The following is a 72,089-nucleotide window of genomic DNA, read 5'->3' on the forward strand; positions in this document are numbered from 1 at the left end:
TAACTTAGATCTATTGTTTGGTTAATCATAGGAGTCCCAGAAACTTGCCTTAGCGGAGTCGACGGGGTTGGACCAAAAGCAGATAAACAATTGGTTCATCAACCAGAGGAAAAGGCATTGGAAACCCTCTGAAGACATGCAGTTTGTGGTAATGGATGCTGCTGCACATTCTCATGCTCATTCTCACTATGGTTACATGGACAACGTCCTTGGTAATCCTTTCCCCATGGATGTCTCCCCGACGCTTATGTAATGGCCATGCATGATCATTAGGAATAATATAATCACTTCTTTTGCTTTATTAATGATTAATTATGGTATTGATAATATATAATTATTGTACTAAAAACTCAACAATGGATCTAATATGAACTCGATATTGTGATAACGCTAGCTTATTACTAATTAGCATTATTATAAATTGCGTGATTATGCAAATTGATATATGCTCGAAGCTAAATATTTAATTATGTGATTATGCACAAATGTTTATATAACAATTGTTTCCCATCTTCTCTTACGTTGGTCAATGTGAGGCTTATGTAGGTCACTGTGAGCTTATCTTGTCAGGTAAAGTTGTGCAAGAATACATGGGTACGGTGAAGTGAGGAAATGTGGTTAGTACTTCTGAACCACAATTTTCAAACACTTGTTGAACGCCATTTATTCCAAATTAATAATTATGGTGAATTTTGTTACTCATGCTATGCATGATTATGTCAACTAACTTTTATTGAACGCATCGAGTTCTTACTGTTTGTAATTGGTTTTTACCTGTTACTCATATTTATAGAAGAAAACTGGTTTTGCGGATTAAATTCTATAATGTGTTTATATGATCTTGATGAACAACAATCATTCTTTCACTATTAAAAATACCGTGCAATGTAGATATCATCTAGTTTAGTTGGTAAAGTTTTGGGAGGTGACATCTAACACATGTGATCAATTTTACTCGAAGGCTCTGTTTGGTTGGGTGTAAAACATTTTTAGTGTAAAATTATTTTCATGGAAAACAATTTACAAAGGAAAACACAATTTCAAAATTAGTTTTCCGTTGTTTGGTTGAATGTAAGAAAAATGATGAAACGAAAGGAAAAATGAAAGGGAAAATAAGGAGGTAGTGGGAGGAGTGTACAAGAGATATAAGGAAAAGGAAGGAAAACAGTGTTAAGGTGTTAACTCACATGTGAGCTTGTCCCACATTGAATAAAAAGAGAGAATAACTAACATATAATTTTAATGGACTATTCCTTCTATTGCCAATTGGTTTTAGGATGTAACCTCATCTAAGCTTGTGTGGGGTTACTCTCTACTCCGGTTCATTTTGAAGGGAAAATGGTTTTCCATTATAATTAGGAGAGCAATTGTACTCATAGAGAAAATAGTTTTACACTCCTATCAAACGGATCATTGTGCTTAGTTGGTCTCTAACACCAAAAAGATCTAATACGAATTAGAACTTATTTTAAATAACTTTTTGTCTAAATTAAAGAGAACAATGCCTTAGTGTTGGAATATGGAGATTTTTCATGATAAGTATCTCTAAGTATCTCAAGCATTATTAGTTTCCTAATACTAGTAGAATTGTATTTAGGATTGATATTACAAAGTATAGTAGGTAGGATTCTAATCATTCTGTGTAGAAATAATAAGTCTTCTAGGGTTATAGTTGGCTTGGTAAGTAATTTGTTGTACATTTCTAATAATATAAGGTCTAGTGATTATAAAAATATCTTGTCATGAGATGAGATCAAAAGAGAATCATGTGGGAGCTCAATGGTTGGAGCTTTCATTTTCCAAGCTCATGGTCGGGAGTTCGACTCTCATTAACTCCATATTTGGACGGTTTGTGTGAATATTTGCTTCTGGGCATAAATTGCCAATTTTGTAGGTGTATGGTGAGAGAATGCCAAAATGTGTTAGTACATGGGTTTCTCTCCCAATCTTGGGGTTTCCACATTATCTCTATTATACTTCCTCCGTTTTTTTTTACTTGCAACGGTATGATTTTTACACTATTCACCAACTCTACTTAGTTTATGTTTGGTGATTTATAGTTAAGGAAAAACATATTCATGTGGGATCTTGTTAGATTCGTCTGAATGTATATTTTCCGAATATATACTTTTTATAATATAAGGGAAGGGGGGAGCAATGGTGTCCTCTTTTGAAATGCCTATTTTACCCCCTTTCCTTTCTAAATTACTAGAATTTTTTGCAAGCGACTCATGCTTGAATTTTTTTCGAACATAAACTCAATTTTCTTCGGCATAAGAGTCAAAATTTGAACATTAGACATACGAAGTATAAATGGTTTTAGTTGCAAAATTTGATTGGTTTAGTTTCTGTCACTTAAGTCTCTCACCATTCTTTTTGTTTTTTTTTTTACTTTTCAAAGTTAAATTCTATGAATAAAAATAAAATTTTTTTTAATTTATTTATGATTTCTAATATTATATTTTAGTTGATTTTTGAATTAAGTACAGTACTTCATAAATTGTAAAAAAGTAGACACTTTGATTTCAAGTCAATTTTTTCAGGTTGTAGTTTGTAAGTGAAATTTTTAGTTTTTGTAAATTTCCTCATTTTAGTGATTTGCATAACGTAAATTATGCAATTTTATGATTTTAGTTGACTTGTGAGTGATTATTATAATTATATTTTTGATATTTTTTTTGAAGCCTCCTTTGATTTGTAAGTGAATTTGTAATTTAGAATGGGAAGGGAGTAAGATAGTCTCTTCATTCGGCGACAACATAGCTCCCCCTTCCCTTATATAATAGAGATATGTTGTACTTTAATTCTTGAATGATATTTTATATAAACCTTTTTACCTTGATAATTTATCGCTATTATATAATAGAAAAAAATACGTCCAAATATATGTAAAAGTTTCATTATATATAGGAAACACTATAAAAAAGTAAATAATTTTTTTTTTCTTGTCTAATTTCTAAATTCTGATTTCACTACAAATACACCTCTATTTTTTATCATGACCCACCATTAATTGTGAATGGTTCTTGAGAATAGTGATTTGTTAGTAAATTTTTGTAAATGTTTTTGTATGTATTGATGTTTTAGGATATTAGTTTTAGTTTGTATATTAATTTTAAGTTTTAATAAAGTTTCCTGATTATTTGAGTGATTTGCGTGATTTTTATAACATGATTTTCTCAATTGTATGGGTGATTCGTAAAGTTTCTTCTTTTAAGTGATTTGTGAGTGAGTGTTGTAAATTTATTTTCGATATTTTGATTTTGACATTCCTTTTGTAATTTAGAAAGGGAAGGGGGGGGGGGGACAAAATAGGCGTTTCAAAAGAGGATACCATTGGTCCCTCCTTCTCTTATATAATAGAGATAAATTACAAAAGGAATGTCAAAATCAAAATTGGCACTCAAAGAAAACAACCGAAAATTAATTTACAACACTCACTCACAAGTCCCAAATCACTTAAAAGAAGAAATTTTACAAATCACTCATACAATTGAGAAATCACGTTATAAAAATCATGCAAATCATTCAAATAATCGGAAAATTTTATTAAAATTTAAAATTAATATACAAACTAAAACTAATAACCTAGAACGTCAATACATACAAAAACATTCACAAAAATTTACTTACAAATCACTATTCTCAATAACCATTCACAATTAATGGTGGGTTGTGATAAAAATAGAGGTGTATTTGTAGTGAAATCAGAATTTAGAAGTTAATTAGACAGGGAAAAAAATTGTTTAATTTTTTATAGTGTTTGGAATTTACTCCCTCCATTTCCTAAAGATCTTCCCTCTTTCCGTTTAAGTGAGTTTCCAAAAGATCTTCTCTCTTTTACTTTATTCCTTAATTGGAATTTTTTTTCTCCTTTTTACCCTCTCATGTCCCTATCATATGGTCCACCATTACATTATTAATTTTACTCTCTTTCTCTCTCCTACTTTAACCCTTTTTTATTTGTTTATTTATCTTGACCCCTTTCTCTCTCCTACTTTACCCACCCCACACAAATGGATCCTCATTAGTATCTGTAGGAACAGTAACAAGGAAGATCTTTAGGAAACGGAGGGAGTAGAAGTTAGTACTGTACTTAATTCAAAAATCAACTAAAAAAGTATAATATTAGAAATCATAAATAAATTCAATAAAAATTTCTATTTTGTTAATATAATTTAACTTTGAAAAGTAAAAAAAAAAAAAAAAACAAAAATAATGGTGAGAGACTTAAGTGACAGAAACTAAACCAATCAAATTTTGCAACTAAAAACAATTATACTTCATATGTCTAATGTTCAAATTTTGACTCTTATGTCGAAAAAAATCGAATTTTTGTTTTGAAAAAAATTCACGTGCAAAAAATTCTAGTTTTCACTTATATGATCAAGAAAGATACGAGTTTTAGGGTGATTAAGTTAGATCTAGAGGTTTTGAAAATCTTGCAAGTTATCGTACTAGAACATTGCTGGAAGTCCTAGATTTTAGGTTTCTCTCCCAATTATGGGGTTTCCACATTATTTTCTTGTGTTTTTATTCTTGTTGTTTAATTTCTTGTGTACATCCTCGTTATTATTACTATTGAAACACAATTAATAGGTCATTGATTCGGACATTTGGTTATCAATTTTTTTTTTGAGGGGTGGTTATCGAAATTCTTTTATGCAATTTTGATCAGAGGAATACCTAGAAGTTGCATATCCAAATAGTTGCGCCATTTCATGTTTTCACGTTTGCCAATTATATTATTTCAAACAGTAATATCTCCAATTATCAATAAGTAAAAATTATAAAAAGATATCAAAATAATATATATTGAGACGAATCTAACAAGATCTCATATGACTATGTTTTTTCTAAAATCACCAAAGATAATTAAAGTACAAGATGTGAATAGTAAATATTATACAAATGGTGCAACTATTTCTAAACGGATGAAGGAATATATATATATATATATATATATATATATATATATATTATATATATATATATATATATATATATATATATATAAAGGAAGGCTCTTGTGAGAACACCTCCTCTATGTGAGAACACTTTTATATGTGAGAACAAATATGGACCTTTGGATTTAATCTAATCTAACCATTCTAAATACATTTATGAGTAATGGCATTTTCTTAATTTAGTTTAATCCTTACCCCCTTCTTCCTCACCCCTTTCACGCTACTTTTTTTAGTTTTTCAAAGTTTTAGTTCTTCAAAGTTTTAGTTCGATTATTTGCGGATTCCACATTATTTTTTCCACAATGTGTGTTGGTTACTATGATACAGCAGAGGGTCACCATGATATAGCATAGGGTTGTGTTGGTTGCTATGATACAGCAGAGGGTCATCGTGATATGGAAATTGTAAATATTATTTTTTCTTGACTAATTTTTTTTAAGCATGTGATAGATGGGTTATTATGATATATCACATGGCCACTATGATATTTTCTCATAGTTTTGCAGCTTAGTTGCTCAATGTCATATTCTTGATTCTCTTGGTAATCTTCTTCAATTTTAGCTTTAATGGACAAAAAAAAAAAAACAGCTCGAACACATATGACATATAGTGACCGTTATACATATATAGTCACCCTTCAAATATAGTTTTTAATGTAATCCTAGAATGTAGTGATTTCCAAAGAACAAGTTCAATGCATGAGAGAGAGAAAGTTGCTTGGGCCGACTGTTTTGGAGGAGAGATAAAATAGTTTTGTTTCTATTGTTTGAAAAAACGTGAGCCACTTGATTAAGCCTAAACCTATGGATGAGATTCATTCTCACATAAAAAAAGTCTTCTCACATAGGGACTTATTCTCACCGGATCCCAACCCGAAATGTACCTAAATCATATTGAACATTGAATAGTGAATAGAGGTTGAGGTTGTAAGTTGTAAGACTTGTAAAATCCAACTCATAAAGAGTTGAGTTTATCGTCACTAATACGCATTTAGGGCAATCAATTTTCCACAATAACCAACACAAGTTTTTACGGTACATTTTAAATTCAAAGTGTATTCCAGAAGGTTATCGAAATGAGCACACTTAACTTTGGAGTATTTTAAGAAATGAGTTATTTAAAAGAAAAATGTGTCATGTTGGAATAAATAGTTTGCTAAATCGCTTTAAAGCAAACATGAGAGTTTACGAAAGTGGCGGAGTAGTGAATCCAGTGGCGGATCCAGGAATTTCAGTTTGGGGGTACGGACATACAACAAACGCAAAAATCGGGAGAAAAAAGTTTGCATAAATGTTTAATACATAAGTGTTATTTTTTTTTGATAATTTGTCACTCTTTCATTAATAAGCTGCACTAGCACAATTACATCAATTGTCCACCCTTATTTAGAGCTACCATACATAGGAACTTGAGGGATTGTCCGCAAGCTTTGGAAAACAGAAACTATGCTACACCCAAGCTAGAAATTCATCATTTCTATCTAGACCTTGCTTGGCTAATGAGTCAGCCACAAAATTATCGGATTTCCTCCCCTTATACATGAGCTGCACATTTCCTTTCAACATGTAGCTTTGAATGAAATTAATTATGAAGTTCAAATTCCAATGCCCACCCGAATGGTTGGAGCACCATTGTATTGCATTACGAGAATCCGACTCAATACATACATTCGACTTTGCAATTTGCTCACAGCTCAGGTGGATTTTAATGGCCCTATGAATGGCAAGAATTTCTGCGCTGTTTATATCCATTGTAGGGATGGGTGATGAGAAGAGACATATGAAGTTCCCATTATGATCGCGAAGGATACCGCCAATTGCGGACTTGAAGCGGAAGGATGAAGGGATGCATCCACATTCCACTTGAGAAGGCCCGGAGGGAGAAGAGACCATACATCGGAACTCGGATTCAAAGAGAGGCCCCGAGGGACAATGAGTGATGGCCTCCATAGGAGACAATTGGGATTTCGCAAAATGTTGATACTGCCATAGGAGAAGGGATCACCCCAACCCTTAATCCACCAACTTAACCTCAAAAGAATAAGGTCTTTAAGTTGTGGAAGTGAATTAGAGATATCATTGAAGGTTTGTGCATTCCTCTCCCTCCAAATTGTCCATAGAATGATAAAAAAAGCTTGTTACCCAAACTTTTTTAAAGAAAACTCCATCGTAAGGAAAATGCCATTGTTCAAAAGTCTCTCGAATAGATAGAGGGAAAGACCCATAAAAGGTTCCATAATTGCAACCACCACTCCCATAATTTTCGTGGGAGGTCACGTAGGAGGAAGAGATGTTCATGACTTTCCTGATGAGTTTTGCAAAAAATGCATACTGAGCTTGAGATGGGAACGATGTCGAGACGGTCCAATTTATCCATGGTGTTTAGCTTCCCCAGGAGCGCGAATCAAGTGAAAATTTAGATAATGTATAACACTAGTCCAGGCCATAGGCCATTGATTGAGCCCATGTGGAGGTTTGAGCTGGCCTTGGCCAGTTCCAGGACGCAAGCCTTAATAGAGAATTTCATGGTCTTTTCGGGGGTCCATACAAGACTGTCCACCCCATTTGGTAGAGGAATCACCCTACCAAGCAAGGAGAATAATACTAGCTACATGTTCCTGTGCATCTTGAATTCGAAACTCTCTTTGCCATGAGAGACTCCATTGCCATCCATTTTCATCCTAAAAACCACAAGAGTTCAAAGTACCATTTGGGAATTGAGCGAGTAAGAATAAGCGAAGGCAAACTGATTTTATAGAGCGCTCCCCCACCCATAAATCATGCCAGAATAAAACAACATTTTCATCACCAATTTTCATCCTAATTAAATCAGGAATGAAATGTTTTGCAGCATCATGATTGAATATGGCATTGCAAATGGCCTTCCAAGGCCCACCTCCTTTAGGAGGAGAGAGATTGAAAATAGATAAAGGGGGTTCATATATACGTATATTTGCACATAATGACTTCGTGCCAAAGGGAGTTCGATTCATGGAAAAAACGCCACACCCATTTGAGAAGAAGAGTCGTATTTTTGTCAAGCAAATTGCCGAAATTTAGACCACCATGATGCTTGGGCAGCTCAAGAGAACTCCAAGCCACAAGAGGAAAAGCCCTCTTCACCGAATTCCCAATTCCAAAAAAAAAGTTGTTGAATCTTTGTAATTTTTTCAACAACACCCTTTGGAATCGGGAATAATGACATATAGTAGTGAGGAAGGCTAGATATAGTGGATTTCAAAAGAATTACCCTTCCTCCAATAGATAGAGTGGCACTCTTCCAAGAAGCAAGCTTTTTTCCATTTTAGAGATGATAGGATCCCACAGCTTGAGACTAGCGCAATTACCCCCAATAGAAAGGCCAAGATAGTTAAACGGTAAAGAGTTGATTTTGCATAAGAGAGAGGAGGCAGCATTTTGAATCCATGAATCCGGGACATTTACGCCAATAAGAGAGCTCTTGTGGAAGTTAATTTGAAGGCCGAAAGCTAGTTGAATAATAACAAGAGCCATCTTTATGTTTGCAAGATACTCTATCTTCGGTGGACAGAACATGATAGTATAGTCAGCATATTGTAGGTGGGAGATTAATACATAAGTGTTACAACCAAAATATATAAATTATGCATAGTTATACAACCCAAAGTATGAAAAAATAATCAATGGTTCAAATTGCATTTGCATCCTACGAGTTCTCATATTTTGAAATCAAACAATGATATTTTCATCGGGGGAAGTCGTTTGATTATTTTTGGTTGCATTTTCAAAAGTTCAAAAAAATTTCCCGTATTATACAATCTAACCAAGCCTATAATGCTAAATTATAAAAACTACTTGATTTCAATCTTCAATGTCAATTAGTCGCTAACGTACAATCAAAGAAATAAAAATGTGGCAATTAGATAAACAGAATCATATATTTAAAACATACGTATTGCAAACATTGAACAATATAATCTGGCCCAAAAAAACTAATCCCTAATAATTATACTTAATTTCAATCTTCCATTTCATTACACAATAACTAATGAATAACATGAACAACTTACATATAAATATTTAAATAATCTACGAATCTAACTAACATACTTCTATACAAAGTATGCAAGTATAAGACAATCAATTAATTTGCAAAGTTATCATTTAAAATGGAAAACAAAATTAAGAACAACCAAACAAGAATTTATTGTGCTGGTGTGCATCTCCTTCTCATGATATGGTACCCAGCGAGTGGGCAGGCCTACTGGTGCCTCTGACAGTGGGCGGAGGATGAGAGGATCGTAGTGAATGAGAGAGAAAGCCTTTTGCTTTCTGTTTCACACTTCCACGATTTCTCCTTCCTTTCCCGCTTTCACTCCTAATATCTTTTTTCGGTTTTTTCACCAGATAACCCTGTGGTTTTTCAAAATTCATGGGGTATTCCTAATTTTTTTAATGCACCAGGTACCCTTACTTTGAGGTAAAATGTACGAAATGCCCTTAATTACTAACGGTGTCAAGTTTCCTTTAATCATTAAGGTTAATTAACCCCTCTAATCCTAATTCGATCCTAATTAACTAAACCCTAACCTCTAACCCTACCCTAACCCCATAACTTCAAACCCTAACCCTCACAACCACCACCCAACCACCACCACCTCACCTCACTTCCCCCTCCATCCCTCACCCCCTGCAGCAACCCTCCTTCCCCCTTGATTTCCCCAACCCACCCCCACCTCCACCCCCAGCAGCAGCCCCGCTCCCTGGCAGCAACCCCCTCAAAACCTCACCTCCACTCAGCCACCACCTTACCTTCTCTCACCAGACCGAACCACTGCGCCGTCGAACCCTTTTCAAAATCATTTTCGAAAATCATTTTCAAAAAAAATTTTCCAAATCAGTATCGACGGGGGTGGGGTGGGGTGGGGTGGGGAGGGGGAATTCGACGGGGGTGGGGGTAGGGTGGGGGTGGCCAGGAGTGAATTCGACGAGAGTGGAGGTGGGGAGGAGGAATTCGATGGGGTGGTGGGGGAGGGGTGGGGGCTGCGTGGGTGGGGGAAGGTGGTGGGTTGGTGTTTAAGGGTGGGGTTAGGTGTTAGGGGGTTAAGATTAGGGTTTAAGGGTTAGGGTAAGAGAGTTAATTAGGGTTAATGACTAACGGAAACTTAACACCGTTAGTCATTAAGGGTATTTTCGTGAATTTTATTGATATAATAAGGGTACCTGGTGCATTAAAAAAAATTAGGGGTACCTCATGAATTTTGATAAAAACCACAGGGATACCTGGTGAAAAAATCCTTCTTTTTTTCTTTTACAGTTTTTTTGAAAAACGGGGGTACAATTGTATCCCATGTCCTATCCTAGATCCGCCAATGGTAGTGACATTCTTCCCACCTCATATCTCTAAGGTCTAAGAATTAAATCTCGAGACTTATTTGAAAAATTCTGCTTATTCCTCTCAAGTGTGCCCCCCTTCATTTTATTTTAAAAAAGGGTAATGCTACATACAGCCCTTAGGGTTGCACATAAGCATTAAATACATTTCCTAAATTGGTATAGGTTTAGAAATTTATGACAAAATTACACAAAGATTAATGTAATTAATGTTTTGTTTTTTTCTAAAACTTTCATTTTTAAACTTCTTATATACAACCCTCAAAGCTGCATGTAGCATTCGCTCTTGTATTGTCCGTCATTGCATCAACCCAAACATCTAGGTTAGATAGTTCGCCGTAAAGAATTTGGATCGTCACAATCACAACTCACAAGTAGTATAACATAAAGGCGAAAAACACGCAAATAGTACATAGGTAAGATAAAGTGAGCAAATACACACTGTAGTATGTAAAATATATTCAAAACTATTTTTTTTTATCCATATGAGCTACGAAGGCGGTACAAAGTACAAAGAAGGGGAGGGGAATCGAACCTGTGACCTATTGTTCACAGCACCTCAATCTTAACCACTAGACCAAGACACATCCTTGGTTATATATTCAAAACTATTGTAACTAAGAAGTCGCACATGCATTCAAGTCCGATATATCTTGTGTACATCCTGCTTTGAGGGAAGTGTACCTATCCATGCTTCCCCAAATACCTCTTAATGAGTTTGATCGGTACCCTTCTTTCCCAAAGTTTAATATGTCATTAAAAATATTAATTTGGAATGTTCAAGGTGCGGGTAATAAAGTCTCTGTGATCAGAGAGTTGGTGCGAATTAACCGACCATCGGTGTTGGTTCTTGTGGAAACTCACTTGAGTGGCGAACAAGCAAAAAAAGTATGTGATAAAGTTGGTTACAGTGGACAGTTGAGAGTTGAGGCCCAAGGGTTTTCTGGGGGCATCTGGATGTTTTGGGATCCTAATGGAGTAAATGTCACGCCGTATGGCTCTCACACGCAACACTTATCTGTTGAAATAAAAAAAATTGGAGACGACCCCTGGTTGTTCTCGGCAATATATGCCAGTCCGGTTAGTACCTTGAGGAAGGAGCTTTGGAGGGAATTGGAAAATATCAAAGCCCATTATAATGGACCTTGGTTACTTGCTGGAGATTTTAATGAAATAATGTGCATGAATGAGCGTAATGGTTCGGGAAGTTCGGAGATGGTGAAAAGATGTGTAGATTTTTCGAATTGGGTGAATAATAACAATCTCATTGACCTTGGGTGTTCGGAACCGGCTCATACTTGGTTTAGAGGAAATTCGGCTGAGACTTTTAAGTCCGCTAGATTGGATCGTGGGCTAGTCAATGATGACTGGAGACTTCGTCTTGCCGAGGGTGCTGTGCGTAACTTACCCAAAATAAGCTCAGATCATTGTCCTATTTTGGTGAGTACATCGGGTTTTGCTCCCATCCCTTCCGTTATTAAGCCTTTTAGATTTCAAGCAGCATGGTTGAACCATGAGAAGTTTTACTCCTTTGTTTATGAGCAATGGCATCGCTCTGCTCCTTTGGTGCCTTTTCTGAAGGATTTCGCCTCGAAGCTCCAGCTTTGGAATAAAAATGAATTTTATAATATATTTAGAAAAAAGTCGGAGCTGTGGGCCAGACTAGAGGGTATACAAAGACTCCTCGCGCAAGGGAGGCAACAACGCCTTATTAAACTAGAGGCGAAGTTAAGACGTGAGATGGACGATGTGTTGAATGCAGAAGAATTGTTGTGGTTTCAAAAGTCCAGATTGGAGGCTCTATATGATGGAGATCGGAATACTCGGTATTTCCACCTAACTACAGTGATCAGAAGAAGACGTAATAGTATTGAGGCTCTAATGGATGATAACGGAGTTTGGGTTACAGATAGAGCCCAAATTCAGAAGTTAGTGATGAATTATTGGAGTTCGTTGTTTCAAGAAGAGCAAGGTCAGTCAAGAAGAGGGCAGTTATTGTCTAATTATTTTCCTCCTCTGACGACTACAGATATTGATCAGCTAGCTCGTGAAGTTGCCCCATGTGAAATTTGGGTCGCGGTGCGGGACATGAAACCGTTTAAAGCTCCTGGGCCGGACGGATTCCAGCCATTATTTTATCAAAAATTCTGGGAGGTGGTTCAGCCTAATGTGGTTCGCATGGTGAAAGACGTGCTTGAAGGTCGAGAATTCCCAGAGGGACTCAATGATGCATTCCTTGTACTCATTCCAAAGACTGAAGTTCCGAGCAAGGCAAATCAATTTCGACCGATAGGGCTATGTAATATAGCTTATAAGATTGTAACTAAGGTTATTGTCAATAGATTGAAACCGCTTCTTCCTACCATCATCTCACCTACTCAATGCTCCTTCGTCCCGAAAAGACAAATCACAGATAATATTATTATAGTGCAGGAGATGTTACATTCGATGAGAGGAAAGCAAGGAAAGATGGGGTCAATGATAATAAAAATCGATTTTGAGAAAGCCTATGATAGGCTGAGATGGGACTTTATTCGCGAGTCTTTGATGGAAATCTCCATACCTCAGACTATGGTCGAGGTTAGGGATGGCAGGTGGGTATAATTTGGCGGGTTTCGCACCGCATCCGCCCCAATTGGGGCGGGTATGGATATGACTTTGGTGGGTAGTGGGTGGGTATGGATACGAAAAGTAAAATCCGCCATGGGTAGTGGGTAGGTGGTGGATATGATGTCACATCCGCCCCAAATCCGCCCGCCCCGCCCCATATCCGCCGCCCCGCTCCGCCCCATATCCATCCGCCTCGTATAATATTTACTAATTTACCCTTTATAAAATAAAAAATTATATTCATAAATCTAAAAAATTGTAAAAAATAAAATTAAAAAATATGAATACTAAACTTACTTAGTCCAATGACCAATAGCCCAATAAGTCACATTAAGTATTTTAATTTTTAGCCTACTGCCTACTAAGAAATACTCATCTCATCAATCATCATCTGATGGGTATGTTGTATTATGCAAGCCAATATAGAAACGAAACCCTAAAGACTAAAGTCTTAAACGCCTCTTCCCTTCTCACTTCTTCTTCTCCCTTCTCTTCTTCTCTCTCTTCAAGATCTTCCATTATCACTTATCAGTTTGATAAACTCGATATCATTAGCAAACACTCGAGTTCTTGATCTTTCCGACTACCGACAACCGACAACCGACAACCGCAAGCTCCGACCAACGCAAGCTCCAGGCTACTCGAAATTAGGTATTTTTCCATCTATTTTTCCCTATTACAAACTTTTGTAATTATTCCATGGGTATCTAAGTTTTGCATAATAAGAGACATTATGCTTACTCTGATATGTACAACAAATTCTTTATATGTGTATTACATCTTGTTTATATATTAATTTTGCCTATTATGCGTAGGAGACATTATGCCTATTACATCTTGTATAACAAATGCTTACTCTGTTAATGTCTGATTTGTTTGCCTATTTTGTTAGTGTTTTGTGAACTTTGTATTATCATTTGGAACAATTTTCAACGTTGAACTATTGTACTTATGTGAAGGACCTGAATTAGTTTATTTGGAAATGGGTGTGCTACCAATTTTTTATGTTTATATTTATACTTATATTATAGGCGGGTAGGTGGATATCCACCTGGATGGTGGGCGGGTATAGGTGGATAATGGATATCCACTTGGGTGGTGGAGCGGAGGTGGATATGGATTTGTACCCGCGTGGGCAGGCGTGGATATAGGAATGTCTACCCGCCATGGGTGGTGGGTAGGTGGTGGGTATGGGTATTTGAGGTGGAGGTGGAGGTGGATATGGGGGTATCCGCACCCGCCCCGCCCATTTGCCATCCCTAGTCGAGGTTGTAATGGAGTGTATCACATCTGCGAAACTTCAGATATTATGGAATGGAGAGCCCTTGGAAGCGTTTAAGCCAACGAGGGGGATTCGACAAGGCGATCCACTGTCTCCCTACCTGTATGTTATTTGTATGGAGCGCTTGACTCATTTGATAGAGAGAGAGGTAGAGTTTGGTGACTGGAAACCTCTCCGCGCGAGTCGCAATGGGCCGAAAGTATCAAATCTAGCCTTTGCGGATGATCTCCTATTATTTGGGGAAGCATCAGTGAAGCAAGCTGAAATTATTTGGTCTTGCCTTGAGAAATTTTGTGAAGCCTCGGGTAGTAAAGTGAGTACAAGTAAAGCAAGAATTTACTTTTCTCCGAATACGAATCTGGATTTACGAGATGAAGTGTGTGCTAAGCTGGGTATGGAGGCAACTGATGATTTGGGGAATTACTTGGGCGTCCCCACAATTAACGGGCGCGCTTCTAAAAGGGATTATCAATATTTGGTTGAAAAAATTAACGGAAAGTTGGCTGGGTGGAAAACGAAGACACTCTCGTTGGCAGGGAGGGCCACTTTAATTCAATCCACGTTGAGTTCCGTTCCGATGTATGCAATGCAATCCACAAAAATCCCACGCTCAACGTGTGATGAACTTGATAGGAAATCGCGTGCATTCCTTTGGGGGTCGAAGGAGGGAGAGAGGAAAATTCACTTGATGTCGTGGGCCGCTGTCACGAAATCCAAAAGAGATGGTGGGCTGGGCATTCGTGCAATGAGACAGTCTAACACGGCCTTCCTAGCAAAGCTTGAATGGCGTCTTCTAACAGAGCCCAAGTCTCTTTGGTCTCGCGTATTACGTGCTAAGTATTGTGAGGACAGATGTGATTTGGACATGTTCAAAGAAAAGAAAAACGCATCTAATGCGTGGCGGGGAATTATGAGCAGCGTAGATGTCATACGGCAGGGAATAAACATGGCAGTAGGTAATGGCCAACGAACATTCTTCTGGCACCACAAATGGGCCATGGATAAGACTCTCATGGAGGTTGCGGTGGTGGAACCACCTATCCATATCCAGGACATGACAGTGCGAGAAATGTGGGACGAGCATGTAGGGTGGAAGTAGGACATATTTGCACAATTTTTGTCAAGAGATGAACTAGGAAAGATTGCGGCTCATGAATTGGTTGATGATAATGAGTGTGGAGATGAATTATACTGGAATGGATCACCCTCTGGAGGTTTTTCTTTAGCCTCGGCTCTTAAAATAATACGAAATGAAACTGAGCCAAGGATTGAGGAGGTTCGAGGATGGCGGACTTTGTGGAAGGTGGAGGTTCCGCAGAGAATCAAAGTATTCCAATGGCTTGCTAGCCAAGATCGCATTATGACGAATGGTAATAGGTTCTTGAGAAAGTTGACAGAAGACCCGCGGTGTTATGTATGTGGAGAAGTGGAAGAGAGCACTGTGCATGTTCTTCGTAGTTGTCCGGTGGCAAGGATGATATGGAGAAACATGGGTGTAGATATTCACAGTGCTATCTGGAATCTACCTTTGAAGGATTGGTTACTCTCGAATCTGGAGCAACAGCAGTGTGAGGGGACTAACAATTGGCCACGAATTTTCAGTGTTGCAAGTTGGTGGTTGTGGAAGTGGCGAAATGAGACAAGTTTCAATGATACTCCTAATATTCCCCTTGACCAGGTTAGTTTTATATTGTCGCGTGTGCATCAAGTGGAGGTAGCTTTCTCGCGGAATTTATCGGACCCGCAGCATAGACCTAACAGACGTACTGAGGTCCTGGTTCGTTGGATTTATCCCCCTCTGGGATGGGTGAGACTCAATACGGACGGCGCATCAAGAGGGAACCCTGACAGGGCTGGTGCTGGAGGAATTATTCGGGGCCATCGAGGAGAAATTTGCGAAGTGTTTGCGGTTAACTGTGGTATTTGCTCCTGCACGAAGGCGGAACTGTTGGGTGTTTTACGAGGGCTTTGTGTAGCGTGGAATGGTGGCCATAGACTGGTTGTAGTGTCCGTGGACTCAGAGGTTGTGGTTAATCTGTTGGCGGGCGAGATCCCAGCCAACTCTCCCTATATTCATCTGCTTAGGAAGTGTCATGCTTTGATTCACTCTCGGAATTGGGTAGTAAAAGTTGAGCATTGCTATCGAGAAGCTAATAAAGTGGCCGATTGGTTAGCAAATTTTGGTGTTGAGATGGAGGAAAAGTTCAAGATTCTAGAGGCGGTCCCTTCAGATCTTCGCACCATTTTATTGGAGGACTTGGGAGGTGTAACTTGGCCTCGGATGGTTCCTGTGAATCGAATGGGAGACATTTGATGGCTGGGTTTCAGTTTGTTTCGTTAGTCTTGTTTCTTTTTTAGTTTTGTTTTGCGTGTCGTTTTTCCTTTCAGTATTTTTCTTATGTTCTTTTTTCTACTTTGTTAGTAGCGTTGGATGCCTGTAATCCTCTTTCTTCAACAAAAAAAAAAGGAAGTCAGGATAGATAACTATCGAAAGTCTCTCCAAAGTGAGTCCATTCAAGGGTGTATACCAAAGGAGCTAGTAATCAGCTTTAACGCATATTTATCTATCTATCTATTTATATATATATCTGAAATCCAAGATAAACAAATGTCATGTTGTCACATGTACTTTCTCCTCTCTCACACAATTAAATGAGACATTAAGCAATAAAAATGTGTATTTCAAAACTCTAACCTATGACCTCTCATTTGATATGCTACTGCACTAACCAACTACGTTACAATACTCATGTTGGTTTTTTTTAGGGGGTATGATCAAACTGATTTTCAAGGTTTATCTACTAAATACAGTCAGGGACGCTTTAATTATTCAAGGTTTTAGTAGCCCGTATGATTCCAAAGTGAGGACAGTGCCCGTTCCGTGCCAGATCAATACTAATAAAAGTTATGGAGTCATTTGTTTATTAATTTCTAAGTCAAACATGAATTGTTATTTACGGTTTTCTAGTATCATGTTTAGTTATTATATTCAATTAATTAATTTGGTTAAGTATGTACTCAGCATTAGTTGACTTGTTCTTTGTGTGTTTGATTTTATGTTCTACAATGATCCATAATTCCTTATAAATTACGACGAGCAGGTTAGTAACAGGTTTGCGAAATTCATGCATGGGAGTTAGCTGTTGGAGTTGGATTTCATTTTATTTCTATCAGACATTGTATTTTATTTCTTTCTTCCTTATGTTTGGGGATTTTGGATTTATTATATTTTAATAAGGGGCTTTAAAGGGTTTCCAACTTGTAGTTTAGTTATTTTAATTAAATTCTTCCGCTGTGTCATATTCAAAGGTTGGCAAGTTTGGTTTTCTAAAATTATTATCTAGCCGTATACGTATCACCGTAGCGGTAACATGTTCAAATTCCTTCAATTTACTTAGTATGATATTTATTTTAGTAGGAAGAATTTGGGGTTGTTACAATAGTGTTATAGCTAGTATTGTTTTCAAAAGCTTTTTTCTAAGCAAGCGGCATATGAGAAATCTCCTCCTGTATTATCGTTGTAATATTTTGTCCAATTTTCTCGTCTTTAGTAGGGATGGCAACCCAGTCCGGATCCGACCCTAGTCCGCCCCGATCCAAAAGAAAAAATCTGAGTCGACCCCGACAAAAAAGTAATCCGACTCTGACTCCGTTTAAAAAGTCCGACTCAGAGTCGGAGGAGGGTCGGAGTCGGATCTCATAAAATAATCCGACATCCGAATCCGACTCCAACTTTGAGTCAATCAATCCTTTTTTTCTTATTTATGTTAATGTATAATTTATGTATAACATGACATCGACTTTCAGCCAACTGTAGTATATAGGACTTTCCCATCGAAGAAATGATTGTTTAAAATAATGGTAATATTTGGATTATTTGTATTATATAAGATTTCCATATGATTATAAGAATGAATTATAATAATTAGATTATTGTATTATAGAAGACTATTCTATTATAAAAAAAAATGGGCAGAAAAATAAGTTTGATCGGGTTCAGAGTCGGATGTTCGGACTTTAAGTCGGGTCGGATTCGGATTGTCGGAGTCGGATTCAGATTTAAAATACTTCTTGTAGGGTCGGAGTCGGATTATGCATAATCCGATCCAAGTTCGGCTCGTTGCCATTCCTAGTCTTTAGTTTGTTTTCTCTCGTTCCTCTTATTCTCTAGCTAGTGCACGAACTAGGTTTCATCGCATTGATGCGTTTCAAGCTTTCACACACATACTAGAATTTAGAATCAATTGATTACTTGTGTCCGCCAAACACTATTACCATATTCCGTTTCCAAGAAATTTGGTGCTTTAATACCTTTATGGCCCGTTTGGTAGTCGTTAATAAATTGCGGTAATGGGAATGAATTTTAAGTGCAATTTTATTAGGGAAGCATTTTTAAAATCTCCATGGGAGACATTATTTCTCTATGGGCAAACAATCTCACCCCTAAACTTGTGTTTTGTCTTCAAGGGGAAGCAATTTTCATTACCACTCATTACCACCTACAAGGTGGTATTGGATGGGAATGAAAATTCAAGAAGGAAAGTTGACACTTTAGGATTAGTTTCCCATTTTCAATCTATACAAACTAGAATTTTTTTGCACGCGATGCGTGCATGAATTTTTTTTCGAAACAGAAACTCGATTTTCTTTGGCATAAGAGTCAAAATTTGAATATTAGACATATGAAGTATAATTGTTTTTAGTTGCAAAATTTGATTGCTTTAGTTTCTGTCACTTAAGTCTCTCACCATTCTTTTTGTTTTTTTTTTTTACTTTTCAAAGTTAAATTATGAACAAAATAGAAATTTTATTGAATTTATTTATGATTTCTAATATTATAATTTTTTAGTTGATTTTTGAATTAAGTACAATACTTCATAAATTGTAAAAAAAGTGGACACTTTGATTTCAAGTCAATTTTTTCAAAGGTTGTAGTTTGTAAGTGAATTTTTTAGTTTTTGTAAAGTTTCCTCATTTTAGTGATTTGCATAACGTAAATTATGCAATTTTATGATTTTAGTTGACTTGTGAGTGATTGTTATAATTATATTTTTGGTATTTTTGTTTGAAGCCCCTTTGATTTGTAAGTAAATTTGTAATTTAGAATGAGAAGGGGATAACATAGTCTCTCCATTCAGGGACACCATAGCTCCCCCTTTGCCTTATATAATAGAATTATGTTGTGCTCTAATTCTTGAATGATATTTTACATAAACCTTTTCACCTTGATAATTAATCACTATTATATAATAGAAACAGATAGGTCCAAATATATGTAAAAGTTTCATTATATATATGAAACACTATAAAAAAGTAAATAATTTTTTTCCTTGTCTAACTTCTAAATTCTGATTTCACTACAAATACACCTCTATTTTTTATCATGACCCACCATTAATTGTGAATGGTTCTTAAGAATAGTGATTTGTAAGTAAATTTTGTAAATATTTTTGTATGTATTGACGTTCTAGGTTATTAGTTTTAGTTTGTATGTTAATTTTAAGTTTTAATAAAGTTTCTTGATTATTTGAGTGATTTGTGTGATTTTTATAACGTGATTTGCTCAATTGTATTAGTGATTTGTAAAGTTTCTTCTTTTAAGTGATTTGTGAAAGAGTGTTGTAAATTAATTTTTGGTAGTTTTCTTTAAGTGCCGATTTTGATCTTGACATTCCTTTTGTAATTTAGAAAAGGAAGGGGGGTAAAATAGGCATTTCAAAAGAGGACACCATTGCTCCCCTTCCCTTATATAATAGAGATATATTAAAAGGCGTGCGTGACAATGTATACATGCCACGTGGCACCTCTGTTACTCCATTAGAATTCTCCAATGTATACATAAGTCATGTCAATTAACAAAAGTAAAATTAGGTTGCAACAAAATTTGAACTTGTGACATCTTGCTCTTATATATGACACAATTACCATCTCAACCAACTTTTAATCATGCTTTAAGTGTTCACATTATTATATTTGCACTTTTAAAATGTTGAGTTTTTCTTAATATATTTTAATGAGAATGGAAAAAAAATTCATATCAAATTTGAAAAACAATACCAACCCGGGGTAACGCCCGGACCCAAATACTAGTTTTAGTTTCAAACAAATCGTTGGTGCCATTATATAATTCCAGCAACATTTTTGGCCGGAAAAATTAAATTAGTGTTTATCTCAATTTATAAAAGTTGTGGGGCCAATTTACTTCAGGTAAAGTTGTAAGGGGACAATTTGCTAAATTGACATAAGTGTAGAGGTCAATTTTGTTTGGTTTTGAATATGTAATTGCATATAGAGAGATTTTTTTTACCGTTACCTTTAAATTAAGACAGTAAGACACAGTACCATACATATTAGAGTTATTCTTGCATGGACCAAAACTCACTTATTTTACATAATGACCCTTTCTTTTAATATAGTAACCTTTGAAAATCTTAAATTATACTCATTCTTTCTCACATTAGTTTATCATGATGAAATTTTCACATTAGTACCATATAGTTAATATCTACCATAGTGACTGTGTTTTTTTTAATATAGTCATTCTTTCTCACATTAGTTTATCATGATGAAATTTTCACTTTGTTATATAGTAACCTTTTTTTTTACATAATCAAACTTCACAATCTATATCTACTCATCTTTAATATCTATTTTTATATAGTGATTTTTTAAAAATATAAATCACATAAATTAGCATTAGGTCCATACTAATTTAGTGTAAACCAAGTCCATATAAGTTTTTTTTTTTTTTACTAGATATTACAATGCACATTGAAATTGAGGGGTCTAGTAATGAATCTCATGATCAAATTCAAGAGGAGTAATTTTCAAAGGATAGTTATGTACAGTTGTACACCCTCTAATTATGCATTTATGCTATTTGTTGATGGTACCACTACATGCGTCATAGCATTACATAAAAACAGTCCCAATTATTGGACATCTTCTATAATCAGTCCCAACTATAAATTAATTAACATTAGTCCTAACTTTAACACATGTTTGAAACTAACAAACCCTTGGAAGGGTTAACCTGTCGTAACAGGTAAAAAAACCACACGTGACCCTCACGTGATTGCTAATGAAACCCCTCTCCCTTTCTTCCTTCTTCCTTCTTCTTTCTTTTGCGAATTTTCCCTCCTAACCATTCAATTCCTCCATAACTCCTCCTACCTACCTGTCAGACGCCATTACTTGCCCTCTGCAATTCATCTTCTCCAGAAGAAATGAGCGATTTTTTCGGACGACATTGAAGGTACGAACACTGAATTTTTTATTTCTTATAATTTTTTTTAATTGTATTGTTGTTTGTGTGTTTGGGGAAATAAGTGGAAATTTCTGGTTTCCAATTTGTTGTTGTGTATCATAATTTTGTTTGTGGTTTAGTAATGGGTTGTTTCTAGTAATGTAATTCAAAATTTGAAGGTTTATTTCTGTAATTTTTTTTATCATGCTTGCACTATGGATAAATGGAAGGAATTAGTTGATTGAAATTTGTTCTTGTTGGATTGCATTTATGAATATAGGTGTGAATTTTGTGATTGGTCTATGAATTATGAATACTACTGTAACCCTTAGGTTTTGGCATGTTGGAAGTTTTAAACACAGTGAGAAGGGAGTGTAGTATGGGGGGGGGAAGGGAGGACCTTTCCTATTGACAATGATGAACTATGTTGGTGGTATCTTGAGGAACTTGCAAGAAAATGTGGTTCATACACAAAAATAGATGAGATTTACTACTTAATCTCTGGTATGAGTTTGAAAGATGGGTTGTGGAGAGTTTATGCTAACAAAGAGGTTTTAGCCATGACCCCTATAGTTTTACAACATAAATTCATTGACCTCTATGTGACACATGGTGTCGATGAACCTCAGTTAGTACCACTTGAGCTTGGGTACATTGAGGAACAACCAAAACAACAACCAAATGCATTTAGTACCCCAACTATAACTGAAACACAACACCAAAAAGTGGTCCCACAGAAACTACCTTTTAGGAGGCCCCACCTAAAACTACCCCAAAGTCCTTAGAAGGGTCAAATCTCAGAAGAAATCCTAGGAAAACATCTTCCCAGGAGGGCCCAAAATCTATCCCCAACTTTTCCCAGCCATTAAAATCAAAAGCTTGTCCTGCTCCAAACCCTAACATAAAAAAAACATATGACTAGCCTAATTCATCTCCCCAGTATCCCTCACTCACAAAAACTACATCTCCTCAGCAGCCCTCACTCACAAAAGACCCTCCCATTTCATCTCCTCAGCAGCACTGTAACAGAACATACCCTTCAGGCAATTGTTTTGTTGGAAATTAAGAATCTTCGCATTGAGGGAGATAATCTGGTGGTTATCAACTCTATTAAGAATATTTAGAAGATCCGTTGAGAAATTATTTTATCTTATTTCTGATGCAAGGGTTGATCTTCGATATTTTACGTGAATCTCTGGCATTTCACTTCGATCACCTTCAACCACCGCTTTCGTGATGCTAATCAAGCAGCGGATTTGTTGGCACATAAAGGTGATTTGGTACAGAATTTTTATCACTAGTTTGAACTTCATAATATTGTGCTCTTTTATATATATCATTCGCAAGGATATTTTAGGTTAATTCTATACTATAAACTAAGCCTAATGTTTCTTTTCTTATTAACAAAAATGGTATCGGTTGATGTGAGAGGAAAGAAGTAAGAGCATGTACAATGGTCTAGTTTTTAGTTGGTCTAGCAAATAGTAAATCTAGCTTTACTTAGTTTTGTTATTGGGGCACTTGGCTCTTTGGGGTTTGTTGGTCTGGATATCTAGACCATATGCACCTTGGATGAAGTGCACAAGCCGAATGAAAATCAGCCGCGTGGCAAAGAAGCCGGAGAGAAAAAAATATTGGGCCCGGCTGAAACTCACCGCATTGAAGGTAAAGGGAGAAAGAGAGACAGAAGAAGGCGTCAAAACACTGAACTGAAAGAAAATGCTGACCCAAAGCTATGGTTTTCTGTCAGTGGGTCTGACGTGCGTCAGATCCCACTGAGCAGTGAATCTTGTGCTGCAATGCGGCCCAAAACTCTCCTTCTTTTTGTATTTTCTTCAACAGACATTTACAGCGTTACAAAATTTTGTAACGTTATTAAAAAAAAAACAGGTTATAATTAATTTTTTTTACAATAATAGCTATAAAATATTTTTATCTATAAATTGAGCCCAAATTTCATATATTTTACCATACTTCTTCTCAACTTATTTTTTTTTCTAATTACTCTCTCCTACCTAATATTACTTATACTAAGCCAATATTATAGATTCAAATAATCTTAATTACCCCCAAAATAATCCAAACCACCCACAAAATTTCCTAAAATAATTTTCAAATCGATCCAAGTGTGCTACAAAATCCGAAATTCCATAATGTCAAGTTAACGCTAATTTAGTTTAATGTAAGCTAATTAGTTTTTAACGTAATCTAATTAGCATTAATTAATTTAAATCATCTATTTCATATAAAAATAAACATTGGGTAGGAGAGATAATATACCGTGGAGTATGGTAAACGGAGGACAGAGAAATAGAAAAATCAAGACCAACTAAATCATTGTAAAAAAAAAAAAAATAAGTTGGTGAGAGTTTAATGGGATGTGAGAGGTGTAAGAAGAAGAGAAGGAGAGAGAATTATAAAAACTTTAAGACAAACCAAAACCATTATACATGTTCTAAATCAATTGGTTTAAATTTATCTTTTACTCTTTTTCCTCTCTCCTTTTTGGGTTTGGTGACTGTGTTTTGTGGCTGTCGTTAGATTTCACCTTCACTCCGTCAGTCATTTACACTCTCTCAACCCAAGTCAAAAAAAGTCACTCCATCTTTCTCTCTCTCTTCCCCCTTCTTCCCATGAACACCAAGAAGCTCTAGGGTTTTTTCCCCCAAAATCTAGGGTTTTTGCATCTTCCATTCCCTCCCCAAAACCCCCATTTCTTCTCCAAAAATCACTCTTTCTCTATCTGCCCTTCATTTCTCTCTCACATCAATGGCGAAAACTCGCCCAGGAAAGCGAGACCTTGATTCATACACCATTAAAGGCACCAACAAAGTTGTCCGAGGTAAGAACAAAAAACCCACAAAAACCCTAATCATCAAATTATTTTTCTTGTTTCCTTTGTTTTTCGATTGATTTTAGTGGGTACTTATAATTTAATGAATTTTTGATTGATTTTGTAGTTGGAGATTTTTGGGTAGTTAAATTGATAATTTTTTGATTGATATTTAGTTGGAGATTGTGTTTTGATGAGACCTGCTGATGTGGGTAAACCACCATATGTTGCACGCGTTGAAAAGATTGAAGCTGATAGCAGGAACAATGTGAAAGTTAGGGTGAGATGGTATTATAGACCTGAAGAATCTATGGGTGGAAGAAGACAGTTTCATGGTGCAAAAGAATTGTTCTTATCTGACCATCATGATGTACAGAGTGCTCATACAATTGAAGGGAAGTGTACTGTGCATTCATTTAAGAACTACACTAAGCTTGAGAATGTTGGGGCTGATGATTACTTTTGTCGATTCGAATATAAGGCTGCCACTGGTGCTTTCACTCCGGACCGCGTTGCTGTGTGAGTTGATTGACTGCTATAATTTGAGTTGGGTTTTGTGTTTCCTGATGTGGGTTCTGATTGGTTTTTGTTGTGTGTGTGTTTGTCTTTTTGGTATGTAGGTATTGCAAGTGCGAAATGCCGTATAATCCGGATGATCTTATGGTGCAATGTGAGGGCTGTAAGGACTGGTAATTCATCAACTCTGGTTTGATTGATTTAGTTTTCGAGGGATTCATTTTTGGTGTTTTAGATTGTTTTTTAGGGTTTATATGTTGTTTTCTAGCTTGTTTTATTTTTTATGAGAATGTTGGGTGATTATCACTTGCTATATCCGGTAAAATGAGACATGACTCAGGTCTTGCTTATATAATGATTGACTGGCTACCATCTTTGTGATACCTGATATGGTTATTCGATGCTTCATTATCCACAGAAGTACTACCCATATGCTATTTGGAGTCTTGGATTTGAGGTGATGCTTGGAGACTCCATATTCGACCCAATAACATAAAGAAATCCCTGAAAATTGCCGGAATTTACTCTTTTGGAGACTTTGGTATACACATTGAATTAGCTCTGCCACCGGAGCTTTGAGTAATGCTGGCCCTTTTTTGTTTTGTTTCCTGAAATTTTACATGGGCAATTAGAAGTCTTGATCTTAGCTAGCAGAATTTGGCTTGTCATGATTAAGCATTATCTCACATCAGCAAGGCATAAGAACTAGATTTTGTAACTATTTGGCTATTTGCTCTTTTTCAAATTCTCAGCTCTCTTGACTGTGATTAGGTGCTAACTCTTAGATTGCTCTTAGAGGACGAAACCAGATATGCTTTGACGATGAAATTTGGTTTCATATTCTAATGATATTAAGATGCATGTAGGTTCCATCCTTCTTGCATGGGCATGACAATTGAAGAAGCAAAGAAGTTGGATCACTTTTTATGCTCTGATTGTGTAGCTGAAGATGATCCTAAGAAAGGAGGCAGCACCTTCTCTGTATCACCACTGGCTGATGGCAAGGTAAAACCTTCACCCACTGTTATGTTAGAGGTGCATCAAGCTTGCATCTATTAGCACTTTACTGTCAGTCTTTGCATGCTTGAATAGCTTATTAAAATTACCGCAGTCATTTTGGATAAGCCTGCTTGGCTGAGAAGAACTCTGGCTTTTCCCATGTTGAAGTCGGCTTACGCAATTATTGGCAGGCTAAGATGCTTGTTTACTGATTTAGCATGTTGATCTTGGGATTTGGCACTGGCTACTTTCTCTTTTGCTTATACATGCTGCTGAGTCTTTTATTTGTGGGTAGCGCAAGCACAGGAGTAATTACTTACTCCATTTTATCTTCAGTTCAGGAAGAGGCTGTCATCTGCTTCTAATCTTGATCATATGGTTTATGGTTATTGTTGGAAAGTGGCTCTCTACGTTATGCTGTGGGTAACTTTGTTTATGCAAGAAACAGGGAATCTTTGGGGATTGGGCAATGAAGAGTACAAGATTCAATTACATTTTCTGTTATGGTACAAATTTTGCTTCAACTAGACACCCAACCATTGTCGACATTGACATTGTTTTCATGTGTTTGCATGCATTGTTTTATCAAATCTTGAAGTTAGTAAAATTAGTGAACAACCAATGAATTGTGGTTTAAAGAGTAATAGCTTCTATAAAATTTAAGCAACGGAGTTCCTTTTGCTAAACGCTGAACTTTTACTTTGGCCAGCCACATGTATCGTTAAAGGCAGAGTAAAATAGACGGTGGTCACTGTTTCTCAAAAGTATTTGGTTGTGATTAGAAATTTTGCTGTTGATAGATGTATAGAAACAGATTTCCTGTTAATTCGCTTCCTCTGATGAGTGATGAAAAAAGTGGGGATTCTCCCGCATTTACACGAAGCTGTTTTCTGAAGACTCAATAAGTTTTCAAGGTCAAATTCTGTGTGCTACGAAATCATTTCCTCCTGGTTTACAAGCCTTTTCTTTCATATCCTTGACTGACTCTCTTTTGTGCATAAATGTATGTAATAATTTATTGGTGTTTTAGCATTTTTGTTGGAGTGAGGCTAATTGGAATAGGGTTCTCCAGTAACGGTAAATTCACTTGGTTTGGGCTACACACCAATTCCTCTCTCTTGTTCTCCACTTAGCATTTTCTTTTTTCTTGGATAGGATAGATAATTTAGACATGAATTGCAGACCTCTATTCAAAGAAAATGTTTTTTTTTTTCACCTCTTTAATTATTTTGTGGCATGTAAATTTCATTTTGCAACACTCTTTTTATTGCAGCCTGATAATAAGCGGAGGAAGCGATAAGATCTTAAAGGTGATTTGCAAACCCGGAGTTTGGCGATGGCTTACTCTTGCAGAGCTTTGAAGTAGTCACCTTGTAGAACTAACTGTGTTGTGAGAGGTTGTATTGTCAACTGTGAAACCTTAAAGCCATGCTTGTGCTTCAAAACTACTGGGGCTGTAATTTCCTGTGTGCTGTGCCCCCTGAGGCGATGCATGTATGACTTCTCTGTAATTTAAAACCCTGTGCAGAAAAGATTATTTAGTTCTAGCCATGGTTCGGTTTGATCACTTTCGGGGCTCGATTTCCCTGATAGCTGCCAGTAGTACCAAAGCCGTCTTTCTGATGGGGCGTCATACGACTATGTTGTCTTTTATCATTTAAAGAACGGTGAAGTTCAGCCTTAGTTCGGTAAGGTTTTTGGTTATGTCCCAGCCTGCAGGTACTGTTGCCTGGAGGATAGATATATTTAGGCATAAATGTATAAATGAAGCTCTCCAGTTTTAGACAGTAATCTGGGCAGATGATTCCTTATATGATTCCTTTCTGAATATATCAGTTCTGATTCCTGCTTCCTGTGAGTGTCAAAAATGAATTTTTGACTGTAAACAATCAACAACTTTCCCACCATTCATACATATCTAAAGCATATTCAAATTTCGACATGCTAATATTTCATGAATATTTATCTTTTTAGGAAAATGATATATGGACAACAAGTCAATAACTATTACCTCTATCTATCTCGTTAGAGTTTGTCTTGTAAGAGATCGTCTATTTTTAAATTAAAATTAGGCAATGACAAACCCAATATCAAAAAGAGAATAAACCCAGTAGTAATTAGTTTAACTTTTTTCGGTTTAGTCAGGTTTAAACTGAAGGTAAAATTTTGTCAAATAAGTTCGGTTAAGATAAGTCATGAAGATAACACATCATAACCCCAATTCAACACGCAAATAAGGAGCTGCCAATAAGTAAAAAACTTAGGTTAAAATAAGACTCCTTAATTTTGAATTTTGCTTTCTTTTAAAAAAAGAAAACACAAGTCAAATTACCTCTATTACGTTATAAAATATGGCAAAGTTTAGAGAAACAAATCAAGCCAAACCAAACTTAAAAGATTATAACTAGACAATACCAAATATTAATAAATTTATATTAGATCATCTTATTTTATATGAAGAGAACAAAATCTTTACTTCATTATCTTCTATTTCTTTATTTTCTTGATGATTAGAGTTGCTAGTTTTTAACGTCATTAAGACCGTGATTTATTTCCTAATCAATCTTTAATGATAATTCAAAAAAGGAAATTAAGTTAACTTCTAATATACTTTTTACTTTATAATTAATTTTGCTTATAGTTTTGAAGATTTCCTTAAGAGAACTTCCAAAACCACTCATATTTTTCATGCTAAAGCTTGATTAAAAGGGATAAAAGAAACGGCCATCTCCATTGAATTCTCCCTCTTCACATTAGAATTGTGATGTTACCTAATCATACACTATTTATTTAATTCAGTCCCAAATTTATTTTCTCATCCCTTCAAACAATATAAAAATGAAAATCATGCAACATTTCTCTATATTTTTCTTGGTTATTTTTGTTCCTTGCCTTCTTTTGTTGCTCATAATATTCAAACCATGTCAAATTTTCTTTTGCTATGCAGATCAAAATAGATCTTTATACATTGTTTTGGTTGAAGGTGATTCACTAGCATTTCTTCATGGTGTGCAATCTTCTCATCAAGAATCGAGAGTTCATCTTAACAGGTTAGTGATTACGAGAGTTCAGAAGTCTATGTTTTTATATATATAAGAGTTATAACGTGTAAAATTCATTCTCATTTCTCATGTAAATATGCATTCTCATATGAACTCACTTATATATATATATTGAAATCATGTTTATATATATTAGAATTTTTTTTCCCAGGATTTAAAGAGGATTTTTCGGGTTTTTGTTTTATTATTTACATTTTGGTGAAGAGTCCAATTATTATACATGGGTATGTACGAATGAAGCTCTAGGTACTAGGTAGACCCAAAACTATTTGTTTGCTCATTTATCATTTTGCAAGCTTTAAGTTTAACTGAGCAAATAAGCAGAATGCCAAAGATATAAATGAGCAGTGAATAGAAAATAGTCTTAGATATCTAATTAAATGCATCCGAATGTATAATGGAGGTTCAGCCCAGTATACCAACTTCTTAGTTCTTACAATTTTGAAATAAAAGGAAGAGGTGGTAATTCAATGAAATATCACTCAAATTCAAGGTTTGTCCAGGACGATTTGAATCCCCACCCTAACAATATGTTGGGAAATTCTCTTACGGTGGTTGTGAGCCTTTAGCCTCTAGGCTTATTTTTATTACTAGATTCAAATGAACGCAATACAAGCTTCAAGTTAATTACATATTAACATGAAATTGAAAAATATTAACAAAAAAAACATTTAAGATATTTTAAATGGACACCAAACTTCTCAAGAGTTGTCTCATATAATAGAATTATTATTATTATTATTATTAATCACATTTATTATAGTAGAATTATTATTATTATTATTATTATTACTATTATTATTATTATTATTATTATTATTATTATTATTATTATTATTATTATTATTGTTAATCACATTTATTATAGTAAAATTATTATTATCATCATTATTGTTATTTTGCATCTAGTGAAGCTTACCAAGAACATGCAAATCTCCTGGAGAAATCTCACAGCGAACTTCTCGAAAGCACCCTTGATACTGGGACCTACCAAAAGCTCCATAGCTTCACTCATCTTGCTAATGGCTTCGCCGTGCACACCACTCTTTCTCAGGTGCCGTACTGATCATCACTTCTCTCTCTTTCCCCTCCAAAAACCACCATCCATATATTCTCGGTGTCTGATAATTCATACAATACTTCTATTCTTTCTTAAAATTCTTATATGTCACCACTTTTTGATGGTAGGGTGTGACATACTAAATAACATATGTAAGTTAATTATAATGTACTAACTCCATTTATTTTTCATAGTTACATTTTCACTTTTGACATTATTTACAAAAATATTTTTGACTATTGTTTGTGATTTATTATTAAGAAAAAATATAGTCATGTGGGGTCTCTTTGATTCGTTTCGATATGAACTTTCAGAATATTATCGACTTTTTATATATTTTACAAAAAAATTAAAGATATAAAAGCTCAAAGTAGTGCATCGACATGCGTAAAAAGTGTAGGTGTAGCTATTAAAAAGGAACATATCTGAGCTAGTATATTATATGAGAAAACTGATAAGGCGCATATGGGTTATTCGTTATAGATTGATAATACAAATTTAAGGTAACTCATCGCATATTTGCATAATTAATAAGGTTATAATGGAATGATGAGAGTGAGGGATACCTTAGTAAGTTAGAGCTTTTCCGTTGGTTAGTTCCAGAAAATTCAGAGTTCGATTTTCATCACTTATACTTGCATTGTGGCTCGATCATTAAAAACCAAAAAAGAAGGTTGTAATGGAATAATTAATGATGTTTAAACTAATAATTATGGCTCCGTTTTTTATTAGGTTTTTAAGATGTCCTTTTGATTGTTAATATCTTCTTGTTTATTAATTTATTAATAAAATAATAAATGTTTAGTGTTGAAATATGGTTAAAATTAATGAACTTTGACTTTGATAAAATAAAAGGATAAATTAATAAAAAAACGTAGAAAGCATGTGATTACTCACAAGTCACAATATTACACCATCATTTAATCATACGATGCATCAACCGGAGACAATATATAACTTTTCAGAATTATACTCTTTTTTTACTACTCGCTCCGTCCCAAAATATAGTTCTCGTTTCTCTTTTTTCATGGTAATTTATGCAAGTAGAATCTAAGAGGGATAATAGAGATTTTTTGTTTATTTAAATAAAGATTGTATGGGAAAAGATGATTTTAGGAGAGAGAATGGAGAATAATTGGTGAAAGAGCATTAATTGTAACATTTTGGTTGAATAAACAAAGAAAACAACAAAATTCAAGAAGCAAATAAATGATGGAGATACGGTTTTTCTAGACAAACTAGTTATTAGGCCCGGGCTATGCCTTGGGTAAGAAAAAATTTCATTTATTAATATAATACTTTATGATAATAACACTAAATGCAACTTAGCCTAATAGTTAAGACTTTAGTATATGTACTTGATGTCTCGGGATCAAACCTACTACGCAATTTCTAAATTTTTTTATTGATATGGATTACATGAACTAAAGCTCCATAGGGAGAGCGCCACGTGGCACAATATCTTGTTATGCACGCCTTTTAATATATTTTTATAGATTACGGTAAAATGTGGAACTAAATATGGAAATGGAAACTATATTTTGGGACATCCAAAATGGAAATGCGAACTATATTTTGAGATGAAGGGAGTACATTTTATGTACTTAATAATAATAATAATATTTCTATATGTTTTGTAAATAATATTTGTATACTACCAAAATTAAAGTCACATAATATTTTTGTTTGGGTTAAAAAAAAAAAAAAAACAGGCAGAGAAGCTAAAAAAGAGCCCTAGGGTGAAGTTGATGGAAAGAGATAGAGGAGCAAAGTTGATGACAACATACACTCCAAAGTTCCTAAAGTTGCCTGAAACTATATGGGCTCAACAAGGAGGAGATGAAAATGCAGGAAAAGGAATTGTAATAGGTTTTGTTGATTCTGGCATTAATCCATTCCACCCAAGCTTTGCTGCTGATGATGACTTATTGATGATCAACACTAGCTTAGTTTGCTCGAATTCGACTCGATTTTGCGGTGTTTGCCACACCGGTCCACGTTTTCCGGCGAGTTCTTGCAATGGGAAGATAGTTTCAGCTAGGTTTTTTGCTAATGGAGCTCAAGCTGTGTCTCTTCTTAATGCTTCTGTGGATTTTCTTTCACCCTTTGATGCTGATGGTCATGGGAGGTAAAAGTAGTACTACTTATTAAATCACCCTTAGCTGATATATAAAAGTTAGTTTTGACCACTTTAATTTTTTTATAATAAACTATATGTACACAACTTGTCATCTAATTAGTCTTGTTCTTAGAAACAAAGATACTTCTATATAGTTGCATTTATTTTTATTGAATGCCAACGTTATATGCATCTTAGAAAAAGATTTTTGTGTCATAGCATGGTGTTAGGATATATTTATTTGGAAGGGTTTATCTAGGCATATCCCGAAGTGTTTATTTATTAGAGATAATATTTAACCTATTTTGTGGAGAAGAACCAATTAAAATAGGGTTTTGTGGGGAAACACCAATTAAATAATTTTTTGGTGGGAAGAAGTAATTAAAATAGTTTCGTTGGCAACTTAACACCACATTAAGATCTTCAGGCCAAATTGTCAACTTTTCGGCGTTGACAATTTCTTTCCCTCCAAAACCTTGTTTTTTTGTTTTGTCTTATTTCCCCCTTCTATATATTTTAAAGCCCTAATTTCCCCAATTTTTTCCAATTTTCCCAATTTTCCCAATTTCCTCATTTTATTGAAACTAAAGCTCTCATCCTCAACCTCGGAGCGGATAGTAGTACTAAACTACTAGTTAGCAAACTCGGAGCAAAGTGCACTCGTACGAGTTCGTAGAGGAGAAACGAGTGAACTCGGATCGAAAATCAGACTTGTTGATAAATGAAAATCTGAAACAATGTGAGTGAGTGAGGAGACAGGAAGAGAGAGAGTGTGTTAATTAATAAGAAAATGGAGAAGTGGGTAAGCATGAGAAGTTTTTAGAGAGAGAGAAAAAAAGATGGGGATCTCGTGAAATAAAGAGGAGAAAACAAAGAATGTGTTGACAAAACAAAAAAAAAAAACGAGTTTTTTGGGGAAACTTGTCAATGCCGGAAAGTTGACAATTTAACCTGAAAATCGTAATGTAGTGTTTAGTTGCTAAAGGAAGTATTTTATTTAGTCTTTCCTTGCAAAAAAGAATTTAGGTGGTGTTTTCCCACAAAAATGCTATTTTAATAGGTTTTTCCCCGCAAAAAATTCTATTTTTTTTAGTGAAAGAAATATTATCTCCAAATGAACACTTCAAAATATGTCTAGATAAACATTTATAAATAAATAGATTTAGAAAATATTCCTAAATTTATAATTAAGACATGCTCTATCTGTTTTGTTTAGTCTGATAAAAACAACAAGGTGGTTGTAGACATTCTGAACACCTCAAAATCCATTATACAGATGATCAGATGGAGAAATGATCAGGATCTGACAATGAAATGTATCTGACAAAATTTTTATACTTAAATAGTGATGCATCAAGTGTTAGATCCTATCATCTCTCATACATATGTTAAAAAAACTCTCACTGATTACTGATGTTATTGTCATTGGTATTAATTGAACTAGTAGATTTTTGCCTTTGTTATTGAAATATTGATTTAATAATGCAGCCACGTAGCCTCAACTGCTGCAGGGAACTCCAGGGTTCCAGTAGTGGTAGATGGTTTTTTCTATGGGACAGCGAGTGGGATGGCGCCTCATGCCCGGTGAGGACTGACAAACTATCATTTTTTTTTTATTCGGTAATTTACTGGCCCAAACAGGCTTAGCCTTCATGAGCTAGGGATAAAAAGGGAATCCCGACCCATAAGAAAACTTCCAGAGACTGAAAATTGAGGATTTATATCTAGAAGCTCCAATCATTAGGTTGCCACATAATTCTCAACTATCATTTTTATTTGGTTAATAGGGATTGCTGATAGTTATTACAAAAAAAAAAGATAAAGGGAATAGATGCTAATGGTTATGACCATTTTTAATTGAACAGTTTCAACTATCGATTAACTCTGACTAGTCTCAAGTTTGGAGGTTTTTTTCGAAAACATTCTTGTATGACTTATAACTTGTTAATATAGGTAAATAAAAAAGAGATGATGATAGCTAAAAGAGGATTAAAGAAAGTACAAATTCGTTTACTGCATAACATTAGGATGTTTTGTTAATTTTTAATAGGTTATAATACAAGACTACTTTAATTTGTACAACATGCCTAAACTTAGGATTTGAATTTCTTTTGGGTTCTATGGTAAACTGATTTCCTCCCAGGATTGCAGTTTACAAGGCTATATATCCAACAGTTGGTACTCTCACTGATGTCTTGGCTGCAATTGATCAAGTAAGCACCTATCTAAACCGATTAATCGAAAGAAACTGATCATTATGCAAATTATGAGAGCTTTTATTTCAATATGCAATGTGCAACCTTATTACATTTTTCTCACTAAATTGCTGAAATGTGCACTAAAGCCCTTTCCTTAAGGAAATCCAAGGACCTCTAATTTATGTTTACAAACTTTTATCCAAGTGCCTAAGCACCTCGATAATCATCGTTCAAAATAGCATGTACGCTTCTACAAGATGCCGTGTTCAATTTCTGATACTCACACATCCCTGTAATTCATCCTCCATATAGCCAGTTAAGTTGGAGTTTGAATATGCTTTGATTTTTTTCAGGCAGTGAAAGATGGAGTAGACATTCTGACCTTGTCGGTAGAACCAGATGAACCAGGAGAAGGCACAGTAACTTTCCTTGATGTTTTTGAAATCTTCACATTACTAGCAAGAAGAGCAGGGGTTTTTGTGGTGCAAGCAGCAGGAAACAAAGGGCCTGGTCCGAGCACGGTGGTATCCTTGAGTCCTTGGTCTGTTGGCGTCGCTGCTTGCAGCACAGACAGAAGCTACCCTGCTACCCTTTTTCTTGGAAATGGCCAGAAGATTGTAGGAGTGGGGTTATCAGGCAAGTCTTTCTATCTAATATCCTTTAGAAAATGTGTTTCCTGTCACTCAGAGAGATCAGTAGCCATGAGCCAAGCTATGTTTAGGTGCGTTCTCTTCACATTAAAGATGAGGTTTATTAGTGGCTGATTAGGTCTAATAAGTTCAATTCATACAAGTTTTAGGTGAAGAAAGCGCACTCATTAGTCGGACTCTCTATTTAGTTCAAGTACCCATGTCAGATGCTGGACACTCCGACATAGATGTGGGCACTTCGACACGTTGATGAAATTTTCCATAAAATAGCTGAGTTGGACATATACGCGTGTTTGCAGGACAACATACACCTTTATGCTAGTTTTCACTGGAGACATGCATCCATATCTGCTGAATTTCGAATATGACTTTTCTATATGCAGGGCCAACCTTTGGAAATGGGATACTGAAATATAAGCTGGTGCTAGCGAAAGATGCAGTTCATATTAATGGTTCTTTCCCCAGAACTCCACCTTACATAGAGGAATGCCAGTTCCCTGAAGCTCTTAATCCAATGATAGTAGCTGGTAGCATAGTGATCTGCAACTTCTCGGCTGGATTTTACAACCAAACTTCCTCTCTCACTTCCATCATCAACACTGCAAAAATACTGGGATTCATGGGTTTCATATTAGTTGCAAGTCCTACTTATGGTGATTTTGTTGCAGAACCAGTGCCTTTCCCTGTGCCTGGAATTATGATCCCAAAAACAGCAGAAGCCAAGGTATAAGCTTAGTTATACAACCTCAATCCCCAAAAGATGGTAACATTTCATAAATCTACCTGTCTCATACTCTCATAAAGTTACATGTAAGTGTTTCCATGAACAAGATATATAATATGATACGCAGGGAATAGATTTTATATGCAATATAATGTTCGGCATTTCCTTTCTGATAAAAATTCTCAATACTATAGTCTTTTGCCATATTTATTAAAGATGTATTTTTAATAGATCATTTCTCAATACTATGAAGAGCAAACTAAGAGAACTGAACGAGGATGTGTAATAAGATATGGTGGAAGAGCCTCCATAGGCGAAGGGAGAACGGCTGTTTTTGACAGGCAAATGCCTACTGTAAGCAGATTTTCTTCCAGGGGACCTGATATCATTGATAGCCACAGAAATCCTGCAGATGTTCTCAAGCCTGATTTTGTGGCACCAGGACAGCAGATATGGGCAGCTTGGAGTCCTCTCAGTGCCTCCGAACCCATATTTGAAGGTAAATTCAAACAAGTTCCACGATCACATCTAGAGAAAGAGATGAAACTTGTATACTCCCTCCGCACAAATTGTAAATTAAAACATTTACCCAGAAGAAGGGTGTCTGAGTTCAAAGTTAACATTCTACTTCGATTCCTAACATAGGGATCCATAACCACTGGGTTGAGATCATTGTCCCGTTCAGTGTTCCATCTTGTCTCACTCTTTCTTCTTGTTTCCCCACCTCATCAATCTAAAGTTAGCTACCTTTAACAATTTGTGTAAGTGGGGAGGTGTCAAGAACTCAAGATAAGAACTATTTGTGACAGTAAATGAGACACCATATGGGACAACGAATTGTTACCCACCTAGCCAATTTTTTACTCTCAACTTTTCCCACCCCTTACTCCTTGAACTCCATGCTCCATAGTAATGTTAATTTCAAACAGGGTTAAAGGGAGTATAAGCCAAGGCTTGCGCTAGACCTTTTATGCATCAAATTATCAATTCATAATACTTGGTTTCTAACAACAGGGAACAATTTTGCCATGATGTCTGGAACTAGTATGGCAGTACCTCACATTGCAGGGATAGCTGCACTGATCAAGCAACGTAACCCTTCATGGACCCCATCCATGATTGCATCAGCAATCTCAACTACTGCCACTAAATATGACAATTCTGGAGAAGTTATTCTCTCTGAAGGATATGACATTGGTAGCTTGAAAGTTTCCACTCCCTTTGATATAGGTGCTGGCTTGGTGAATCCAGCAAGAGCAGCAGATCCCGGATTAGTAATCATGCCAGGTAAGTTATAATTAATGAAAAAGTTGTGGAATTATATTGTAACCTGTAACATAATTTCATCAAACTAACCTAAAAAACCTGTTTAAGCTATAAACATTCACCTGACACACATTCTTTATTTGACATCATCTAAAGAGGGTTCATACTAAAAAGTTACTGCCCCCAACTCTTTAGCTTAGAAAAGTAATATATATACAGTAAAAAGCAGTACTGATCAGAAATTTTTTTCTATTATCCCAGTAAAATTCAGTTTTGATTTTGATAAATGAAAATCAGCTTTGATTAGTAAAAATCCGTTCAATCAGCAAAATTATTTCAGTTCAATAATAGCCAGTCAAAAAATTCGTACTACTTTAACAAGCGAGAATAGCCTTATTCTCTGTCTTTATTATTTGCTGAAGTTTTTGGTTATCATTTTTTCTGGAGGGAGGGGGAATTTTTAGGGCACAGCTTCATGTAAAGTAGAAAGATGCTTACTTTCTGTTCAGGAGAAGGAGAATATGTAGCTTTCCTGTGCTCATTGTCCAACATCAATCGAGAACAAGTCGAAGCTGCGACAGGTGGGTCATGCAACCATCCGCTTGAGCATCCAGCAGACTTAAACCTTCCATCAGTGACAATAACATCTCTTGTTGGATCTCAAGTAGTCAAGCGGAAAGTGATCAATGTGGCAAGCAAACAAGAAACATACCTGTGTGCTGTACTTCCACCAAACGGGGTGACAGTTGATGTATCTCCAACTTGGTTCACCATTGCTCCAACAGAAACCCAAGGTTTGGAAATCAAACTGAATGTTGTTACCCAGGCGAAGGAATTCAGCTTCGGAGAGATTGTTTTAACAGGAAGCTTGGATCACATTGTGAGGATTCCCTTGTCAGTTTTACCTGTTTCAATTTCTTAGCAGGTCAAATTAGAAGCAATTATACTTGTACAACCCATCCTGCTGCAAGGAAAAATGAAGCTCTTAGCAACATATCAAGTTGTTCATCACAAAGAAATGTATAGTATACGCATTGCTACATGTATAAGTAGCTGAGTATCACGTTCCAGCTTCAATTCTTCACTGCAATAGCTGATAAAAATGTAGCAATGCTTGCCTTTTGAGGTACTGAATCCGATACATGATAGTAATAATTTTAATTAGAAGCAGTTTAAAACATGATGGTAAAAGAAGGTTCAGACGTACACTGATAAGCAGCTTACACAAAAAATCAAAGCTTTGTGCATTTAGAAAGAATCTGTATTTAGTGCATTGTACAAGAAATGGTACATCAATACAATTTAATACAATAAGCAGCCGCTGCTTGCCAAGATACAAGCCATCAATTTGTACTGTGTAGTTACCCTCTATAGTCTATATAGCTAGAAAAAAATCAGTGTAACTTATCAATTGCAACCTATGCAGAAAACAATGGTGGATACTGTGGCCTGAAAAAATACTAATATACAAGAACTATTCTATGGCTGCACCACACTACTCCAACAAACACATACACTCTCTGCAACGTGGATGTCTATAGATACTTCTCGCTGTTGGCCGTCGATGGACTTGTTTAGTTTGCCGCACTGCCTTCCTCACTCTCTGTTCAAATACCTTCCATTCTATAGTGGAGTTCTTCAAGAATATGTCTGCAAGTCTGCGTTTGTTCGGCCGTATAGTAGGCATTTGTCCTCCCCCATAATACATTCGAAATCCAGAAACTAGAGCTGATAACTGACTTCCAGAGTCTGTCATGGCAAAGGCTGTGGCTGCTGTACAACCTATAAAGTCGAGTGCTGCCAACTAAGATAGAGAAAAAGGAGCAAAAACAATAAGGTTATCATAGCCTAGCTAGTTAATGAACAGAACAATTACACTACTATAACAAAAATACAAACCAAACAATCATACAAGTAGATTACATTAAGAGTACCAAGAGCACACATAATGACATATACAGATCTCAGGTCAACATTTTATACAGACAAGAAAACATAGGGCATCCAGACCTCTGATAAATGAAAGATGAGGAGCTAAAAAAAATTCATTGAATATCCTACATCAAGTAGATAATCCTATACTTCTGCTAGTAGTGCTACTATTGATATATGAGCATATTGCACATAAAAAAAATTTGAGATACAAAACAAAGAAATTGAAAAATGAGTGGTGAAACCGCAATTCATAATTGCAAAGTACAGAAAATGGATAAACAAGTGACACAATTTTTAATGATTTCTCTCTCTTGTTTTTGCTCCTGGTGGTTGTTTCCAAATTGTGGTATGAATAACTTTGGATATTCAATAATTCCATCAAGACTAGATCGCTAAACTGGTTATGAGAGATACGAATCAAACACATACCTGACAACATTACATGCCAAGATCTAATTACCCCGCAAAGATAAGCAAAATTGTAAGAAAAAGGAAAAGTTTGCACATGTGCAAGTACCTGAGATGAAAAGTTCTTGAACGGTTCGAGTTCAGATTGTGATAATAAATTTTCTTTAGTAACCAAATGAGGATACAGACTGGTTAAGGAAGCCAGCCTTGATGGTCCTCCATATATTTGGGCACCCGCCAGAAATATATGCGTCTTACGATTGAAACCTAGAGCAGTAAGCATAAGCACTGCTTCTTCAGGTGTTAGTGGACATAAACCTTCTGACCTAAGTTCATCAGGAGTAGGTAACCTGCAGTACAAGAACCAAGTTTTTTGTTCAGTTCATAATTGTTTATCTGCAACTTGCTAAGGGATTGACGAAGACAACAATAGCACATACTTTTCGTTACTCTTGAGTACTGTCAATGCAGGGAAATGAATTTGGCGATATGCTTCCAACTCCTTCTGCTCTTCTTCACCCCCACCAAACTTGCAAAGTGAATGAGCCACCATGTCAATCTCATATCTCAGGTGCAAAGCTAGGTACTTTGGGCCTTTCATAGACTGACCTCTTTTTCTTTTCCCCATTTTCTTGGCATATGGGCCCAGAAGATAACTATCCAAAGGTCCAGCATAAGATGAATTTTGCCTCACTCTTTGAAGAACTAATGCACCGGCTTCTTGAATCTTTGGGACAAATTGCAGTGCATAGAAATTACATCTGCATCGGAGTCTCTGTTTGTAGTCCCCAATCAGGAAGTGTACCAGAAATAAAGAATTAACAAAAGGAATAGTAGACAATATATTTTCTACAGGGATTATAGGCCTCTAGCTGGTGGAGACCAATTGGTCTATATCAGAAATATTGGTACAGAACCCCCATCCGATTGAATACAAAACGGTCACATTGATACATATACTAATACCGTTTTTGCAGATTTCATAGTACCATGGGAAGGTTTTATAGTGCCACTAGAAAATATGGTACCACTTAATTAATTCAATAAAGTAATAGCTCCTCATACATTCCATGTTGTTCTCCACCAGATAGAGAACAACACTTCCTCATATATTCTATTAGCCACGCCTATTCTCAAACACTTTACCTGAATCTGAGATGGAATTGGATCAAATGCCAAGCGGTTTCCGAATCCAAGAAAGTGGATTACTTTGTTTCTTAGTAAGAGAGGAAGGATGCTTTTGCGGTAAAAGCTTGGCTTGGCCTCCTTCATGATGTCTTCATCAGTCACCTGGAATAAAGCTATATAATTAGTACAGAGGAAACACTTCAAGCATCAATTTGTTTGCTAAGAATTATTCCTAATTGTTTGAGCTGGAAAACTGACCACACTATCAATTGCATCCAGATCTAAAGACCGCAATTCCTCAGGCAGTTCCTTCACTATCCGGATATCAGGTTTTAAGTAGTTGATAAAATGCTCCTCCTGATAGATATCGCCGAATTGACTAAGAATTATGGAATATGATAGTCACTCTTCCATTAAAAGCATTGAAATGCTCAGAAATAGGCATTTAGTCACTACATTGTTACAGATAATCATGAGTACAGAGTTTAAAAAATACAAGACAGAAAGGAGTTTAACAACATGCAGTCAAATTGACTTACAGCGTTAGCCAAAGGCAGGAATAGTTTATATGAACAAGAGGACAAGAACAGTCAAGCAAATCAAATACTGTTAAAGAGAAACACGCAAATAACACGATTTCAAGGTAAATATTACATAAAAGCTTCAGATTGCGCGGAAATTATGTAACTGTGGAAGCCATCACTCCACAGATCTATGAGACTATGAAAAACAAGATTTACTATATTCACAAGCCAAGCATCATAAATAACGCATTAGATAAATATATTGCAAGTAATATCAGCCAGCGACAATAGAGCATATCAGAAAACAAAAATATCAAAAAAGCAACTCAACTATGATAAAAGCATGACAAATAATAAAACACCTCACTAATATATTTTTCAGAAAAACATAAACTTAGTTAAATGTGAAAACCACACCCCACTCAGTTGATGGACAAAAGAATTAAGCCAATGGTATCAGAATGATACCTCACATCTCTCCAGACGCTGCTGAACATAAATTTGGGAAGAACAAGAGTCGCATTAAGTAATCGTGCAACAGCAACAGCATTGCATACCTGGTATTATCAAAAGCAGCATACTCAGAACCCCTGCTATAAGTCTACAGCCAAGAAATGCCACTAACAGTAGCTTAAGTTCCACTAAAAAATATATCGTAAAAAAAACACTTATATATATGAGATTGATTACCGCAACTCTCTGCTGATTCAACCCACCGTTAGCAGTGATCATAATGTATCCATTGTTTCCTTCTGATGAATGGACAACAAGAGCATAGTAAGTCAATCAAAAAACTTATGAAAAAGAACATCAATTACGAAGTTGGGATGAAGAGATTACCACTAGGTTCCCAATCACGCTCTTCAGAACAGGGCTTCCAGTTGGAAGCACGATCATAAGGCTCTTCCCACAACCCTTTCGGCTCCGGCTTATTTTGTCCCTAGACATTGTGATAGATGTAAACTTAACTGAAAGACTGACATGTAGAGGCCTCAGTTAAATGACTAGTTGACACAAAAAGAAGGCATACCTCAGCTAAAGCATGGGAAGCCAATTTCAACAACCTTCCAAATGGTGTCTTTTGAGGCTTGTTCACTTTAATTATCTTTCTCAGATCTTCCTACATCCAATGACAAATAGCAGCATATTAGTAGTGCCTCCACAATGGAACAAGTAGTTGTCATTGCCAGCATTAACACAGATAATCGATAATGTAATACTGCAATAATGTAACAAAAATCGCTGCGAATTTGTAGAAGAGCATACATACACAGACATACTAAGCCAAGCCAAGCCAAACTTATTCTCCACCACAAGTCCACAACAGAGCATTTTCTCCTCTCTTTCAGAAAAAGCAAAATCCTATTCCTTTGACTCAATCTTTTATTTTCCAACTCCTAAGTCTCAGTGTTCCAACTTTTCCAGAATTGAAATTTCCACATAGCATAAGACAATTTTAAGTAGAGGAGGAAGCAACACTAGTGGAGGATCTCCTTTCCATAATTCCAAAATCCAAATCCATATACACAGAGAGGAACTAATTCTAACAATTCATTAATGTTTAATCAATACACTATATTTGTAAGATTAAAAATAGCACATTCACTAAACTTCCATAATTGGTATATAAAATCCAACAAAGTTACCTTCTTTATCTTATGCACTTAAACCACAAAATCATACAATACTAAGTCCATAATAATTGCAAACAAACTTCAATACTTAAATGCTAATCACCCATAAGCACTCATGAAAAAACTCTAAAATCTCCCTCCATCTTTTTCCTAACAGATCAAATTTGTAACACAAACTTATGCAAATTATTACCAAAATTGCTGAGCAAAACTCTTCAAAAAAAGAAACCCAATAATCCATACATCATAGGAAATTCAACATACTAACACCAGATTTGAAACCCAATTATTTTTACAAAAAAAATTTAATTTTCCTACAAAAAAGATATAAAATTTAATACCTTAATAACAACAGGAGATTTGGAATTTTTAACAGAGGAGGTAAATTTTGGTCCAACCCCAGAATAATTAAGGCGGGAAAGCATCCACCAATTGATAATAAAGAAGAAACCCAATAATCCAATCAAAAAACCCAAACCCTTGAAACGTTTCCAAGGTGAAACTCGAATTCCTCGTTTTTTTGAACCACGTTTTTTGGAATTGTAAGTGGGTGTATCAACAGATTGATCTGAATCAGAAAACGTCTTCGAAACGCCATTAATGGAGCTTAAATTCATGAGTTTGTGCTTAAGTTGCAGGATTTCTTAAAAGATATAAAAATGGAAAGATGAGCTTAAGAAATTTTAATGGTGATTTGGGGAAGATTTGAATGTAAGTAAAGTTTAATTGAAATGCTTAGAAAGGTGGGAGTTTAATGGTAGATATTGGAAGGAGGAGAGTGACTTGCGTCTTTTAGTAAGAAAACTTAGAATATGATATGACTATATTTGACTAATCTCGTGAATTATTAGAAGGAAAATTTATGTTTGTTTTTTCAAATTTTTATTTGTAACAATTATGAAAACATTTACAAAACAATTATAACAAAAAGATATGGAGAATGAAGTTTGCGTTAAAAGCTTCTCAACAAAAAAAGTTTGTGTAAAAAATAAAGATTTGCGAAAATGGTGATTTTTTCTTTTTTACGTGTCTCTTCTTTTTTTACTAATATCATATTGTATAAGCCATTTGAATGAGTAGTGAGAGTATATATAAACCGAAAAATACAAATATAATAGTAATAAAAGCTACTCCATAAGAAATTTGTTCTAAAAAATTTGATTTTTACAATATTAAATGATATAAGGAATGTTAGCTAACTAAATGACATAAGGGGAAGTGTTGGTTAACTATAAGTTTGATAAGATGTTCAATAAGAATGTCATAAGCTTTGTTTATTCAGTTTCAGTAATTTTTGTTTTGGTATCATTGTCAAGGTTCCATTGCATCACTATTTTTTGGTTTTCAATTCATTGACAAGTTAATTTAATAAGATACTCCTATAAGAGATGTAGTGTTATATAGTGTAGAATTAAATACTTCCTCCGTTTTTTTTAGATGTTACACTTTTCAAATCACGGACTCCTAGGTAATTTTTGGAGAGGAGAGAGATAGAGAGAATGAAAAACAAGAGGGTCCCATGTGAACATGTGATAGGAGAGAAATAGAGAGAAGTTATTAGCCAAAATAAAAGTGTAACATCTAATTTAAAACATCCCAAAATAGAAAGTGTAACATCTAAAAAAAACGGAGGAAGTATAATATTTTATAATGCTTTCAGTATATATTTTTTAGCTTTGAATATCAATTTATCTCAAATTATATTGCTAAAAATAATTCTCAAAAATAATAATATAAGGAGTATCATTTAGTTTGATTATATCAAATATCAATATATCGTGAAAATAAATTTATATCATAGTTCAACACTAAAAAATGTGTGTCTCCCGTTTCTATATAGAGGGAGTAATGTATACATTACAAAAATCAAACTTTTATAATTTTTACTAATGTGTGACTAAAGATATTAATGATACAATATATGAATTGACAAACGTGAAATAAAGAAACGAAAACATCTCTTTAGAATAGAGGGAGTAAAGATTTACACTTAGAAAACAAAACTAGAATCTCAAAATAAAACAAAAGAAGCTGTCATAATCCAGTGCTCAATTTGTTTAATTGTGCAAATTAACAGTGGTTAGGGTTAGCTCAGTTCACAAGAAAAAGAAATGCTTTACATGTTAGTTTTCTGTTTGTTTCTTCTTTTGATTTGTTTTTAGGTTGGCCTCATGCTCTCATTGTATCACTTACCACTTGTGTCTTTTATAGTAAGGTTTTTATGCTCCCTAGTATCTCTCTGAAAAAGGGCAAGGAAAATAGGAGAGCGGATTCATGAAAATACTTGGCATGTAAATAGTGACAACCTTTGATTAACTTGAGCAGTAACATTCTCATGTTATAATCCGTTAATATGTTGCTATGTTTGTTTACAACTTTACATGGGTGTTCCATGTGACCAACCTGTATTTGCTTTTGATACAATCTCACACACTTCTCATACTATTCCCACTTGCTTCATTGCTAAATGCCAACTACCCTGACTAGGGAGGTGGTCATCGGACCGGCCCATGTAGGATGGGCTAAGAGGATTCGAACACAACCACGGCCCAAACAGTAATCGGGTTCGATTAGTTTAGGTAGACCACTTTTGTCTCAATTATTTTTTTAACAACAGTAGTCAGGCTTAGGTCGATTGATGGCAAGTGGTCCCGGATCAAATAGTAATCGGGTTCGATTAGTTTAGGTAGACCACTTTTGTCTAAATTATTTTTTTAAAACAGTAGTCAGGCTTAGGTCGATTGATGGCAAGTGGTCCCGGATCCTACCTCGACCCACTTGGACCGTACTCTACATCAATGGGTCTAATATTTTTGGACCCTATAGATAAGGGTGTCGTACGAGTCTTAGTATGATCGAGTAGGGTAAAGGTCCAATGATTTCGGACCAAGACCCTAACCGGGACCTGCATAAACTAAAATTATTGAGTATTGACCCTCTGTAGTGACCTACATTGAACTGCTACACATCAGGAAATTTCTTAGAAGATTAGAAAAAACATGGAAATAAAAGTACGGTTTCCAAAAGTTGAGACCAAGGGCTTATCACACAACTGGAAAGTGAACAAAAATAAAAACCTGGACATGGGACATAAGATATATAAAAAAAATTGAGATAATCTTCGAGATGGGGAGTACACCATGATATCAGCAACATAGTTATCAGAAATGCAGCTCATATTTGCAACTCATTGAGGCTTGTGTACAGATCCTTGGAAATAGGCGATCTGTAAATGTACAATCAGTTTATATCTATAATCTATTGAAAGAAAAAAAATTACTTACATTGCCACTGAAATAAATATATGTACCAGTCATGTTCTGTTACATGGATTTAGGACTAATTACAGATTTCACTCACTAAACTGTCTTCCTTCAAGGCTTCAACCAGGTTCAGGCAGCCAATATACCCACCTCGGATAGGATTTCAAACAAAATTTGTGCCGATTGATTTGAAGTGCCGGGACTTCAAAATGACATGTCAATTGTCTCATGATCTGGGGTCTTGTACCCAAAACCAGAATCATCACTGGATCGCCTTTTTGCCACACCAGCCCTCTGCACCAACCGCACTAATGCCTGTACCACTTCCGACATTGGTGGTCGAAACTCTGGCTCAGGCTATTAAGAGACAGAGGATTTAAAAGTAAGCTTGATTGAACATTATTAGAAATATAGGGGATAATTACTACTAATAGAGCTATCATATGCAGTAGCACAAGAACAATGTGTCTTAGTTAAACACGTGGCAAAACAGATGCAGACCCGATTACCCGATTTGAACTATCTGACCTTAAATCGAAATGTACCTGATATCAAATGATCCAAATTTTGACCTGAACCAAATTAAACTAACCCAAATGGACTCAAAAATTAATGTGACTAACATTGATTAACTCATCATATTAAGCTAATTGACAAGCTAGATAGACCTAAATATAACCCGATCTGAACAACCCAATTGCCACCTCCATTTACACAGGCCAATTTCCCCATTGGTCAAGAGTTTCAATAATGAACTACTATTTCTTTGCAGCTCAAATGCTCAATATGCTTTGGCCACCTATCAATGGTATCATCAGCTACGCATCAGTTAAGACAGTTAAAGAAGTTACCTGAACACAGAGAGCAATGATGTCAGCAAAACGAGACAGGGACTTTGCAGGATACATGCCATTTAGAGCAGGATCAACCATCTTGGCTAGAGCATCTATATCATGCAGTTGAGGTGAAGCCCATCTAACAAGTGACTGTTCGGACCTCGGTCTTGAACTGAAAAGGGCTGATATTCTTGAGTAAAAGGGCAAACTACTATAAGAGTTACACAGAACAATAAATACGGAGGAAGACTGCACCTATCTAAGGGCTTACGCCCAGTCAAAAGCTCCAACATCACCACCCCAAAGCTATATACATCACTTTTTGTGGTGTATATTCCAGATAGAGCAAACTCCGGAGCACTGTAACCAAACGAACCTACCATTTGAGTAGATACCTGCTTTAGGGATTTATCAGCAGATATACGTTAGGTTTTCTTGGAGCTATAAGCAAATATATAAATATATATATACTTCCTGCGATCTTTTTAGTATATATGTAATTATTTAGCCTCAATTCTTTACCTGTCTCTCTGTATTTGGTGTTAAAGCAGCGAGTCCGCAATCTGAGAGATGAGGGTTGAACTCTTCATCAAGTAGAATATTCGCTGACTTGAAATTTCTATGTACAACAGATGGCAAACAGACTTCATGCAAATATCTGAGGAAAAAAGTTATGTTCAAGTTAAAATATCTCACAACTACCGATGAAGTTAATTAGGAATAAAGTCAATGCAATATAGCATACTCTAGAGCTCTGGCTGTTCCAAGTGCAACTCGGACTCGGGAATTCCATGTCAATCGTTTGCTCCCGTCATCAGAGAAGTGTAGCATATCATGAAGACTCCCGCTTCCAATGTATTCATTTACTAAAAGCCGCTGGCCGTGCTCTGTGCAATATCCTACCAGCGAGACAATGTTTGGGTGTCTGAGCCGCGACATATTAGACACGGCTTCGAGGAAATTATCCTCCTCTTGCAAGGATAATGCTGAATTATCAATCTTCTTGATGGCCAGGACCTGAAGTTGCACAACAATGGATGGGCAAGCACATAAAATGAGAAACCATATATATATATATATATATATCCATATTACATTATTCAGTCAGTGATGAAATGAAACAAATGATAAAACAATATTAACAAGTTTTAAAAACTAAATCCAAGTTTTCATGATCAGTTCAGAAAAGTACATTTATATGAAGTCCAATCCCAAGGACACAAAAATCCACAGATCCTTAATCAATACTTCATTCCTAAATAAGTGTTACATTCACTTTTGCACGTAGCCCAATGAGTATTTATATTAATATCTTTAATTGCGCACAAGTAAAAATTATAAAAAGCTGATATTTTGAAAGTATACTCCGCGACGAATCTAACAAGATCTCACTTGACTAGTTTTCTTTATTTAATTCCGACAAAATAGAGTCAATGTTAGTTGATGAATAGCGTTAATTTACTCAATATAATACTTATTTAGCAACGGAGGAAGTATTAGGTATAATTTATTTAGGCACATGATCACAATGAAGAACCAATTTTTATTATGCTTGACTAGCAGGCTGCTGGATTGATTTACTTATCAATGACTGCTTTGGAACCAAAAATAATTATCTTATTAGACCGAGATGCCGTATAAATTATTAACACAAAGTTCTGTAATATACCTTGCCATTCGAAAACTCTGCTCTGTAAACACGACCAAGTGAACCTTCGCCAACAATATTTTCTTGACTAAAGCTGTTAGTAGCAGTCTGAAGAGAGGCAACTGTATACGAAGTAGCAGTAATTGGGGACTTCACTCGTCTTAAGGACCCATTTTTCCCATTCATTTTCTCAACTAGTAAACTTTCTGTTGGTGGGGGTTTCAGATCAACAACTGCAGCTGCGCTTGTAATTCTCTGTTCTTGAATCTCCACATTAACTGCAAATTAAGAGTCGAAGATACAGATTAAAACAAAAAAGGGGGATCAAGCACCACCACTACTGATGTCAAAAATAAAAGTGAGGTTGTGAATTATACAGCCTCATTGACCTAAACATTAATGTTATGTATGGTTGTCAAACATTAATGTTCTAGGGGTGTTAAATACAAATTATGTGAGAGAGCTTCTACCTTTATCACTGCCATTAGAGACACCCCGCCCAGACATCCGTCCACCATTATCCTTTGTTCTCCATCTTCGCTTGCAGAAGAGAAGAGCAAGCAGAATACCAAACATAAGCAAGAACACAACACCTAATACTACCCCAATGATAGTTCCAATGGATGATTTTTTCTTTCCATGGGAAGGCTGGCTATCAGGACTCTCCGACGATTGAGCACTTCCTCCTGAACTTCTATGCCTTCTCTTTGTAGGCGTTCCAGGAGGAGGTGGAGTATATGGTGGCGGTGGAGGAGCCGGACCATTGTCAAATGAATTACCATCATAGCTGCTCAAAGACAACGATATTTAGAATGATAATCCAGAGAAAGCAGCTACACAAACAAGATGAGAACACTTACATAAAATTGGATATTGACTTAAGCTCCTGTGGTACCCAACCTGTGAAGTGGTTGTTTGCAACATTCCTGTTCAGCATAATGGTCCGGTAAAGAACTCTTTATATAAAAAAGCATGAATAGAAGAAACACACAGAAACCTAAGAAAAGAAAGCTTAACGAGGGTGGACTTACAGAGTATCCAAAGGCAGACTTGTTAGAATGTCAAGAGAACCAGTCAACTGATTGTTTTGAATCTCGCTGCAATAATAACATAGTATGAGATGTCTGACCCAAAAGAAGATCATTAATGGGAATGGCTAAAAGAATCAGTCTTAGCAAATACTCACAGTGTTGAAATATTGGTCAAATTCCTAAAAGTGGGGGGAATTTCTCCAGAAAAATTGTTGTGTGATAGATCTCTGCATGACATTGCAAAACAGCAGATAAATTCTTCTGAACCGCAAAGACGTCTATGCTACTAAAAGGACTGAAAAAGCGACTTGATTAATACTCTAATAAACACCATCCATGACAAGGGGATGTGTTAGGAGAATAAGAACAAGCATGTGATGACTAGCTGCCTTACATGGTTGCAAGGGCCGTATGATTAGAAAAAACATCTGCAATTGGCTGGGAGAGCGAATTACTGCTAACATTCCTGCAACAAAATTACAATAAGAAAAAAATAAGATTTATCAGTAAACTAAAAAATGACTCAACAGGTTACCAAAAGCAAGAGATGAGTCACTTACAAATAAGCAAGTGAAACCATGCTCACAATGGAATATGGTAGGCCTCCACTCAGATTATTGTGTGCTAGATTTCTGCACCCAAAAAAAGCATTTAATAACTAAAGATAAATCGGCTAATTCTTCCTTCCACAGATCAAAGTGCCACACAAACGTACACAACAAAACCTTACAGGGATGTCAGATTTGGTGGCAGTTGAAATGGAATAGCATCATGAATATTGTTATCACTCATATCCCTGTCAACAAAATTGAACTGTCAAAAACTTTCATCAATTGAATAAAGGAAACTGATGATGCAAAAATATTGAAAGCATAAGCAATAATTGAACATTCATAACATTGATCATTGCATAATATTGTCATCAACCCCTAAACTAATACAATCTTTGGAAATGTGTAGTGACTTTGTTGGCCCTTAGGCTGCATATATGGTAAAGTCTATAGATATAAGGCAAAAAAATAAATGAAAGCTTTCTCACAAAGTCTTCAATGAGGCAAGGTTTGTAAGCAAATATCCCATTGTCCCGCTTACTCCTAATCCGGAGATGTCCCTGTCAAGACAACAGCAATGTGGCATAAATTACATATGTGCACAAGAAACAGACATAAAGCAATGTACAACTCAAAAATCACACCCTGAGCAGAACCATACAGGGAAACGACAGCCGAACCATCACATTTGACCCCCTTCCAAGACTCTCCACATGGGTCACCGCCATCTGCTTTCCAGCCCGTCAGCTGAGAAGGATTATTCAGTGCACCGTACAAAACATGGAGTGCTTGTGCTGAAATTACAAACACCCCTTGTAAACAAGAGTAGCTAAGCATAAAACCCACAAATAAAAGGAAATGAAAACATAGGTGCCTTTAGCTTATGGAAAAGCACAAATTGCTAGGAAAGAAAGGAATTCAGTATTCTTTTTCCCCTTCAACAAGCTTTGCCATGACAACAACAATGACAACCCGGTATAGTTCCCCTATGGGCAGGGTAACCGGGTTATAGGGAGGTTCAGATGTACGCGACCCGACCCTAACCAGCCGAAACTAGTTGAGAGCATGCCACTAAACAACCACATCCATTATGATTCCCCACAATCGCACAGTGTTTCGAGAGATTCAGATGTAGCAGTCATACCCTTAACCAGCCAAGACTAGTAGGGAGACCATTACACAAAAACTGGCTAAATATTATCAATTCATTAGGCAAAGTGAAATTAAACAGGATTTTTAGCAACAACAATTAAATTTAATGAAAATAAACAGTGTTTTTAAGCAACAACAATTATTTTTAAGCAAGATTAACCAACAGGTCAATATTTAAAATATAGTAGTACTACAATAATTTTAAGCAAAATCAAACTAAATTGGACAAGAAACATTTACATGCAAAAGCTTTCCTCAAAAGGGTTCTAAACAATTAGCCTCCAAACTGCAATATACTTGGTAGTAGAGTACAACTAATGAGAAGGTCCCCCCATAAGTTTTCCTCACCTTTTTAACCTTATCTGAGGTTAAATTTTTCTATTTTTTGGCCACATTAGCAACACATTTCAGATAAAACTCAGTATAACACAAGTAAAGAATACAAACAATCTGGTCCCACTTCAGAGAAAAATCAAAGTAAATCACTGAAAAGGGGTTCAATTTCCCTGATCATCCGCTCTTTTCCCAGATTTTCTTTTTCCACCAAGAACAAACCAAAATTGCTAAAAAAGACTAAAACTTTAACATACCCAGATGCAAAAAAAACTGATATAAGTACAATAAACCCAAAAAAACCAAGAAATAAGAGCTTAAAATGAAGCATATACCATCATTTGCATCAGTATTTGCTCGGACCAAAACCAATGAAATACCAAACAAGAGGAGAATGCAAAATGAAAGAGAGTTTAATGCCATTTTTGTATGTTTAGAAGACAAAATGAGCTAAAAATTAGTGGAATTAATGAATAAAATGATGGGTGATTGTTACATCACATAAAAGAAACATTTGTTGAAAGAAGAAGAAAAAAGTGGTACAAAGAGAAAATGAAGGATGGTGAGTTTGATCGCCATTAAAGGAGGAGAGAGAGAGATAATGTGAGAGATTCGAAGCTTTGGTGAGTAAATGAGGAGGGAGAACAAGGAAGAGAAGAGTGTGAGTTAGTGATTGATTAGTTGGTGATTTTTATATAATAATATTATCGTAGTAATTATTTTAGTACTGATTTTGAGTTGGGTTTTTGAGGTTTTTTTGAAGATTTTAATGACTGGATTTTGTCGGCATGAAAAACAGAAAAAAGGTAGAAAATGAAGGTGGAAATGGCATCAAAATCAGGAGGAATAAGTGGGAAATAGCCAAATGGGTTGTTAAATGTGTGAAGTAGGGTAGGACTTGAGGTTAATTTGGTCATATTTTTGAACCAATTTATAAACCTTTTTGTCAAATTTTTGAATATTGAATGTAACATGATATTACATAGAAATGTTTAAAGTCATAGGAGTAAAATATTTTCATCATGTTTGGTAAAATATAAATGTTTATCATAGTAGTATAATTTACTAGCGAGAATCGTTTATATCACAAACCTATTCGATACCAAAGAGGAAATAGGAATTTTTGGAGAGTGAAAATTTTTTAGGGTGATTCAAGTAGTTGTTAGCTAAACTAAATTGAAGGATCTTTCTTTTTTTTTTTCTAATGATTTACAGCAATTAGGATCTGAGCATTTCTCAAATATTGGATATATGATGTTCATGTGGCTTTATTTGACAATAAATGGATAGATAATAATTGGTACGATAAAGCCATATAGGTCCATATTGTATCAATTCACCGGGTGATTGTATTAAGGGAGATAGCTGATAGGTGTTATTTGTTTATACCAAATAACCGATGAGAAATGTAGATTTTCAATTAGTACTTTGATATGGTCAAATATAAATATCTTTATCATACTTCTTTTTATGAAAAAACATTATGATGTGATAATTTAATGTTTTATTTTTAGTTTTTATTTAATATATAAATTAAATTGTTAATAATTAAATATATGTATTGGATATTAAAAATAAAGTACTTCTTCTGTTTTGTTTTAAATGCAACAAATGAATATTTTATATTTCAAAAATAATACTTATTTGTTGCATTCAAAACGAATCAGATGAAATAGATGAGTCAAACCAAGAGAATCATAATTCTGTCAAACTTAAAGGTCGTATACCTCTTTCTTGGCTTCTTCGGTTCGGCAATTTTGGACATTGTTCTTTATTTTTCTAGTCAAAAAAACTAAGGACAATATATCTTCGAGCTTGTGTGCCATCGACTATGAAAAAGTTGTCGGTGAAAATTTGGTAGGCTCATTCTATGGTAAGTGTCCATAAATTTTATGTAGAGATGGTGTCACAAAATTGGAACAAAGCTTGTGATGGAATATAACCTAGGCCCGCTCGAAAGCTTCAACAAATCTATTGAAAATCATGTGTACATATATAGTTTTTAACTTATCATCAAATCTTAGCTACACGTAAAGCATTAAAGTTATGTATACCAAGGTTTAAGGTATAGGCGTTGCATCAAAGATCCTTGGATCCAATGGTATGGCTTCTTATCTCTCACGTAGAAGAGTAAAGTTCAAATTTTGGTGGAAACAAAATTTCAATATTATTCGGGGTTGGGGAAGGGGGTTTGTGGCTTGTTGGGCCTCTAGGTGAGTGATCCTGTGAGTGGGCAGCCCAGATGAAATTCATCTTACCACGACTTTTCGAAAGAAAGTCCAAAAAACAGTATAGGCGCTGCAAGAATACAAATTGTAAATATTGATCATATTACAATTTTTTTTTTCGGTGACTTATATGAAACATTTGCATCTAAAATTGCCTTATAAGAAGATCAAATATGCTAGCTAAAACTATACAATTGCACGATTTTATGGTTTTACCATCCCTAGGATTTGTCCTATTTTGGTAGTAATTATCAAAATACACCAAATCGATTTATGAAAATCTCGAAATATCTTGAAAAAATTACTATAAGTCCACTTTTAGAAATAAATATACACTTTGTTATCCTTTTGTGTACAATAACAAATAAAAGAAATCCCCGACAGCCTGTTTGGTAGTTGGTCATAAATGGTGGTAATGGGAATGAATTTGTGTGTAAATTTGTGAAAAATATCATTGTCCATCCCATGGTAATGCTAATTTATCCTAAAGTGTCCACTTTCCTTCTTGAATTTTCATTCCCATCCAATACACCTTGTAGGTGGTAATGAGTGGTAATGAAAATTGCTTCCCCTTGGAGACAAAAACACAAGTTTATGGGTGAGATTGCTTGCCCATGGAGAAAAAATACCTCCCCATGGAGATATTAAGGGTGCTTCCCCAATAAAATTACACTTAAAATTCATTCCCATTACCGCAATTTATTAACGACTACCAAACGAGTCGTGAGTGTATGCAATATATGTTTTGCACCTTTAGAGTTCATTAAACGAGCGATTGTGCGAGGCGTGCAACTTAGCAAAGATGGAACCAAGAGTCATAGATGAAAGTTGTGGTCCTTCAATTATACTTTATCCGTATCTTTTTAATTTACTCACTTCATTTCGGGAAAGGAGAACCTAAGTACAAATTAAAAGTGTAGAGGGAAGAACTGGAAATGTGGAGAAAGAAACTAAAAATTGGGTTACAATCTCTATTATATAAGCCAAGGGAGGAGGTGTGGTGTCCTCTTTTGAAGTGACTAAAATATCCTCTAATAATTTTAAATAATATTTTTCTTTTTATAAAAAAATGAAAAATGAGAATCAATGGAAACTTGCCATATGAGTTGGTCAAACAATACCATTAATAACTTGAAAAACTAGATGGACACAATCAATTCACGAAATCAATTAGAATCTTCAACCAAAAAAAGTTTAGCAACATATCGTGATAACATAATATTTCATATTTACAAAGTTCAAACAATATAGTTTATTAACATTTATAATTGTTAAAGAATTATACTAAAGTCTCTGAAAAGAAAATTATTAAATTATCGACCAAATTTTACAGTGACGGTATTGTACAGTTAAAAATCATTCACTTTTAATTTAAAAAGATAATAACATCTACAAAAGAACCTTAATAATTTACATCACTATCAAAATAATTTTAGATTAAAAAAAAACATGTTCATTTGTATATAACTACATAAGATTGTCGATGCACCAAAATTAAAGGTGAACTGAAACTCTACAAAAACATTTACTTAAAGAGTTCGTGATCGTCACTAAAGGTAATAAAAAAATTACTTTGTCTAATGATCAACTACAGAAGATCGCCCCTTAATAAATTTACTTAATTACCCCTTAGTAAATCAACTACTCTAACAAAAAAAGATGAAAGATATAATCAATCTCAAATATAGCATAAAAAATTAACAAAGAAAATTATATCAATCAAATATTTGATCAATCAACATACAATCAAGTAGTAAATCAAAAAGGAAGATACAATCAATTAACAAAGTGAAATTATTTAATTTAAACAAAATACATTATTGATAAAAATATAAGAAATCCTTAACAAATCTCGGTAACATTCTTTTATCGCTCATCAATTTTAATTTTAAAGATCTTAAAGAAAGTATATATAAAATAAATAATAAAAGACGGGTTTGGTTAAGTGATATAGGCTTAATCAACAAAATTAGCTAGCCCAAAAAACATGTCCAATGTTCAAATTTTACCTTTGTTTATGCCCAAAAAAAGTTATAAATTATAATATAAAAAAGTGAGGCACGCATCGCGTGCATAAATTGCTAGTATTAAATAGTGGATTACATGGGTGGAAAATTGGAGAAAATAGATGAGACAGAATACCAAAAATAGAAAAAGCAACAATGTGTAGATTAAAAAGGAACAAACCAAAATAGAAATTGTATAGATTTAAAAGTGACGGATGAAGTATATGACTATTTTCTTTATCTAATTACTGTGATCTGATTTGTTTAGTAGAAAAGGATATTCAATCAAATTAAAGAAGATTTTAAGGAAATGAATTTCTAATTAGTATCACAAGTTTAATCATGTAATTTTCAATTCATATATTTTCTTAATTAAATACACCCTTCAGATTTGGCCACTGCAATAAATTGTTGTTGGCTTTACACTGTTGAGGAGCATATATGGTGAATTGGTGATGAATATATTCAATGTTCAAGTTTGGTGCCCACCAATAAAAAGCTATGGAGTAAAAAAACAAACTTGCATGGAAACATATTAGAAAAATACAAGCACTTAATGTAAAAGACACCCAAAATAGTACTAGTAATATTAATTTTCCTTCCAACATTTTTTAGATTTTGATGGACCACTTTGAAGTGCTACTCTTCTTCCTAGCTAGAACAAGTATGGACGAAAACAAGAGCACTTTATGCTTTGTAATGCACTATACAAAAGTATGTTTTTGCAGGGAATGACTGAAAACGACCATAATGTCCAATATGAGAAATTCAGAATTATTAGCTACTATATATGGCACTATTTGCACCTTTTTTTCAATATTATTTGCTGTCTTTGCTCGTGATCTTTTAAAAAAAAAACCACTTCACTCTTCTCGATCATGTACATAAGTTGGTTCCGTTCATAAATAGTTCGTATCATTGTCAATAACAAAATAAATCAACGATGATTACAATTAGTTTTGAATATTCATTTCAGATAGCACTCTTGATCCGAAAGGATATTTTAGATTGACCTCCGTAGCACGAAAACTAGCAATAAGCCGGCCCTAAATTTTGAAAATTTCCTAATTTGTATAGTACTCCCTCCGTTTCCTAAAGATCTTCCCACTTACTGTTCCTACAGATACCAAGGAAAATCAAGTTGTGCGGGGCATGGTGTGAGTAAAGTAGGAGAGAGAAAGGGTTAAGATAAATAAACAAATAAAAAGGGGTTAAAGTAGGAGAGAGAAAGGGAGTAAAATTGAATTAATAATGTAATGGTGGACCATATGATAGTGACATGAGAGGGTAAATAGGGAAATTTGTTTTGCCAAATAAGGAATAAAGCAAAAGTGGGAAGATCTTTTGGAAACACCCTTAAACGGAAAGTGGGAAGATCTTTAGGAAACGGAGGGAGTATATTACTATTATAAGACCATTTTATGCATGATTATTCTCAATAATTGTTAATTTTTAGATTATATGAAATGGATTTGGGTAACCCAAGAAGGAGAAGAGTTTAGTCCACTTACAAGCCTAAGGAGGTTCCATCCTAAAACCTATTGGTGATAGGAGGGGTAACTACAAAGCTTATAAAGTGGTTTAATTTCTCCTCTTTCTACAATGTGGAGCACTCACATGTGTTCATCAATGGAATTCAACATCAATGGGATTCAACAATAATTGTTTTCACTTTAATCCAATTTAGTTACATATTTTTTCATGCTAGTGCCTGTGGCTTCCAGCTAAATTGCATTATTTATCTATATTTACATGAAAAGAAATGAATACTTAGGCTACGTTCTTGTATAATGAGAAAATTTGATTTGAATTGAACAGAATTAGAAGGAACATAACTGAAATAAACTGAACTAAAAGAAACTAAACTACAAAGAGAATTTGAACTAATAAATTGAATTGAACTGAACAGAAAATAAGTTCAAAAGAAGAATCATAAGTAAAAAAAAAGAACATGAACTTACAGAAAACATGTGGAGTATATTTGTAACTACTAACTATACTATAAAAAGTCAGTCTAAATCTTGTAATAATGAATCAAGAGAATAGCTTATACCCATTAAGCCATAGGTGATAGGCCCCAAAAATGCTAAAGAGTCATAAACAGTAATGCGTAGATGGTGCACCAAGGTGTAGGATGAGCATCCTGCACCTTGTCCAAAACGCAAGGCAAGAAGAATAAAACGCACCATTCAACATGCAAAAAGTAATTGATTTGACAGTCAATGTACATTCCCCTTACATCCAATGTACAAAATCGAAAATTCAAAAAGTAAATGATTTGACATTTACTGTTCACCATTTAATAACTGATTTGATGTCAACTGTCATCATTTCCCCCCATATACTGTTCACCATTTCTCTCTTTTCCACACTCAACCTCCTTCCATGTTTAATGATTTTGAGAACAAAGGGAAAAAATCTGAAGAAATATCTGAACCTCTACTTTGAATGTCTGTTATTGTTCATTGTGTGTTATCACATTGTTCACTATATCACAAGGATTGTACTTTGGATGTCTATTATTGTTCATTGTGTGTTATTGACGATTTTATGGGGGGATGTCATTGTACATTTTGATTTTGTTAATGAACGACCACGAAGCCAAGAATCTACAAAGAAACATAATAGAATAAAAGTAACCCAATTCCTAAAGCTGATGTCAAGTGAGTAATTTGCAATCTTTGTGCACTGGTGTGTTGATTATTAAAAATCAATATGAGTATTAAAACAAAAGGTCAACATATAACAACATGATTATAACCCAGTTAATGTACATGAATGTCAACAAAGTGTACATGCAAGGTACGTGCATGTACACTGATGGTCATTACTTTGATCACTGAAAATAAGGATACATTATTGTTTGATTGAATGTTCACTGGATATGACTCAACGTACAAATTTTCTAGCAAGATTGTTCAACTACTAAGCCTGAATGTACAATGTTGTTATGACTGGATGTTCAAGTTATTTTATAAAGCTGACTTTGTTCTGTGTACATTAAAGTTGCGTTAATGATCATTGTGTATGACTAAATATACATTAGCTTCACTAACATGCATGCATAACATATTCTATAGACACAAATAAAACAAAACAAAAAAAAACTCAATATGGGTACTAGAACAAAAGGTCAACACATAACAATATGATTGTAACCCAGTTGATGTACATGAATGTCAACAAAGTGTACATGCAACTGTAGGTGCATGTACATGCAACTGTAGGTGGAGCTAATAATAAAAAAAGGAACCACAACCAACGTAAATATAGATAAACCACAATGTACACTGATGGTCATTACTTTGATCACTGAAAATCCCTAAATGTACACTCGTATATTATTGTACATCAAACCATATGCATTTGTACATTAAAAAAAGTTTTAAGAATGCAAAACGGAATATAAAATCAAATATCAACATTTGGAAATTTATAATAGAAATGAATGAAAATAAGGGAGAAATAAATGAAGAACAAAATAAATGAGAGAGAGAATTGAACCGCAACCAACGTAAATAAGGATAAACCACAATGTACACTGATGATCATTACTTTGATCACTGAAAATCCCTAAATGTACACTTGTATATTATTGTACATCAAACCATATGCATTTGTACATTAAAAAAAGTTTTAAAAATGCAAAACAGAATATAAAATCAAATATCAACATTTAAAAATTTATAATAGAAATGAATGAAAATAAGGGAGAAATAAATGAAGAACAAAATAAATGAGAGAGATAATTGAAATGGTTCTTGAAAAATAAATGAGAGAGAAAGAGAGAGAATGAGTGAGTGATGAGAGAGAAAGAGCTGACCCACTTTCAAAAATACTGCCAAAAATCTGCCCATATTGACTCTCTTAAAACAATCAAAACGACGTAGGTTTGCACGAGGTGCAGGATGCTCATCCTACACCTCGCTGCAGGATCTAAATTGCGCATAAACAGTTAGTTATAATGAAGCAGATCACTGTAACATGTTATCAAAGAGTTGTTGATAACTGGCGCTAAAGTCCTTTGTACTTGAAAACTCGACAGTGGAGATTCCCTCTTGCATTTTTAACTTGCAAGTTTCAACTAGTGATGGTCACTGGTGTGGGTTGGGCGGGCTGGGATGTAGGTCGTAGTGGGCTGGGTTGAGATCTCACGGCCGAGACCGGATCGTAAAATTCATGGGTTGGGCAGGCTGGTCCGTGGGTTGAAATTTTTTCGCCCACACCGGTCTGTTACCGGTTTTCACGGTTCGGGAAGCAGTTCTGCCGGTTCGTTGGTCTAGTGGGATGGACCAGGTTGGCGGGCCGGCATGAGATTTTTTTGTTAAAAAAATTATTTATTCATTGAAATTATTCATTATTGTTAAATAAAATCTTTAAACTGAACTATAATATATACAATTATTAATATCAATGAATAATTTCATTATTTTTAAATTTGATTGAAATATAATATATGCTATTTGATTAAAATACATGCAATAATTGCAATTTGTTGAAAATATACATAAGTTGGTTCAATATTTACTTGGACTGGGCTGGTCCGCTTCATTGGTCGGGCTGGACCAATTTCGTGGTCCGGGCAGGGCGGTTTTAGTAGCGGGCTTTAGTGGGCTAGGCTCAAGAAATCTGGCCCACGATCCACCCACCAATTTCACGGTTCGAGCTAGGCTGGACGGGGCTTTTTACGAGCCCGACCCACACGGCCCACGAGGTGGGCTAGGCTGGATGGGCAGGACTGGCCCGCACTGTTGGCCATCTCTAGTTTCAACATTTATTGTTTATGAAAGTTAAATACATGATGTAATATGTAACTACTCCCTCTGTATTTTTTATAGTTGTTATGTTTACTTTTGCACAACTGTCAAGGAAATATGTATGGACCATTGAAAAGTACTTCATCCGTTTAGAAATAGTTGCATCATTTCTATTTTGTGCATTATTTTTACATCTTACACTTAGATTGTCTTTGGTGATTTATATTTTAGGAAAAGTATAGTTATGTGGGGTCTTATTAGATTTGTCTCGATGTACTTTTTTTAAAATAAACTTTTTATAATTTTTACTTATTGATAATTAAAGATATTAATAGTTAAAATCATACATTGGCATGTGTGAAAGTTAGAATGGTGCAACTATTTCTATTAATGTAAAAGACACCCTTCAGGACCGCACGAGCTTTAGCTATAGACACCTTCCAGACAGCTCGAACTTGGATTGCAGCACAACACATGCACCACCGTTCCTGACCCATCACGACAAACAACTCCCATCCCCGACATTCCTCCTCCACCTTCCTAGCATCAACATTAATCTTCTCCCACCCCTCACTTGGCACCTGCCACGACTCCGGATGAGCAGCAGCACCTATAACACCCCCACACCTGCATTCTTCGCCCGCTCCATCGTTCACGCCCATCCACACTCGTCTTCACCGCATACGCCACAATTTCTTATAGTGGCGACAAATCCCCTTCAATTGAGGCTTTACACCTCACCCCCCACATAGCCCAACAAGTCGTGAGAAATAAGCTTACCTCACCTTCATCCATCTCGTTGAAACATCATGCAAACCAATCAGCCATCGAGCAGCACCCTCGCGTTGAAGTTTGATGGACAGCACTGCAGGTCTGCACTCCTTCATTGGTTTGCATAGAGCAAGAGCATGGAGGACTGATTCTTCCACATCATCACACACTCCACATACAACACAAATAGCAGGGACACGTTTATGAAGACCCACTTTAGTAAGCAACGCATCAAGGCAAGCTTACCAACAAAGAGCTTCACACGCGGTAAAAAGGCAGCACTCCAAATCACTTTCCAGAAAATCAGTAACATGCGAAGGAGCCTCTTCCACCCCCCCTCCACACATTCCCAATCAACGCCCTATATGCCGAGCAAACATAATACACCCCATTCTTCTCCAAATCCCAACACAAAAGATCTTCAGACAAACGGTGACTAATGGGAATTTCTAAGATATGGTCCACTTCAAAGGGTAAGAAAAGGGAATTCAATAAATCCACATTCCATGATTTACTAATAGGATCAACTAAGGCCCCCACTTCAACATCCGCATTCGCCTCCCCTCTAGGAGAAAGAATCTTCCTAGTTTGAGTTCCCGGAATCCAAGTATCAGACCATATTTTAATATTTTCACCATTACCAACCCTCCATCAAATCCCTCTATTGAACGCCCATCGAGCCTCCCAAATCCCTCTCCAAGTGTAGTTAGGCGCCACCCCTAACTTTGCTTCCATGAAAGAAGAGTTCATATAGTATCGAGCCTTATAAATCTGTTCAATTAAGCTCCCTTGTCTCATACCAAGTCTCCATGCCTGTTTACCAAGTAAAGCCCAGTTAAACCGCTTCATATCACGAAAATTGAGACCCCCTTCACTTTTAGGTTTGCATATCTTCTTCCAACCAACCCAGTGAATCTTTCTTTATCCCTGCTTTTGACCCCACCAAAACTGCGAAATAAGGGATCTCATATCATCACAAAAAGAGGATGGAAACTTGAAATCACTCATTGCTTAGGTAGGGAGAGATTGGGCCATTGTCTTTATGACAACCTCCCGACTAGATTTAAAAAGAACCACCCCCTTCCATCCCTGCAACTTCTTCCATAGTTTCTCCTTCACACCCTTTATAATCACCTTCGTCGAACGTCCAACCACCATAGGCAACCCCAAGTACCTATCATGTATATCCACAATTCGAACACCAAGAGAATATGCAATAGCCTCCTCTTTTATCCCGGCACACCTCGGCTAAAGGAAATAGTGGTTTTATCGAAATTCACCTTCTATCCCGAGGAGCACTCATATAAGCATAAGGCATGCGAGATGGCATCTGAATCTTGCAAAGAAGCTCTAGAAAATATAATGCAATCATCAGCGAACAATAAATGATTAACTGAGGGAGTCGTAGGGGATAGTTTGATGCCTCTCAATGAATTACTCTTCTCTGCCTGAGCGACAAATGAGAGAATACTTCTACACAAAGGAAAAAAAAGATAAGGAGAGAGAGGGTCTCCCTGCCTAATCCCTTTATTAGGTGCAAAAATCCTCCGAAGGTATACCATTCACCAACACAGAGAAAGTAATTGAACGAACACAATCCATCACTCGCTGCCTCCAACCTGTATCAAAGCCAAATCGAGCCAAAGCAGCATCAAGAAAATCCCATTCAATCCTATTATAGGCCTTCGACATATCCAGCTTCAAAGCCATGCCACTCTTCGAACTCCTAAGATGTTTCAAGTGATAAAACAACTAAAAGGCAACAAGGATATTATATGTAATCAAGCGTCCAATTGTGAATGCACTTTGGTTAACAAACATATCTTGTCAAGAAAAGCTTTCATTCGGCTGGAAAGAACCTTAAGACACAAGTTTATAAACCACATTACACAGTTAGATCGACCTGAAATATGCCATACTTTCTGCATTACTCTTCTTAGGAATAAGAGTAATAAACATGCGGTTCAAATGACTCAGAATCCCCCCCCCCCCTCGAAGAATGGTGACAACAGTATCAACCATAGACGGCCCTACAATATGCCAATACGACTGGAAAAACATCGGAAAGAACCCACTGGGGCCAGCAGCCTTAATAAGATGCATCTGACTCAGGGCAAAATGAACCTCCTCTTCTCTGTACTCCACACGCAAGCTCCCGTTCATCTCATCTGTTATCCAAGTCTGAAAATGTTGCAAAGCTCCATCAATCATAGCAGGGTTAGAAGAAGTAAACATATTTCTGAAATAGTTCACCGCCACACGCCCTATATTTCCATCCCCCTCATGCTTCACATCAGCATCATCTTTAATCCTGCGAATGAAATTCTTCCTTTTTCTTCCCGAAGCACTTTGATGAAAAAACTTCGAATTTTTATCACCCTCTGCCAGCCATAGAACTTTAGACCATTACTTCCAACAACTCTCCTCGAGGGACAATAACTGTACAATCTCTCCTAGAATCAGTTTTCGTTTCTCCAACTGATGGGTAGAAAGCCCTCATGTGTTTAGCTTCTTTAGGTCCTTTCTCTTCTTTTTCAGCTTCTTAAAGGATGGGCCAAACTTTTCTTATCCCACTCCTGAAGATCCGCAACACACTGATAAGTGCGTTTCTAATGCACTTTATGGACTCCTTTAAGCTTATTTTGATCCTTTTTCTCCCCTTTCTTCCCTCTTTCTTCTCCCTTTCTCCTTATATTTCATTCACTTGATCATTCTTGATTATAGTGATATTTTGCTAGATTTCAGTCATTTTTGACCGAATTTCTAGTATATTTTCTTTTACCTTATTTTGACATGTTCTTAATATAAGTAGATTTACCTAAGATGGCTACGAGTTGTAGATTGACAAAAGAAGCAATAAAAATAAAGCACACTTTGAGAAATGGTGCGCTTGGACCATGCCCCATGCCCACTCAAACAAAGGAGCACATTAGAATCTTGTTCAGGGAATTTCAAATGGATATAACTTTCGAACCACAAATTGGATGAAGGTAATTCTAGTTGGAGGTGAAATTTTGTTTTGGTAGTTTTCTAACGACTGGGCATAAGCTTGATTTGGATCTAAAATGAAAAAGTTATGCACGTTTTAAGTTGAACTATCCGACCAGAGCAGAATAATTGCTGCACTCGCACCAGCTCTGAGGTGCGCCCGCACCTATGACAACGGTGCACCCACACCTACTAGCGATGTATGTATGTTAGAGAACAGAAGAAATGGTGCGCCCACCACATGATTTTGGTGCGCCCGCACCATTTAAATCTGCAAAGAAAGCAATGCGTGTTTTAACAAGAGTTGTTTAATTTTAGGATGACGTTTTATTCTAGTTTTAGAGAGGTTATTAGGGTTCACTTTAGAGAGAAAAACGCTTTGCTTATTCTTATAATTGAGGTTCATAGATTAAAGTTGTTGATTTTTACACTTTCAAGGTAACTTTCATTAATTTAATTTCAAAGTTTTCAGTTTTTATTCTCTCTTTTCATTGTTATTCTTTGTTCCTCCTTATTGTTAGATATCATATATTGTAGTTTCTTAATTGCTTATTTTTATTAGAATTATTATCCCTTAATCATGTTTAGCCCTAGATCAGTTATAGATTTCATGTTTTTATGCTTAGAATCCATGATTAGTGAGTAGCCTCATATATAGGGTTTAGGATGATAGTATGGATTAGTATTAAGTGTATTATTAATATGATTGTGATGATCTAAAGATAATTATGCATTATTCTTGGTTCTTTGAGGCCTTAGGATAGATATTGATCACATTTATGCTTTGGTATTTTGGTTTCAAATGTTCTTAATCGAATTTTGAACTTTTTAATCATCTCAATGAATTAACTTAATTTCTAGGCCAAGATTTTGGGTATAAATTAAGGGGATCCTTTATTAGGGGTCTTTCGAATTCATTGAATCTCTTAATCAATTGACTAAAGACCATTCGAGAGAGGATTTATTTGATTGATTAAGTGATTATTCTTGAGTTCCATTGAAGAGAGGACTTAAGTATTTTAGAAGATAACTAAACCGTGCATAATCGTCACCTTTGAATCATAATTGCATTAATGATTGTTGTTCCGCTTTGATCCATACTATTAACTCTAGTGTCTTTCCTATTGATATTTTCATCTCGTGTTATTTGCGAATCCTTTTATAGTAGCTAGTCGTAGTTGATACCAAATCATTTAAAACCCCCTAAAACCCCTCCATTAAGTAATTTAAACTTGATAGACTTTGATTAATTCCATTTTGTCTGTGGATTGACTCTTGACTTGCCTTTGCTACGTTCTTATTAATTGCTTGTTAGGTTTATTAATATTGTTTGAAAATAGAGTTTTGGTGCCTTAACGACACACTAAAAACCTCTTATCACACACATCTCAATCTTTGCAACTAATGAATGACCACCCAACCAAGCATTCTCGATAACATTCTCATATTCATTCTCCTTAGCCCAAAACTGCTCAAATTTGAAAGGCTTCTCCCCCAAGGAAACCCCTGCCTCACGGTTCTGGAGAAGAAGTTTGATAGGGGTATGGTCAGACTATTCCCTATCATCAAGATGCAGAAAATGCTCATCTCGAAACAAAGCAAGCCACTCACAAGTCACCAATGCACGATCAAGCCTATACTAAACATTTTCCTCACACTCTCTCCCATTATCGTAAGTGAACTCGTAGCCTGAAAATGGCACAACCTGAAAACCACAACCATCAACCATCTCTCTAAAATTGTTCATTTGTCACTCAACACTGTCATTGCCCCCCTTCTTCTCACTCCAAGCTAGAATCTCATTAAAATCACCCCAGCAAAGCCAAGGAAGCCCTAACTGAGTCTCAAGTAATCTCAGCAAACTCCCAGGAAAGATGACGATTATGAACCTCCGACCACCCATAGAACCCTGTGCACCTCCATCTCTCTTCCTCTATCCCCTCTCACACCTCCAGATCGATGTAATGAATAGACATACTCCGCAAAACCACATCGATCTCCTTCTTCCACATCATCCCTAACCCACCCGAACGCCCCACTGAATCAACTGCCAACCAGTTATAATCACCCAAACGACTTCTCTTTCTGCTAAACTCAGTACTGCTCAGCTTCATCTCTGAAAGAATTATCAAAGATGGGGTCTCTCTTTGAATCAAATCCTGAAGGCCAGTAACTGCAGAGGGATTGCCCAACCCCCTACAGTTACAACTCAAGATACTCATTGGGCTTGACGGATCTGCTCCACGTCAGACATCGCCTCGTGTCATCCCTTAATATCCATACTCACACAGACTAGCAGAATAAATGCTTATTGTTGTGGTTATTAAGTGGCTTATTGCTGCGGTTTTGGCCGCGCAACAATTAAGGGGGTAGCACTAGGTAAATAATATATTGCTACGGTTTTTACCCGCAGCAATATTTCAACACATTGTCGCGGTTTTAACCGCAACAATAATTCAACATATTGTTGCGATTCCTAGCCAAAACCGTAGCAATAAGTTTATTTTTTATTAAAAAAAATTACAACGTATTGCTGCGGTTTTGGCGAGAAACTGCAGCAATTGGTTGTCCTATTGTTGCGGTTGTTGCATAAAACCGCAGCAACAGGTCCTGCTACATGTAATTTTTTTTTTTTTTTTGCATTTCGCAATTAAATTTGAAAAATTAAACCATGCAACTAACCCATCCACTATCCACCAAATTTGTAAATAAATTGAAGATGAAATGACATATGAATCTCATTAATATATAAAGATTTAAAAACTAGTTACATACATAATACAAAAGATCAAAAAGTAAAATGAAAAAGAAAAAACAACTATTTCAACTTAATGACTAATTACAAAAATATAATAAAAACAAAAAATATATTAACAAAAACTGATCTAAAAAATAAAATAAAATCCTACAACAAAAAAAAAATCTAGAAATAGATCTAAAAAAACGAAAAAAAAATCCTAAAACAAAAAAATCTACAAACAAATCTAAAAAAGGAAAAAAAAGGAAATGAAAAACAAAAACGAAAAAAAAGGAAAAAAAAACAGATCTGATACATTTCTCATTGATGGTACGGTGAACGACGGGCGAAATAAACAAAATAGGTTTCTCGAACGAACGAACCGAATCTCGTTGATGGCGCCGGTACAGTGAACGACGAGGAGAGTGGAGATGGAGCGCGAAGCTGAACGAACACCCATTAGAGTACCTTATTATATATGGGTGGTAGATCTCGTTTCTCGTTGATGGAGCACGTCTGTCGAAACTCATTGCTCGCCACCAGATTTCGCTCGCCTCTCCTCGCCAATAATTCATCATCAATCGTTCTCAATAAAGAGCCATAGTCGAAGATGTAGGGTGAAGGTGAGGGTGAATGACGAGAAGAGAATGTGAAGGGTCGAAGATGAGAGGAGTGAGATGAGTGAGGGTGAAGGGTGAGAGGAGTGAGGAGCGAGGGTGAATGACGAGAAGAGAAGGTGAAGGGTCGAACTCCAACACATCCAGCTCCCCGACAACATTGCCCAACTCCCCCACCCCATGTACCGAATTGGTAACCTGATTCTCCCCTGATTTCCCCCATACTCGTATTATCCCCTAGCTTCCACCCCTCCCCTATTGTAATACCCTCACCTTGAGTTATCATAACATCCCCACCTTTTTTTGTATCTCCTCCTACCACATGCTGCGGTTTCGGGACAAACGAAACTTTACAGCAAGTCGTAATCTCCTCCACCTCCTCCTGCATTTTTTGAATCCCCCTACGTGGAGTAGCACAAAAATTTTTACTCCATCCCATTTGGTCATCATCCTCCACATTACAACAATCCCGCTCACTGTGACGAATTATACCACATAGAAAACAAAAAATAGGATATCTTTCATAGGAAATTGAGACTTTCACCACTCTCCCATCTCTACCCTTAATGCATTGATGTCGACACAGGGGTTTGGTTATGTCCATGTCAATTTGCACTCTACGATAATTGTCTAGATTGAGGGAGTCATCTTCTATGTCCAACACATGTCCAATTTTTCCAGCCACCAGTAGAATAATTGCTTATTACTGCGGTGGTATTGCTGCGGTTTTACCCATATGCAATAATATATCACGTAAAAAGAAAAAGTAAAATATAAAATAAGGATATTGTTGCGGTTTCTGCCAAAAATCGCAGCAATATGGTATCAACAGGAAAGTTTTTGAAAAAAGTTGACTTTTGACTAGACCTATTGCTGCGTTTTTTGTCAAGAACCGCAACAGTATATTAAAATAATATTAAAAATAGTATTTTAATATATTGTTGCGATTCTTGAAAAAAAACTCCAACAATATCATTAAAAAAATATTAAAAAAAGTATAAAATGCGTGCTATCATCAGTTAGGGTAGGTTTTTTTCATCACTATTCTCTCATCCTCTCACACGCCGTTTATACTCCTCTCACCCTTCACCCTCACTCCTGTCACTTTCTGATAAGAGGTTTTTAGTGTGTCGTTAGGGCACTAAGAACCGCTTTCCAAACAATATTTATAATCCTAACAAGCAATTATAGAGAATAGTAAGGGCAAGTCAAGGGTCGATCCACAGGGAAAATGGGATTGATTAAAGTCTATCAAGTCCAGACTACCTAATTGAAAGGTATTTGGGGGTTTGAAAGATGTTTGGTAACAATTAAGACTAACTAACAACTAGAACAAGCAATATACGAGTTTAAATATCAAATAAAAGACACTAGAGTTAAGGTTACTAGTATGAATAAGAACGGATGATGATTGTTAATGCGATTGTGAAGCAACAAAGACGATTATGCAAGGTTTAGTTCTCCTCTAAAATACTCGAGTCCTCTCTCGAATGGTCCTCAAGAGTAATCACTTAATCAATCAACTAAATCCTCTCTCGAATGGTCTTTAGTTAATTGATTAAGAGATTCAATAAGTTTGGAAAACCCCTAATGAAGGATCCCCTTAATTTCCATCCAATATCTTGGTATAGAAATTAAGTTGATTCTTGGGGATGATAAAAGAGTTCAAAATCCGATTTAAGAACATTTGAAATCAAAATACCAAAGTATAAATGTGATCAATATCTATCCTAAGGTCTCAAAACACCAAGATCAATGCATAAACTTCTCCATACATCACAATCACATCAACATCATATTTAAAACCCTAATTCATACTTTCACCCTAACCCTAGATTATGAAACTACTCACTAATCATGGAGTTAAAGCAATTAAACAATAAATCTATGACTAATCTAAGGCTAAACATGATTAAGTAATGATTAAACTAATCGAAATCGCAATTAATACTAAGAGAATAAAGATCTAAATAATCAAAAGCAAAACAACAGACGAAAGAATGAAATAAAAACTAAAACTTTGAATTGAATTAATGAAAAGTACCTTGAATGTCAATCGAATCACAAACTATGATCTAATCTCAATTATCAATGAAACTAAAGTGTTTTCTCTCTAATACAAAACCCTAAAATATTCTCTGAAAACTAGAATGAAAGCGTAAGTCTAAAACTAAAAGAGAAAAGGGTTTAATGATCGAATTTATTCCGGAACGCATGGTGCGGGCGCACCAAAAGGAGGTGCGGGCGCACCAGACTCAGGTGCGGGGCACCTAGTCTTCTGTCTTTTGTAAAATGCTCCAATAATGGTGCGGGCGCACCAGATATAGGTGCGGGCGCACCGCATGTCAGGTGCGGGCGCACCACATGTCAGGTGCGGGCGCACCTATGTCTTCTACCTCAGTCTGAATTCCTCCGTCAAAATGTGCGGGCGCACATGTAGGTGGTGCGGGCGCACCTTGTGCTGGGTGCGGGCGCACCTACGCTTTCTGTTTTTGCTCAGAATTGGTCGATGGTGCGGGCGCACACTGTACACATTGTCGGGGACTCCAAGCCCTCAGCTCCTCACTCCTAGCTGTTCCTTTGCCATGTCTCGCATTTCTCGGCCCCAAAAGGGTCATACCTGCAATAGAAACACGAGCAAACATGGTGAAAGCATATGTGCTAGAAATTCGATCAAAATAGATCGAAAATCTAGCAAAATGTCACTATGATCAAGTATGATCAAGTGAATGAAATAGAAGGGAAAAGTGAGGAGAAAGAGGAAGAAAAGGAGGAAAAAGGGACTAAAACAAGCCAAAAGAAGCATAAAGTGCGTTAGAACGCACTTATCAAACTCCCCCAAGCTTAGCGTTTTGCTTGTCCTCAAGTAAACCAAGAATGAGAATGAAGGAAAGAAGAAGAAAAGGAGAATAAAAAAGAAAGGGAAACATGCAACAAACTAACCTATATGCTCTAAATGCAAGGTTACAATCATGACATGCAAGCTAAATGAGTTCATAGCAAGATTTAGGAGACCAACCAAACACAAGAGGGAAGATGATTAGGAAGCACAAGAGTGACTCTAAGGTCTCAATCCACCGATCAACCGAGTCTTTTTGAAAGAAAGCTTTCCAAGAATGATTTCTCACTCTTCTCCACTTCCAAGACCCAAGTTTGACTCCTCCCTAGGGATGCTCAACCATAATTGCTCGCCTCTACCACGTTTTGATGACCCTCATCATGACTTGCACAAAATCTCCCCGCCACTACTAAATAGATCAAGTCCAATCTAGAAGTCAAAAGGGACTTTGTTAAGGTTGTAACGGGCTAGGTTAGGGGTGTGGATTATATTCTAGGAATGTGGTGCAAAAAGGGTAAGTGGAGTACAAACTAGGGGTAAATACTCCCCCAAGCTAGTCCTAACACTATTCTCAATTAAAGAAATCTCACACATACCTTGAATTTCACTTGTTTCTTTTTCACTTTGTGAACTTTTTCATTTTTCTCATCAATTTGATCTTTCTTTCTTTTCATTTTCAATAATAAACCAAATCAAACAATAAGAACTTTCTTTCTTTTATTTCTTTTGTCTTTCTTTTTCACAAAATTTTTTTCAACTTTTGCTATCATACAAGCACATTAACTTCCTTTCAACCAAGACTTAATATCAAAACAACTTAACTCAACAAAACTACACATGACTCCACTTTGGGGAAAGTTTGGCCATGACTCATTATGTGGGTTAAGCAAAAATAGGATAGAAAGGCTCAGATGGGTTGAGAAGCGAATATTATGCAGGTATTCAAGCTTTTGGTTTTGTAGCTCCTATTACTAGCAAAAGAAACGCCCTAAATCATTCTCCTAGAGGCTCGTTCTTATGTAATCTTGGGGAGCTAAAATGCAAGTCACAAGTTAGGCGATCAATGGTGAGGGTTGTGAGTGAGTCTTACGAGGTTCTTGGCCCTCCTTCGGGATTCATCGCACAAGGGGCAAGGCAATCCATTCATCCAACTCGCCTAATTTCAAAGAGACTCTACCAAAAGTTATCGGTTTCAAGAGACGCTAAAGTCACAACAGGGCTTCCAAAATCATCAAGTCTAATATAAGGAAGGTCTTCCAATCAAGTCATGAACCCTTTAGCCACAAATCATGCATGCAACCAAGCTATCCTAAATGCAGAAAAAAGAAGAAAAAGAATAAAAGAGGAAAATATTTTTTTTTATTATTATTTTTTTATTTTTTATATAAATATATGCAAAGCAAAACAAAACTACCAAAGCAAAGCTGTACAGGTGAAGAGAAGTCAGCAGGGGTGGGGAATCAAACCCACAGACAGGAACAATCACCAACCGATACCGAAAACCAATGAGACCCCTAAATTCTAACCATCAATGACCCCAAAACTCCCAAAGATATAGACATACATGCAAGTCCCCCAAGCTTAAGCAAAACTCCGCGCTCGGAGTTGCAAAAGGAGGGAGAGGGAGGGGGTTATGAAAAGCTCCTAATAGTTCCCACCATTACCCCCATCGGGTGGGGGGTAAGGAGGTAAATACCACCAGAGTACCCATCAGGATAGTAGGATGGGTAGTGGGGATAAGGACGGAAAGAAGGCTCCTCAAACGGCCCTTCTCGAGGGTCGAAAGAAGGAGGATAGTG

General features: G+C 35.8%; 5 protein-coding genes across 11 annotated transcripts in view; 3 read left to right on the forward strand and 2 right to left on the reverse strand.

The window, feature by feature from the left end:
* Positions 1 to 388, forward strand: part of LOC104900940 (homeobox protein knotted-1-like LET6) — a 5,988-nt gene extending 5,600 nt beyond the window's left edge. For all 4 annotated transcript variants that reach the window (XM_010688474.2, XM_010688475.2, XM_010688472.2 and 1 more), the window contains exon 4: positions 32 to 388. In XM_010688474.2, coding sequence (XP_010686776.1) covers positions 32 to 253 — 222 coding nt within the window. In that variant the 3' untranslated portion in view covers positions 254 to 388. The remainder of the gene's footprint in view (positions 1 to 31) is intronic.
* Positions 389 to 23,996: 23,608 nt separating this feature from the next.
* On the forward strand, positions 23,997 to 27,677 carry LOC104900941 (chromatin remodeling protein EBS). Of its 2 annotated transcripts, XM_048634723.2 has the most exons (6): positions 23,997 to 24,319; positions 24,487 to 24,829; positions 24,931 to 24,999; positions 25,693 to 25,831; positions 26,162 to 26,331; positions 27,099 to 27,677. In XM_048634723.2, exons 1-6 carry the CDS (start codon positions 24,247 to 24,249, stop codon positions 27,184 to 27,186), a joined length of 882 nt encoding a protein of 293 aa, XP_048490680.1. In that variant the 5' UTR covers positions 23,997 to 24,246; the 3' UTR covers positions 27,187 to 27,677. The 2 variants fall into 2 exon arrangements, with proteins under 2 accessions (XP_048490680.1, XP_010686778.1); XM_010688476.4 differs by lacking the exon at positions 26,162 to 26,331 and having other exon boundaries at positions 24,009 to 24,319.
* A 2,102-nt stretch (positions 27,678 to 29,779) lies between these two features.
* On the forward strand, positions 29,780 to 38,394 carry LOC104901017 (subtilisin-like protease SBT2.4; the record flags this gene model as incomplete). Its single annotated transcript, XM_010688559.4, has 9 exons — positions 29,780 to 29,941; positions 31,660 to 32,075; positions 33,555 to 33,650; positions 34,210 to 34,279; positions 34,618 to 34,900; positions 35,298 to 35,638; positions 35,870 to 36,137; positions 36,653 to 36,925; positions 37,414 to 38,394. Coding segments are annotated over 9 exons (2,322 nt in total), but the record flags the coding sequence as incomplete, so codon positions are not given.
* Positions 38,125 to 43,349, reverse strand: LOC104900942 (O-fucosyltransferase 15). 2 transcript variants are annotated; one of them, XM_010688477.4, is made up of 10 exons: positions 42,875 to 43,349; positions 41,930 to 42,019; positions 41,740 to 41,839; positions 41,590 to 41,651; positions 41,368 to 41,456; positions 40,634 to 40,754; positions 40,394 to 40,537; positions 39,688 to 40,022; positions 39,357 to 39,597; positions 38,125 to 38,708 (listed from the first exon to the last, which is right to left on the reverse strand). In XM_010688477.4, the coding sequence occupies exons 1-10, from the start codon at positions 43,148 to 43,150 to the stop codon at positions 38,400 to 38,402; spliced, it is 1,767 nt and encodes a 588-aa protein (XP_010686779.1). In that variant the 5' UTR covers positions 43,151 to 43,349; the 3' UTR covers positions 38,125 to 38,399. The 2 variants fall into 2 exon arrangements, with proteins under 2 accessions (XP_010686779.1, XP_048490381.1); XM_048634424.2 differs by having other exon boundaries at positions 41,930 to 42,015; positions 42,875 to 43,017.
* Positions 43,350 to 45,691: 2,342 nt separating this feature from the next.
* Positions 45,692 to 52,139, reverse strand: LOC104900943 (protein STRUBBELIG-RECEPTOR FAMILY 8). 2 transcript variants are annotated; one of them, XM_048634694.2, is made up of 16 exons: positions 51,683 to 52,139; positions 50,524 to 50,656; positions 50,351 to 50,422; positions 50,042 to 50,107; positions 49,872 to 49,943; positions 49,706 to 49,777; positions 49,467 to 49,538; positions 49,312 to 49,377; positions 49,141 to 49,206; positions 48,751 to 49,067; positions 48,302 to 48,558; positions 47,378 to 47,649; positions 47,155 to 47,290; positions 46,888 to 47,030; positions 46,648 to 46,804; positions 45,692 to 46,153 (listed from the first exon to the last, which is right to left on the reverse strand). In XM_048634694.2, the coding sequence occupies exons 1-16, from the start codon at positions 51,768 to 51,770 to the stop codon at positions 46,001 to 46,003; spliced, it is 2,142 nt and encodes a 713-aa protein (XP_048490651.1). In that variant the 5' UTR covers positions 51,771 to 52,139; the 3' UTR covers positions 45,692 to 46,000. The 2 variants fall into 2 exon arrangements, with proteins under 2 accessions (XP_048490651.1, XP_010686780.1); XM_010688478.4 differs by having other exon boundaries at positions 46,888 to 47,027; positions 51,683 to 52,135.
* Between the last annotated feature and the right edge of the window lie 19,950 nt (positions 52,140 to 72,089).

This window comes from Beta vulgaris, chromosome 8 (genome assembly GCF_026745355.1).
Source record: "Beta vulgaris subsp. vulgaris cultivar EL10 chromosome 8, EL10.2, whole genome shotgun sequence".
In the NCBI taxonomy this organism is placed as follows: domain Eukaryota; kingdom Viridiplantae; phylum Streptophyta; class Magnoliopsida; order Caryophyllales; family Amaranthaceae; genus Beta; species Beta vulgaris.

Bases quoted from the DNA above. Each gene is read 5' to 3' on its own strand.
- LOC104900943 (XM_048634694.2), bottom strand. From the start codon at position 51,770: ATGGCATTAAACTCTCTTTCATTTTGCATTCTCCTCTTGTTTGGTATT. The intron at 49,539-49,705 runs GTAAGGCAGCTA...AATGTCATGCAG, and splicing joins CATACGGCCCTTGCAACCAT to AGATCTATCACACAACAATT. The intron at 46,154-46,647 runs GTAACTTCTTTA...GTCTCTTAATAG, and splicing joins TCATTGCTCTCTGTGTTCAG to CCTGAGCCAGAGTTTCGACC.
- LOC104900942 (XM_010688477.4), bottom strand. From the start codon at position 43,150: ATGAATTTAAGCTCCATTAATGGCGTTTCGAAGACGTTTTCTGATTCA. The intron at 42,020-42,874 runs GTATTAAATTTT...CATTGGATGTAG, and splicing joins AATCTCCTGTTGTTATTAAG to GAAGATCTGAGAAAGATAAT. The intron at 41,652-41,739 runs GTAATCTCTTCA...TCCATTCATCAG, and splicing joins GCGTGATTGGGAACCTAGTG to AAGGAAACAATGGATACATT.
- LOC104900941 (XM_048634723.2), top strand. From the start codon at position 24,247: ATGGCGAAAACTCGCCCAGGAAAGCGAGACCTTGATTCATACACCATT. The intron at 24,830-24,930 runs GTGAGTTGATTG...TTTGGTATGTAG, and splicing joins ACTCCGGACCGCGTTGCTGT to GTATTGCAAGTGCGAAATGC. The intron at 25,000-25,692 runs GTAATTCATCAA...AGATGCATGTAG, and splicing joins TGTGAGGGCTGTAAGGACTG to GTTCCATCCTTCTTGCATGG.